This window comes from Lepidothrix coronata, unplaced genomic scaffold (genome assembly GCF_001604755.1).
Source record: "Lepidothrix coronata isolate B3197 unplaced genomic scaffold, Lepidothrix_coronata-1.0 Scaffold130, whole genome shotgun sequence".
Lineage (NCBI taxonomy): Eukaryota > Metazoa > Chordata > Aves > Passeriformes > Pipridae > Lepidothrix > Lepidothrix coronata.
The window spans coordinates 2,315,791-2,387,879 of record NW_016690310.1 but is presented as its reverse complement, the minus strand read 5'-3'; the positions used below and the strand labels follow the sequence as shown (position 1 = coordinate 2,387,879).

At 38.9% G+C, this 72,089-nt stretch overlaps 2 protein-coding genes across 5 annotated transcripts in view; one reads left to right on the top strand and one right to left on the bottom strand.

Moving 5' to 3' along the window:
- Positions 1-12,901, bottom strand: part of GAS2 (growth arrest specific 2) — an 83,530-nt gene extending 70,629 nt beyond the window's left edge. The window contains exons 1-2 of one of the 4 annotated variants that reach the window (XM_017826772.1): positions 12,764-12,901; positions 2,785-2,946 (exon numbers count right to left, since the gene is read on the bottom strand). In XM_017826772.1, the coding sequence (XP_017682261.1) occupies positions 2,785-2,926 (142 nt within the window). In that variant the 5' untranslated portion in view covers positions 2,927-2,946; positions 12,764-12,901. Of the gene's footprint in view, positions 1-2,784; positions 2,947-12,297; positions 12,435-12,731 lie in introns of those variants that run through there. The other 3 variants (XM_017826775.1, XM_017826773.1, XM_017826774.1) reach the window with 3 other exon arrangements.
- A 12,883-nt stretch (positions 12,902-25,784) lies between these two features.
- Positions 25,785-31,761, top strand: FANCF (Fanconi anemia complementation group F). Its single transcript, XM_017826705.1, has 3 exons — positions 25,785-25,946; positions 29,248-29,343; positions 29,855-31,761. The coding sequence occupies exons 1-3, from the start codon at positions 25,785-25,787 to the stop codon at positions 30,989-30,991; spliced, it is 1,395 nt and encodes a 464-aa protein (XP_017682194.1). The 3' UTR covers positions 30,992-31,761.
- Positions 31,762-72,089: the final 40,328 nt, after the last annotated feature.

Genomic DNA, 72,089 nt, shown 5'->3' with positions numbered 1-72,089 from the left:
GTCTTCTAATTTACCAATTGGGTAAGGTCAAACTCTAGCTATGCCTACCTTCTGTCTGATATCAAAATCCTTCATTCATATTATAAAGTACAATATCCTGAAAATGTTTTCCAGTTTGTAATTTTGAACCCACACCAGGCTTTGCTACTGCAAGACTGTAATCTTTTCAACTTCCAGTAACACTGTGTAGGACACAATTGCCTCTCCACAAAAATTTCCTAAAACACCATCAGTTGATCAAGCTGCTTCAAAGAGGTTCAGCCCTATTTTTGCCTAAAATACTATTTTTTTTTTAATCTATGTTTCTTTGCAAAGATTCTACGTCCATGTTGAGTACATATGACTAAAATATAGATGAAACAAAACATGAACCAAAATGGCAAAAATTAACTTAAATGCATATTTGTGTGCTTTAAAAATTGAGAAACCTTATTGCATTAGAACTGGCATAAATGAGGCTTACTATACATACATAAATGACACTTACAATGAGGCTACACAAGATACAGGAGAGAGCAAGCTAAGGTGTGGAGACACACAGTGTTATTTGGTCTGTGCTACTTGCACATCCTTGCATGTGAAAATCTACTGACCATTAATGCAAAATACATTATTTGTCCCATGTAAAGAAAAGAACAAACCACAAAACAAACAAAAGAAGTCTTCCATATTCTTCTACCCTTTCAGATGCTGAAAAATTAGACAGTACAAACAGGTTTTTACAAGGTAACAGCATGCTGTAAATTCATATCTACTTTATCACACAGCAACATGCTCATACATCCCTACTCTATTTAAAGTTAATCCAAATTATGCAGTAATTAAACCAGATTTGAACTCTGAGTTAATATACTTTTATGAATAATAATTATTTTAATTCACTTACACTTAATTTATTCTGAATGTGAATTTTAACTTAATTGAATTATTAATTTGAATAACAATGTCTACACAGGAATGCAAAGTGGTTTAACAAATCGCTGTAATTTCAATTCTTCAGCACAAACTCTGAGAAAAGAAGAGTGAGAAGGTGTGGGGGGGATGCATTAAGCAAATGAACTGTATATGCTGCTTAATTAAAAGAAGGTTGTACCCATTTAGTTCTGCAGTGCAGAATTTGGTGTCCACATGAAAAATCAGATTTTTAATTATAGTTGGCATTTCAGAACCTCCTGCTGGTTGCTACTTCCTTGCTCAAAAAGTGACCTCATTCCTAAACTTATCAGTGGGAGAACTCTGTTACCAACTGCAAACAAGGTTCTATTTGTTTTAGAGTGGATCATGAAAACTTCATTGTTTAAAACATTTAAACAATATACTGAATCCTTAATGGAATGTGCTGCTTCTGATTCAAAAAACAGTCACTTGGATTGCTGTCCTGTGGTAACTGGAATGAAAAGTCAGTATTTCTGAACTTTGTTCCGGAATTGCCTAGACAATTTTATATTCCAAACTCATTAATTTAAATTGAAGTACCACACAAGTATGTCATTTAAAACACATGCCACTTTTGCAGTTATGGATTCATAACTGCAACAACTCTAAAATGGGTATCATCTACCTGAAAAATAATGTGTTCTTGCATTCTACTGACACTGTACTGATTGACTACATCTCTTAAAAGGTGGTATTTCCCTTTCTCTTAAAAAAAGGAGTTAATACAGTACAGATGAAAGACACTGGATATACTCCATTATTTTATGACATCAATTGACTGAGATAGTTTAACTACAGCATTTGCCATGACAAGACACTGTCCATGCCTCAGCAGAACAGACTTTCAGAAAATAAAACAAAAATTAAATAAACCCTCCAAAACCACACACACCAATTTAAAAGTGCTTATCCAAATTTTTCCTCCAAAATAACATGAACAAAAGTTTCATGAAACCATCACCTCCTCCAAAATATTTTCTTCTCTTTGTTTAATGAGAGGAATTGCTGGCATGGTTCCTTTAGCATGAGGTATTCTACAAGTCATAGATTTGTTTGGTGGTATTCTTTGGACTTGCAGGGATCCCCCAAAAACCATTTTTCCTTGAGCTGATCTCAGGAAACAGCATATTATTTCCTGGCTCCTAATTTCTAAATTGTACACCTTCAGGAATGATTTGTGTATCTCAAAGTATTGTCTCTCTCCTTCCTGCCAGGGACAATCTCTCTTCTCTTCAGGGACTCGCTCTTCCTTCACATGTACCTGATTTTTTTCTCTGGGTGTTTGGTTTGCACCCTCTTTTGGCAACAACATGCTTTGGCTTCACACACCAAGGCAGGTGTAAATCCCCAGGTCCAGCTGTGGTAGGTCAAACCCCTCTACGAATGACTTCCAGAAGTCTTATCATGCACTGCCTTGGGCAGCACTTATCAATTACTAGACTGGTTGGTCAGCAAAGAACTATTTAATGGTTCCTTCTATTCAAGACAGTCAGTACACCCGTATTCTTTAGGAGGCTTATCAATAAAAATGGAAAACATGGGTGATGGCAGCAATTAGCATCATTCAGCTTAATGGTATTAATACAGAAAACACATGTAAAAAAAAATTAGAGGGGAATTTGAAAAAACAAACAGGAGATGTATAATAAGGTTCAGTTATTCTATCACAGAAACACTGTGGATGCAAATTACTCATTAGCTTTTCTGACCTTGCCAGCAGTTGCACTACGTGGAAGTAGCTACCTAATCATAACTACCTTTATTTCTGATGTACAAAAGAGTCTGAATTCCCAGTGGAAAGAGTATTCTTACTGCCCAGTCCCTGAATTCCGTCCTACTGTGCCTTACCCAGTAGGTTTGTGAGCCACAGGGCCAAATCCTCTTTCATTGGCAGCAAGTTGGCCTCGTGTCTGCTCGCAAGCCACTGACTGTACTGGTGCATGTCGGAGAGGCCAGGCCCGCGTGCCTTGGGGCTCAGGGCAGTGCACATCGCTTATCCGCTCCTGGTACCTGTTCATCACATCAAAAAAGGAAGAAAAAAGAAGAAAAGAGCACTTCATTATACCAAATAAAGCTTCAAAGGTTCCGTCTTTAGAATTGCAGAAGATAATCCCATCCTGAAGACGATCTCCATCTTCGGAAGCGTTCAAGGCCAGGTTGGATGGGGCTTTGAGCAGCCTGGTCTAGTGGAAGGTGTCCCTACCCATGGTGTGAGATGATCTTTTAAGATCCCTTCCAACTAGAACTATTGTATGACTCTGAAAGCAACAGTAACAACAGTTCTAAGAGATCAGATGTCAGATAACCAGATGTGGATCTAACACGTGGTTGCAAACCAAAGCTTTGTTTTGTTAACAGATTTTTTTTTTTTTTGCAAGCGATTAAATCATACAGATAAACGTCAACTTCATTTGTACTCACCAAGCTACACATGTTGCCAACACATGACCATATATTCTGGAAGGAATGATTAAAATCAAATAAAAATAAACATTTTACACAAAGCTAACAACTCACTATGGTGCCTGATCCAATACCCATTCAATTTAAATGGAGAACTTCAGAGATTTTTGGATCAGGCCCAAGAAAAACATGGGAACAACCAAATTACACTACTACAGCAAACTTATTAACAACTTATAAATTCTGTAACCAAATGGAAACAGTCTATTCTACAGCTTCAGAATAATTAAAGAAAAAGCCTACACTAAATATATCGACTGAATAGATTATTTCTTCAGAAAGCAGCACAACAGCTAGCACTGGTCACTCAAGACTTCCCACTTCCCAAATCCTCCTCTGCTTCAGTGACGACACACTGCAGCTTTAGTTTCGGGTAAGACAACTAATATTTAACACATAACGTATTAGGTGTTGGGAGTTGCAGCAGCCAGACATGTTAGAACCACTGGACCTATATCTCTGCTCCCGAGGGACCAATTCCCCACCTGTGGCAGAAGTGTGCTGAAGAAAGAATTTTTTCAGAAGAAGGTTATTTTTCCTCTCTGAAAGAACCTCGGACCTAGACTCTAATACTTGTAGCAACGAGCTGAGACACTTCCTTGCCTGGCAGGCTGGAGCTTGCTGAAAAGCAGCCATCAGGTCTTGTGGAGGTGGCACTAGACAGACATGAAGTGAATGTGAGATCCATAAGGAATAGTTCTGTCAGCTGGTTGATCCACACCAACTGTGATTACACATGTCAGCTGCCTTCAACTTATGGCACTCTCCAAACACTGTTTCTTTCTGTCCTTTGCATACCTTTCAAACCAGGTAACAAGTGTTTGTGACTTTAAGAACCACAGAAGGAAAAAAGAAAAAGAACAATTTGCTATAGTATCCATTACAGCCTGGAATAACAAGAATACTGAAAACAATTCTTTTGTCAAAAAAGGAAAATACTTACTAAATGTAAAAAAAACCAAATCAAAACCAAAACCAATTGCCTTAACATAAAATTGTGCTGTAACTGACTTTTCCAAACATATGTATTGCTACAATATGTAATGCTACTTGGGATATACTTGTATTAATACTCCAGCATTGTTTAACCATACTTGGGGTAAGTAAACTCCTTGCTTATAAAAAGATCTCCTTAAGCTCCTGTTGACAGTACCTCATCCCACAATCCTGAAGTTTACCTTGCCCTTGAGATAGACACAGTTTTCACCACAAATATATTTCTTACTGAAATTAGACAATTTTTTCAGTTGGGGTGAAGGTAAAATAGACTTTAAAAAAAAGATTTATTCTCTTGTATAAACATGCATTTCTGAATTATGAGTAGATTTCACATTTTTCTAACAACAAAAAAAATCTTCATGTATCCTTTCAGAGCAGAGAAGTTTAAGGCACCCCAGTACGCAATTTAAGCACAGCTCTGTTCTGAAAGCTGACTTTGTAAAAATGTCAGATTGGATTTATGGTTTCCTGGTTAATTAAATTCAAATCATACCTGTTCATTTAGGGTAGGGTATGAGGGAGGGGAGGGAGGGAGAAAAACTGGGCTTGTTAGCTCTGCAAAAATCAATCTGGAATGTCACTCTCAAAATAGATCGATTCAGACTAGAAGCTACCAACAGCTAAGGAATTTCAATGACAGTATATTTAAAAGTTGCTCTAAGTCACTCAGAACCACACAAATTAGTCCTTCAAATCACTGCTTCATTTTGGAAAGAAAGAGAGGTAAGATGGTTGACACCACCTTGTCTTAAAAGATTATGTGGGAAAAATCAAGTATAAATAGCTCTGCCATATAGAGGTATTTATAGAGCCTTCAAATAAATTTTGACTGATTTCTGGAGTCTATAAACTCCATTGATACAGTGAGAACCAGAACTGAAACTAGATTGCTCTCTTGGATGACCTCTGAAATTATATTGGTAAAATATTGTAGCTTTAAAAAAATCCTCATTCCTGAATGTTCAATTCATGTACAGCACACAAATAAAGCAAAGTATTTTTTTTGCACCAATGTTTCAGTTTATTAACACCTGCATATCTAAGTATTTAGGAACCAAAATCCTGCAATTTGTTTTTCTTTACATACAGATCAGAAAAATGTACCTGAAAAAGCAGAACCATTGTACTAAAGGAACCAGTTAGACATTGCAGCTCTTCACAGGAGATAATTTCACAGCTCATACAAGCTTTGTGGAGGGGGTTAGACTAGATGACCCTCGGAGGTCCCTTCCAACCTGAGTTAATTCTGTTATATTTCAAGGATGCACCCAGCAATATTAATCACAGAACCTTAAGCAGGGGCTGCCCTGCTAGAAGGGCACACACACACTGAACTGTGATGTGTCAGGAGGGAAACAACAGAGGCAACACCCTTTTCTTTCACCTCAGGAAAGGTCCACCTCCTTCATCACTTCCAAGACCCTGCATATGGAGTGCCCTATGGGACTTGGGGCTAATTAATCACCAACATTATGATATGCCTGACAGCCAGTCAGATGCAATACATGCCGCTGTCACTGGTGGGGCTGAAGTCATTCCAAGGTTTGAAAGTTACATTTCTTAAGAGAAAACAGAGGGAAGGCTTCTGGGGCTGCTACATGGAAAAGGTTTGGGTTTCCCCATCAGCCTGTGCAACAAGCACTGCAGTCTGTTTACGCTTCAGGCTGGTTTCTGAGGAGACACAGAGCAGAGATTTCAGGGAGCTGAGATGTTACTTCATCTCTAAAATACACGGTTGTCTTTAAATATGTTTCATACTGACCTAACTCACCAATCAAGCCTAGTGAAGGCCTCAAGAGACTTGAGACTCCCTGAAGGAAGAAAAGTGAGAGAACAAAGGTTTTGGAGGATGCAAGGGTGCCTGAGTTTCTAAGTAACTGTGGTAGTAAAAAGAGAGAAGATACAGAGACAAGAAGGGTTTTAGGTAGTTTAAATAGGACACAGGTTCTTAGAATGGGAAACTGAAAAGATGATGAAAGGCAGATAGGTGACAAAAATTTCTAGAAGGTGAAAATGATTCGGGTATCTCTATAGTGGGGCTCAGTCTGCTTGAAACAGTAGCCCTGAATTAACAATAATGCATGGGTTTATTTACGGAGCAGACATGCAAAGTGAGGACTGGAAAATGAGAAAGTCTACACTGAAGAGCCTGAAGAATCACAGACAAATCACACACAATCCAACCTTACTTCTGTGTAAGTTTTCTTTAATTTAATTTCTGAAAAAATGAATTTTCCCCTTCCCCACTACTTCTCTGAAAACCTGCTCTACACTTCAATAAAATACTTCCCTGCTAGAATCAGAGCCACAAAATTTCTACCTTGGATTTTTAAAATTAAATTATGCTCTCAAGGAGCAGAGCATAATCAGTTACTCGCATCTCCTGTCACAAACCCTACAAGTAACACAGCAGGTCAGTTATCAAACTGCAAGCATCAGAAACTATCAAACTCTGAATTATTCTTCACGCAAACACTGATTGCTACTGTACTTGTAAATTTAATTTAAGCCTCCACAATACTTCAGCACTGAAGTGCCCAAGTTTCATTAAAATGTTTATCTACTTCATTAGTTGTAGTAGCCCAGACATTAACTATTACAGCTTCATCACATAGTAGCTGGGATCTGTGAAGAAGACAAAATGAGTTAGTTATGTGAAGGTGTTATGAGAGCAATTGAGTCCTGAGCTCTTCCAAGACCCCTTTGAAGATTCTATACGTGGTCAAGGCCAGGCTCTTGACTCATTGCTCAGATACCTTCAACTCCCTTCCCTAAAATATCCAAACATACTTATTTTCTAGTGAACTGAAGAAAAGTTTATTGAAAATTTATCAGTGAGGAATTTGGTCAGAAAAATGGGCTAACTTGCCTCAAAGGCAGACAGCAGCTTTCAAGGATACCTCACCACAGCTGAGGCAAGCCTCTGGCTCCAATGACTATTTCATCCTTTCCTTTTTGGCAGATATAAAGTATGAACAAAAGTAGCCAAAAAATACTGGGTTTCCTAATCTCACTACTTTCTAACAGCAACATCAAATCATCATATATACAGCTGTTCAAAACTAGCCAACGCAAACATGTCAAATATTTTACAGAATGTTACACTTCTCTATAAACTGTTCAGGCTGACGTGATATGCAGAAGCATTTTCAAAACTTACCTCTAAATGCTATAAAGCAACTGCTTCCACCTGCTATTCGGAATGGGGACAAGGAACCGTCTTTAACTACTTTTCATTCTGTTTTGTTACAGGTCATATTTATGCAGCACAGCTTTTTTTTTTTTCCACCTCTCTCAATAAGAGGATGACATCTCAGATTCCTAAGACTTATTGTCTAGATGAAGAATTCAGTGTGGGATAGTTCACAGTACACCCAGTGACCTGTATCAGATTCAACACACTGAAAGGTCCTATTTCTCTCTGCTTGCTCCTACCAAACAGTGAAGTTCTTATTTTGCTTTACAGTAGTGCATTTAGCTGCCTCTGTATTGTAGTTCACTGCTTGTATTTTGCCAGCAGTGTAACTTACACTAGCTGTTGATTGTTATCACTGATCATCAGGTGAAAGCAATGAGAATCAAACAAGTGATCTTTTGTAATTCCACTGGCTTTTGTTGGGGTTAACTGGTAGAACAAAAGGAATCAAGAATCTCTGTACTCAAAACACACAGGAGGAAAAGACTGTTTAATCTAGAAAGTAGAACTGGATGCACAGTGAAGCCCTCACAGCTGCAGATCCCTGGATTCAATTCCCTTTCCTATTCCAACTGCCTTCCTTATCTGTAAAATTGTGATAATAATTTTCTTCAACTGAGTATATATAATAAAAGGGGGGAAAATTATATATGGGGAAAATTATATATAGGAAAAATGCATATATAAAAGGGTGCATGTATGCATATGTATACATACACACACAGAAAATATATCTGCTCCACCCTGCTAGCTAATCACATAAACCAGCAAGATTTTACTCCAGATTGCTCATCCAGCCCCTGCAGAAGATGCATAACCTACACTGGGAAGCTACTGGCTATGCAGTGCCCTCTGTATCACACGAGTTTCATTGTTGCTTCAGCCTGGTTCCTAATTACAACATGTGCATTAATTCTCAAACAAAAGGAGGCTTGAACCATTTCCTTTAACTTGCTCCTACATACAATCCTTCCAGGTCAGGAATGAAGAAGTCTTGCTGAATCACTTGCTCTTTATGACTTGGCTTAAGAACTAGCATAGAAATTAAGTATCCAGTGGAACAAGCATTTTTCTTTGTATTCCGTTAGAAAAGAATAAAAATATATCTAAAAGAGTCTGTGGAGGGAAAAAATACGCCATAAAGCAAATGCAGAACTCTATATAGTGATCAATCAAATCATCTCTGATGCAAAGGTCCTACACAGTGTCCCCTTTGCACCGTAACAGCTTGACTTGGACACTGTGTGTAGACATCTGGACTGGCCCACCCAGGCACTCCTGCCTTAGCAGGCAAGCTCATTGACTGGCTCTGTGCATTTGGCAGCCAAACCAGAGTTATCCAGGACTGAAGATTAGCACATATGCCAGTTCAGTGGCCTAGCTGCTCTACAGAGCTGGAAAACTGCAACAGAAGGTGGCAAAACTCTGCCTCGGACCCAGGGTTCAAGCATTCTTTTTCAGAAAATCTTCACAGTATTAAATAGGGAGGCTTGAAGCTTGTGCAATGAGATGTGCTGTGACTCAGGAGGCATATTAGCCATTACTTGTAGAAGAAACTAAACGTTATTATGCACACAACTGTGCAACAGCTCTCCAATCAGTGGCAGAGGGAGCAGACAGCAACTTAGACAACAGCAGCACAAGTTTTTCTCTGGAGGAACTGGAACTTGAGTGCTAGACTGCACATTGGCTTTGACAGAGGGGTATCAGCTATAACTGCAGACAATCTCCTGCTGTCTTAGAGAGAAGGTAATGCTATTGGAAAGCAGCCATCCTGGAAAGAGAGGAGACAGAGGATCAAAAGCCAGAACAGAGCTCATGAGTATCTGGCAAGGGCCTCTGCTGGATCTCCCTGCCTGTTCTAATCACCTCAAGCAGATGGAAAAGAACTTTTGAAACGTTACTGGAGTTTCTGTGGACTGTGTGAAGCATTCACTTACTGTAATGGCAAGTTGGGTGCAAAAGAAGCTGAAGTAGAAGATTCAGTGTTCACAAACAGATTAAGTTGCAGAACAAAATGCATATTTATGCAAGCAGAAGTGAAGCTGCCCACAATTTGGTGCCCATACTTGCAACATCTTGCCCCCACTGTCACATCATCAAGTGACAGTTTTACAGACATAGAACAAATACATTCACATTTTAAAACTGATTTCAATGTTCCCATCCCAGTGTTGGCATATTTTTCAGATTTGGAGAGTATAACATTAGTCCACAGACTAAAAACTGCTCATTTTTCCATCCCCTCACTCATACATACAAATGTGTATACACACACATATATGCAGAAAGAGGAGGAAAAAAGATACAGGAATGCCTTCCTTTGAGAGCCACAGAAGTAACTAACAACTTCTGTAATTGATATTTTTAATGTCAGGAAACTGTTCCCTATGGTGAGATCTGCCAGACAGTGGAATGATTTCCCCAAGTGAAACTGTGAAAGCTCCCTTACTTGAAATCCTTAAAATGGACTAAAAGAAGCAGTTAGGAAAAAAACAGACTTGCCACTCACTGATATATGTTACCAAGTCAGTCTTTACCACCTGCAATTTCCAGTTTACTACAGAACAGTAATCACTTTCATTTTGCTCTTTTATGTACACAAAAACAAACACAATCACTTTTAAAGTGATTCTGCTACTACTTCGCATAGATCCTCTTCCAGAGCTATTGCAGAGCTTTCCTGTCTGTAGGAAACAACAGGTCATTCTTGCCTGCATCCTCCTAAATACACATACCTGTAATCTTAGTTTGCTCACTGCCATAAACGAGCAGATAAAACATAAGCTGACAAATGCAGCGAGCATATCTTTATAAGGAAATTCAATTATTCTAGTTATTTTATTATCCTTATAAACTATACCACAACCAATTTAGCCCAAGGTTTCTGGAGCTTTCCCAGATTAACTTGGAGCATACTGTACATTTAGGAGCAGGGGGAGGGGCACTGAAGGGGAACCACCATCTGAAACTCATTAATCAATTAGAATTTTTCATGGCTTACATCAAAATGTGATCTACACTGATAAAGTAAGCTTTAATCACAAGAAGCCTTTGTCCTTTACGTTATGAATATACGTTACAAACGTGTGCAGAGCTTCGAGGGGAGGATGGAGAACCTGGCACAACAGCTTACCAATAGTTTAGACCTGTAAGGCTCTTGGTCTGAAGCCAGACCAAAACAAAGTTAACTGCACTTAAAAATCTGATCTAATCATTGGAAGCCTAGATATTTTCAGGACTATGCCTAGCAGAAACAATTTTATTGCCTTGATAATGTCTCCTCTACCCAAAGGAAAGCAGAAAGTCCTTCTCACGTAGACCAAAAAAACCTTCAGGAATGTTCAATATATACTTGCTCATAAAATTATAACTTCTGGAAACTGAGCCTGATTCCTAACACAGTCCAAAAACTTTGAAGTTGATTTCTCTTTACCTGGCTCTTATTGTATGTTTTTCTGCTTGTCTAAGCAAACTAGCCACTAAAAATTAGTACAAAAGAAGTTTCTACCTCCACCAATTAGAAAACGAAATACATATTTAAACTGGCATATTGTATCTTACAAGGAGCAGAAGCGTGTCTCTTGCTGTAATACTGTCTGCATAGTGTGCTTACAAGCTGACTCCCAGTCGTCAGCTTTGCTTTTAATTATGATGTTCCATTTCTAAATCCTGTCCTGAAATTAGTGTTAAGTTTAACTGAGAGGTGTAAAGTGGAGTTGAAGAGGTACTTTGGATAGTAAGTGTGCCAATTTAAATAAGACTGGGGATAAAACAAATAAAGTGACCAAATAAGTAAGTGGGCTAAAGTCAGTGAGAGCTAGAACTTGAGGACAGTACTGACTCTTCAGCACCTCACCACCTCCACCTAGGTTTGGCTGTGGTTACAACTATGGTACCATGGTATAATGCTGATCCAATCGCCTATGGCACCACCCGATGAGAATTTAGAAATGTCCTATTTAGAAATTTCCTATTAAATCACAATCCATGTCACAAAACCATTACACTTGGCACAACATCTGCTGCACAATGAAAAAAAAAATACATAATTTAAGGTACATGGAAAACCAATAATACTTTGTTAATTTTTAATTTCAGAGTAACGTCAAAAGTATGCAGTAACTGCACTGGGGAGCCTGCAACGCACCCGTCCTGGTGTCCCAAGAGCCCTTCTCCCCTAGGAGCACGCAGAGACGTAGCAGGCTCGGATGACACACACCACTGCAGCAGGATGCTGATAGCGATCCTGGATAAGGAAGACAGCAACCTTCGTACGTAGGGCACTAGTAAAGAAACAGAGCCTCCTCCTTAGAGAGCAAACTCTGCCCTCGGAGCATTGGAATCTAGAGCCTGAAGAGGAAAGCAAGAACCCGGAGGGGCGGCTTCTGGCACGAGAGGGGTCTCGTCCTCCTGCCCCTGGGGGCGGCGGAGGGGCGAGCCGGGAGCGCTGCAGCGGAGCGGGGCTCGGCCGCCTCCCGCCCGCCGCTGCCGCAGCCCCCGGGCGGGCGCTCCCATTTCCCACGGGCTCTGCACACGTAGAAACCCGCCCTCCTCCTCCTCCTCCTCTCGCACCGCCGGCACCCCAAGGGCTGCGTGGAGCAGCCTCACAGGCAAGCCGGAGTTTGGGGCCGGGGGATAGCGCACAGTAGGAGCAGGAGCCAACCCCCCTCTCCGTTCCGTCTTGCCCGCCCTGCTCTCACCCGCCGCGGAGCCCGATGCGGTTTGTCCTCCTCGGAGCCCCTCCGCAGTCAGGCTGAGCTAATGGCTTTGCCATGAGCGCTGGAAGCGCTGCTCCCAGGTCTGCCCCTCGGGGGCAGGACCACGGAGACCCTCCGCGGGATGCCCGGGGCAGCCGGCCAGCAACCCCCCGGCCGGCCGCGGCGAGCGCCGGGGGAACCGCTGCTGGACCTCCGTCACGCACCCGCGCACGCTCTCGTTCCGCCTCCGCGATGCTTTCGAACTCCCACAGTCAGAAAGCGGGAGGAAAACAACAACAACAACAAAAAAACCCCACACCAAAAACCCACAAACCCCCCCAACCAGGCAGGCAGGGGCAGCCGTGCAGCGCGGTGCCCGCCGAGCCGAGCCCTGCCGCTGCCTCGGGACACGGGGGAAAGCAAACACAAGCACCTACTCCGCAGCGAAGAGCCGCCGGGCAAAGCTCACCTTCCCGCTTCGCTCCGGCCCCTTTCTCTTTAAACTCGAAGGCAGCCGGCGAGATGCACGAAACGCCCTCAATTTAAAGGAGCCGGCGCGGCGGGCTCCGCCGTGGGGCCGGCAGCGAGCCCCGCTGGGGCGGGCAGGCAGGGCTCCCACCTTGGCCGGGACAGGCAGGCAGGGCTCCCGCCTTGGCGGGGACAGGCAGGGAGGGCTCCTGCCGCCCCTCCGGGGCCGCACTCCCTGGCCCCCTGCCCCCGGCAGCCGCCGCCGTCCCCCCGAGCGGAGCTGAGCAGAGCGGTGGCAGCGGCGCTGCCGCTCTTCATACTTCTGTCCGCTCCGCTCTGCTCGCTTTGGGAAACCCTCCTTTTTTTTTTTTTTTTTTTTTTTTTTCCCCCCTCTCTGACACCGATTTCCTATCCTTCAGCAGTCCGCACTGACTGAACGGAAGTTAAATACTTACTTTTTTTTTTTTTCAGAGGGACGGCAAACGCAGTTCACACTGATTTACCCTTGAAATGCTGAGATATTGTGTTACAGCCCTTGGCAGCGAGTCGGTTCTTAGTTCCATTTCTCTTTTATTATTATTACTCCCTTTCCAAGACTCTTGATTGTGGAAAAGGAAAAGAAAAGGAGAAAGGAAAATTTCACATCCAAGATAAAACTCGATTTTTTTCTTTAATTTGGCTATTATCTCTGGATTTTTTTAACACTTATAGGCACATCTTTTAATTGCCACTTTTTTTTTTCCTAGTTAAAAAAATATCGCGGGGAACTCTTCTTTATTGCATGTTTCTCCAAAACCATTTCATGCCACCTGGTAGTCTATCTTGAACAAAAAAGTATGCTGTTGATAAATTGATCATTCTTATAGTACACTTTCAAAAGAGTTATGGGTAGAGGCTTGGCTTGTTCTTGTCTATCAGTGCTTCATTTGCCAAACTAACCTTTAGCACACCTTAATTTCAGTCATTTCGTTCTCATCTTACGTCATTTTTGTGACATTTTAGCATTTTGTTAAATGTCAGAGATAATCTTCTCCAAATGTTGGGGTTTTTTTCACTTATTCCCTGCACAGCAAAGCCCGTTTTGTGAATTCAATAGCGGGAAACAGATGTTCAGACTTCTGCTTCTCTAAATGCATGAATGTAGATTGTTTCGTTGAGTTTCCTAATGGTATCATGCTATCACTTTCCATAACAGTGCCCCAGTCAAACAGCACTCTTATTTTTCTCTTTCACAGTGTATAGTCTCTTAATTAAATTGTTCTAACCAAAACACATTATGTATAATTACACAGAAAGAATTCTTTTAACCTGATTGCTGAAACACACATCAAGCTGACCCTTATTTTTTATGTATATTAATTTCTTTGTACGCTGGTCTGCTGGGAAAACTTGATTTGTGCAATTAATGCTGGGCTATTTCTCAAAAATTGCACTATAAGCAAATTCCTATTCTCTGAGTAGGAGATATTAATTCCTGGCCAATGAAAATGCACACATCTTTTGTTATTTATTGTATTCCTATACTATTATTATGCTTTTCTGATGGACTATTAACTGCTGTGATGAGTGCTACTTAAATGAGAGCATTTCATCAGCATGCTGATATATTTAATTATGGTGAACTCTAGCCATGTACTATGTGAGTATCAGTATAGAATTAAATGACCTCCTAGTTTTGATCTGGTTAGCAAAATTTGGATGCCTCTGGGCAGGACTATTTTCATTGGCTCATCCAATTTTTTGGTCAGAAAAAAAAAAAAGGAGAAAAAATCCCTGAAAATATATCCTAAAAATGCACAGGGGTGCAACGGATGGTGAGGTGAGGAGCAGATTCCTGCATGCAGTTGACTATCCTACATTTTTTATCTGACCTTGAGAAAGATTTATTTTTTTTTAAATAAGAAGCCATTGAAATCCAATTTATGTCATCTCAATATAAAAACCACCTTGAGATGAGAGGACCAATTTTGTTAAGGTGTCTCCTAAATTTAAAAGCCCTGCTACTTTCTAGGGAAGTTGAAAACCATTCCTCTAAGCAGCAGTTACATCTCCAGTAAAAGCTTCTCAAGGTTTACGTGTTCTTTGAAGTTTTAAGATTCCTACTAAGTTTAGCAGGAATTTTACACAGGGAGTTAAGCTGAGGCTTTCCCAGGTGTCACTCAATAAATCCAGTGTGAGCATTTGCATAGGTACCAATGGGAAGGACTGAAAAAGGAGTTGTAAGATCTTGAAGGTGAAGCTGGTTGTGCATATCTTGGTATGGTCAGTTTGTACCAAAGAATAAGCTAACAACAGGTGATATAGTTTGCATTCATAGATACTGTCTGTGGACCTTTTTCTAATGAGTATTGAAAGCAGACAAGCAAATGCAACACCCAGTATAATGGCTAAGAAAAACAGAACCCTGAAGGTTGGATTAAATCTTACACGAGCAAGAGTGATGGAAACACAGTGCCAGGTGTGCACTGACATGTCCCTCACAGGAATGCTGGAGAAGTTTCAGTTGCAACATCACAGTTATGGATGCACTAAGATTCACACTTCCTTCACCCTTCAGCATTAGAATTTGGCTTTCAAGTTTGACACAGTAAGTTTGGAGCCCCAACACAAACACTTTTCCTACATAAGGTTATTTCCATACCTTGCCACTAACCCTTTTAGAGGAAATACACAAAAGTCTCCTTGTGAAATGCTATAATATTCACTGGTCCTCCACAAAATCAATCTTAGGTCCCCACACTGTCAACTTCTAGTGTCCACATGTTCTGGTAACATTTTTGATAGTCTACTTCCAAAAAAATAAGAGGATGAATAGGTATATGAATAAACAATTATTTGAAGACAGACATAGGAAAAATTAGGGACAGAGAGAGAGGACTTATAGTGACTGAGGAAGGTAAAGCTTGTTGGTGCATGTAGGAAGGCTGAGCAATATTATTACCACGACAAAATGGTTCTACACATTATCATTTAAATAATATTTCCTTCCTAATTGTTAAAATTAATTCTTGTAAGAGATGGAAGCTGTATACAGGTGTCTGAGATGCAGCAAATTCCCATAATCTTTCTACGGTTTAGGATAAAAATTCAGGACTAAAGATTCTGAAAGGTTTACTTGGTTGCACATCATAAACCTTGATGCATAGATAATTAGAGATGAAATTCTGGAGCATGAGGTCAGCAAGGATGACCATGATGGCCCATTTTAATACGTGACATTCCTCAGCCCTTTTCTCTAAACTGTCTATAATCACCACCCCTGAGGACCTGTGGATGCTATATCCTTCTGTGACAATATCAGGATTTTCTTATGAAGGTACATTGCGGGTCACTTACAAATAGGAGAGAAAATTACCTGTATCAAAGGGTTCTCAGTGCCCAGGGAGAAGCAGCAGTCACTGAATGGGAGGAAGAAAAGGGACTGAAAGACAATGTAGAGGGAAGGATGAAGTTCTCAGAAGGCAGAGAAGAGACACAGGCATCTGTAGATCACACTTTCCTGGTGATTTTCCAAATTTCCCAAATATTCCTTCTTCAGTATATAATCAGCGTCACAACTGACCTGTATAAAATCAGTCAAATATAATGGATACAATTAAATCAATGACTGGCATCCCAATCCTATAACAACTCGTAAACACATACATTAAAGAGGACATACCTTGGTAACTAAGAGAAAAAGAGATGGGAGAAAGCAACTGAGCAAGCTGAGTAGCAGAAATAATGAGTGAAGTGTGTACTGAGTGGAGTATATCATACCTGTTGATTTCCTTGCTTTTTGCCATTACAGGGACTCTGCAATTAAATTATTTGACTGAAAATTAAGCGAGTTTGGAATGCAGAAATACATTTCCTCTGTTCTCTTCGTTCTTTCGGTTCATGCCACAGAAGTTAAAATTCAAAAGATGAAGGGTCAGGTGACTAAAAACTGCTGATACTTGAGTCAAGAATATGAGCAGCCACGAGTGCAGAATGTGTTTCATAAATCACCCATCGTTGTCCCAGTATTACAGTACTTACTTTGCCAAAAATTTCCATGTCTTCCTTGACTTTTAATAAACAGAGAGTAGTCAATAGCCTTGCAGGCCTGAGATCAATAAATATAACCTTGTGGAACTCACTGAAATATATTGCACTAACCAGTGCCAGATACACCTATTTTAAATTTTTTCTAAAAGAGTTGGAATAAAATGTACAAATCCTAGTTAAAATGTTTCCTGTGTATTGCAATTTTAAAACTAGTAGAAAAAATGAAATGGATGGAACTTAAAATTATTTCAGTTATGCATAATTTTCTGTTTAATTGCCATGACAATAAGACAAGCTGTAAGTTAATTCTGTCCTCAGTTCAGTTCAGTTCAACACACACAGTGACTTCATGGTCAACTGAACTTTTACCAAATCTGCAGTGGAACTCTCATTTTAAAGCTCTACTAATGAACTTCAAACAAGTCATTTGCCATAAAAGTAGTATGTTTTGTACTTCCATCTTGTAAACTTACTACACAAGAAGTGTACTTTCTACCACTTTTGTAACTAAAAATAATTACAATTTCCATGAAACTTTGGGTTTGATCTTAAATATGAAAATCTCAGGGAAACAAATTTTCACCATCGCAAATCCAAATACAAGTTAACTGTTTCATCTACATCATATTTGCCAAAGCATACCTACTTCTAATCTTTTGGAGTGATCTTCACCTGGATGAAATCTGAGCAAATAACACAAGTTTCTATAATCCATAATGAACTGACATACTGTGCACCAGCATAGACAGACTGCTCAGAAGTTCCAGGTGTATCATATGTACATCACGGGGACAAACATTGTAGAGTAAGTGCTCACAATTCTGATTTATATACAAAAGTGTGTTTTGGCTGAGTGTCATAATAGTTTATTCATGGATCCAGAACGTGCAGTTGACACGCCAAGAAAACTACTGGGGTTGACGCAATGATTACCAGGCCAAAGTCTATGTTCTGTTTGACAATAAAAGTGCCATAATCTCTCTTTAAACAAACCAGTGCCTCAAACATTAACGAAGCAGATTGTTGTTCTTAATTTTTTCTGAAGTATGAGGACCTCAGTGACTCAGATTTTGTGGTTGGTCTCTACTTGGGATGGAAAAATCATTAAAATAAGATGCCATCTGAGGTCACAGAGAAGCATCAGATTTTGACTGCTGACAGCAACAAGAACAGCAACGAGAAAAAGAGGATGTAAACAGACCAACAGCCACCAGAACCACATTGTCTTCTTGCAAGTGTTCTGGAACTGCTTTAGAATAATTTTATCAACTTCTTCTTTTATAGGAGCTGAATCAAAATAAACTAATTTTCACAGGAATTAACAGATAAATGCTGTGCTTTGGGAGGCAATTTACAAAGAGTTCAGATGCACACGTTGCAGTTCCTTGAAAGTAATAAAATTTCCAGACCAAAAATACCTGAAGACCAATTCATTATTCAAGAACTCAAAAATTAGTTTAAGCAGAGTAGTAACACTTTCCCACCTGTTTCCCCCTTGGCTGGTCAAATTCCTGCCTTCCCTCTTCTTCTCTTTGCTCTCAGTGTCTTCCTTCTCTTGACCTAGGTTTCTCTTCAGGTCATTAAGGTTCATCGCTTCAATTTACCTTCCCTTTAACTTATTCCCCTTGTTGTTGGACTTCACATGAAAATAGTTTGTTGAGTTTTATTTACAGTAAACCGGGCCCAATTCTGTCCCTAATGTCACTCACAGTGAAACTCCCTTTGGCATTAATAAAATCAGATGAGGCTTTTTTTTGTACCCAGTTCATAAGAACAAAACTACCAGCAGTTTTTCCAAATCTGAGAGAAGTGCAGATAACTACAGGTATAGCTTTAAATCTCTTCTTACAGTCCTATGGACTCAATTCAAAGTCTTTCTAACTTCATAATAACCACACCACTGAGACATAATAGTCCACACTGATATTTTCCCACACCACTGAGCCATTATCATAATATTGTATTGAATAGGGAAAAATGTCTGTCAGTAAGAGAGGTGAGTGATCTGATACCTCTAAATGAAAATGCCAAGCTCTATCCCAAAGCAAATACTGGCATACAGAAGTACCCTACGTGAGACAACTTTTGTTGAGATACTACGTCTATTGCTACTTTTTTCCAGGATTTTTTTCCCAATTGCTCAGTTCAAGCAGTCAATCTTATACCTTAAGGAATGCTTTGAGTGCAGCATTCCTTCTCATTCCTCTGTTAAAGTGTCATCATCAAAGCATTCCTAATGGAAAGAACACCATTCCCTCTGCACTGTATTATATTGCCAAATGAAAGAGTGTGAATGCCAGCTAATTTAATAAGGTATTCCTGTCCTTCATGGGTTGGAAGATTCAGTTCCTTTCCCCAGCTCTGTAAATTTACGTGCTGTATGAGTTTTGTTAAATCTCTTTTTATTTCAGGTTTCCCATCTAAAAAATAGATGTATTCATAAAAACTTTGTCTCATAAAGTAGTCTGATGCAAGTGGACAACAAAAATTATATAAAGATGAGCTTGATTTATTAATTCAATTTATAGAAGAGTCCTATACATAATTCCCTTCTCTGTCTTTACTTCTTCCTTATCCTTCAAGCCACATATCTGGTAAAATGCTAAAGGAGAAGGGAAGTAAGCTGGTTTGGGAATAATCTTGGCTCTGGTTATCACTTGCTGTCATACCAAAACAAGAAATCTGCGTGTGATCTTGGGAAAGTTACTTAATCTTCCAGATGCTTCAGAGTTCCAACCTATAACATGACTATCAAGTATATCTCATGAGGGCTGTGAGATAAGAGACACCTATTAAACATTTTGGTGTCACGGACAGAAGATTCAACATAAATTAGAAATATCACTTTTTTAATGTATTACCTCTTTTTGCAAGCATTCCTCTTGCTGTGAAGAAGTTGACCAACTGCAGAATCATCTCTGTGACACTACGCTTCACATAAGGACATGTTTCCTTCAGGAGAAAATTCCCGGTTGACAGCATTACAATCTGCAACATGATAAGGGAATATCTAATTGCTGACAAAAGACTAGTGTTTATATTTTTTAGCATGGTACTTCAGCAGCTGCAATCCACAGATCATCCTTTTCCAGTTTATCTTTCTCTTCACTGGGAATGATTCTTTATTCTTGCTGTTAACCATCTCAGCAGAGTTGGGATTTTTTTGACGGTGTGTGTACACTTTTAGTTTTCCTCTTGGGAGGAGCCTGACATAGCTCTGTTTATGCTATAGCCAATGCCTTGGGCATGTTTTCCTAATTGGGGCTGGCCAAAACTGTTCTGCTTTCCTGCTGCCTGTCATAGGCTGAATTACAGGCAATGGTGAGACCGGTTACCCAGCTCCCCTCATTAATGACATATGTTGCTGAAAATGCGTGGAGAAAATTTGAGTAAGATCAAATTACAGACCAACCTCGAAACCAGATGCCCAAAACCAATAATGAGGAGAGAAAGCTAGAGATAGAAAGCTAGTTTTTTAGCCTTGAGAGCATTATAGCCATGCTTACAAATAAGACCAGGATCAGAATGCCAGTATTAAAATTCATTCTGTGTGATCTTTAAATTTAGTACATTTCTTTTTCTTCGTCTGTCACAAGTCCAGCCAAAGAGCTCACAAAATAATGACATCAAGAAATAATTCAACAAATGTGAAAAAACACTTGTGCTAAATACTGTAGGTCTTACAAGTGAGAAGAATTAGGAACAAAGTAGACCAAACAACTAGGACTGAATATTCAGATCAGTTATCTGAATTATACGATTGCATGAGATACTTGGATGCCAGTAATTCCCTATGGAATTTGCTACCAAATACTGCACTGTGTATCTGTGGCACTCAGTCTTCATTCAACAAAAAAACAAATGGGAAAGACAGTGACCTGAAATACTTCAGTCTTAATACATGCGATTTCTGGGGTCTAAATCCATCCTAAGGACCTCTATTTCCATCCCAGTAGATATGGATGTGAAATTTTGATCTGTATTAAAAAAATGTAAGGTAAACAAAAATATGCAGTGACCTACCATGGCATAACTGGTGATACACATCCGCTGTAACATACACTGAGTCTTACTGGACATAGATAAAGTTATAACTTTCTTAGGCTAACTTTAATTTTTATTACTCCAATAAGAAAAACCAGGTTATTAACTTAATAATAAATAGGTAGCCTAAGTAGAGCAGATATTTCCTATCCTATGGATAGCCTGAGTTCAGTGGCTGTTTCTTCATGAGATGCTATAAAAGGCAAATCAGGAGAAATGCTAATAAAGCCAAGAGATTACACTACTGTGAAAGCACAAAAACTTGCACTACTGAGCAAGTACAAAAAATTCCAGGCCCACAACATGTACATTTTCGAAAAAGACAGTCTGGAATAGCCTTCTTTGAAAAGACATTGAAAAATAAAATAAAGTGCAAAAGAGACTCCCAGTTTTTCAAAACTCTCCCCGGGGATTTGGCACATTTCCCCTTGATTTTGCTGCACATGGCAATTGATGAGGTATGTTCAGTGAGCTGTTATGAACTGGGATACTGAATCACTTTGGAGAAAAACTTAATAGGAAATCCATGAGCAAACCTGGCAGATTAAACTTGTGTTTATGTCCACTAATATAATAACTGGAGAGACGCTTGGAACAGATTTGAAGTCACTGTTTGCAATTCATTAATGAAAACAACATGTAAAAATAGAAATTTAAAAATGAAATAACGTCGATACTGTTACTTTTGACCAATATTTTTGTCAGTACTTCCCATCTAGGTAATTCAAGTTACCAGGAGAGTGATGCATTAGCTGAGAGCAGCGAGCTGGGCCGAAGGCATCTATTCACAGGACAAATGACCTGGAACCAATGACCTGTGTGTATAACTCGAACCTTGCATGATTGGTATGAAGCCTAAGTACATACATTGCAAAGTTTTCACATAGGAATGATTTCAAAACCAGTAAAAGAAATTACTTGGAAACCAGGATGAACAAAATGCTGTTAGAAACAGTTATATATCCAGAAAAATAAACAAAAACCGTAATGTAAGCAAAAGGAGAAACAAACATTTTCTGTTTGGATGTAGATCCATGCTAAGCCTGCTCTCTGAGGAACCACTGCATCCTACCAGGCAGGGTTTTTTTCATCTCCAATTCCATGTCTTCACACACTGGCAGAAGAAATGGTAACTTTGAACCAGGTCTTGTATCTCAATTTTGGTAAAGAACAATGATTGACAAGACCCTTTCTTTTTTCCCCAAGTCCTTTGAAAAGATCAAGTTAGGGAAGAGCAGTTCAAACCAGTGATCATCCATTCAAACTACTGTGAGAAGGCTAAAAATATTTCAGTGGAAGCACGGAAAGAACCTTACATGAAGTCAAACCTCCCAGACAAATTCTCTGCTTAGAGTAAAAATTTGTTGAGGTAAAAGAAACCCTCCTTCCTCAGCATTACTACAGAATTAGAATTCTTTTCAAATTTTATATAACCTAATGTTTCCTTTTTAAAAACTTTAAAATATTTTCATTTTAAAATGTTCATTTAAAAATTAAGTCCAAAATATTAAACAAAACATAATGATTTTATCTAAACTAACATTTTGATTTAGCTCGAGTGCCTTTATTTCATAACTCCATTCAGTAGAAAATTCTAACCCCTCATTCGTAATGAAATCACTGTTTGATAGCAAAGACCACCAAAGAAAATAGAACAATTTCCATGTTTAATTCTGGGTAACTGTTACTTATTCATACAAAAAAAAACCCAAAAGACAGACTTTTACTAAAGGCCACTCTTTTAGACATTTTCTTTAATTCTAGGAATTCATCTTCATCTGTCACCTTCATCCCATCTACAGGTATGCACTGCACAATGACTTTCTTCTGCCGGCTTTTATGTTTATGCAAATATCCTCTGTGTTAGAATCTCACCTCTGCTGCCTTTTTTTTTTTTTAAAAAAACCCACTGTTATTCTTTTCTGCAAGTACAAGTCACTGTCGTAACACTGCTGATTGGGAAAGCTAATGGCAGCATCTCAGGATGAGCTATGAACTACCATATTCCAATACATGTATTACCTATGTTGTGATGGGTTTTGGATATATGCAAAAGCTCCAGTCTTTGCCATTATACAATCTGTCAGTGCACTGGGCGAGGAATGAAGTCAGACAACCCAAATAATATGGAATTAACATGAAGTACACAAACCTAACTGCTGTAGAAACTGCCACAACAAAGCATTTTGGTTTCTGAGCCTTTTTACTAATGAGGTACCTCTATTTTCTGTGAAATATGGTAAAAACTTCTTGAAGGACACCATTAAGTTAAAAACTCTGGAGCTGGGAAAAAATCTTTAAGTCTTTATTTAACCTGCCCTTTCTGCAGAAAATATCAATATAAGGCCAACATAACAGTTATGGCAGTGGTTTCTGTGATATGAATTTACCATCAGGAAGGTCCTGACAAACCTGCCAGAGGCATTTTTGAGACAGGTACACAACATTATTAACAGGCAGCTCTCAATAGAAACCCAAATTTGCTATACTGTACTATGGATCCTAGAAGCAGCTGTGTCAATGTTAATGATCTGCTTTCAGAGGATGCTGTAAGCATAGATAACAGAATCCAGTCTTCTTTTATATGTGTTCAGAGAAATAAACAAAGAAACAAAAAAACCCTTACACTTTTCTTAAGTGGCAAAGAAAATCCCTTCAAAGCTTTGCGTTAACACTTGTTTAATTCAGGCAACTATGTCATTTTTTTTTTCATGGGATGTTCTTTCTGATATACTAGGGCAGAAAAAAGTAAAATCTTTTAACCATTAATGAGATTCACATATAAGCCCTCACTCACTTCAGGAATGATTCTTACCATCCCACTCTCCCACATTTGCTTCACAGTGAAAAGGATGTTAAAATGGAAAATCGGATTCCTTTGTAAATATTAACCAATGGGCTTTTTAGCAAAGACTGAAAAAAAAATTTATGTATATATTCTGTGGTTTCCATTTCCTTGGTTTTATTGTTTTTATGTAAATTCTCCCAGGACATTTCAGGTTATATGTCTGGAAGCCCCAGCCATTCAACAGAGGAAAGGTTGAGAGAATAATGAGAAATGTGCTGGAAAAATTCACATAAAAGCTTTGGAGACATGAAAATGGAAACAACAGATACATAAAAGTCTTATCACTCCAAAAAAGAAGAAATGTCTATCCAGCATGTGCATATGTGTGTTTTAATGCAGCTCTGTATACACAGACGTGCACTGTTCATGAAGACACTGTACAGAGGTACAAATGAGTGATATCTGACAATTTTGAGATGTTCTGAGGATATCAGGAAAGTGAATAATCTAAGTGATTTATGTTATTAGAACCCAGACATATATATAAATAGCTCTATGCATAGTTGTCTTGCAATGAAGTTTCTGTATTTTTCTAATGCAAGTGAAAAATATAACCAAATCCAAGATAAAAATATGTATATAAGATCTCCCTGTACTCTTGTGAATGACAGAAGTTTAGCTGTCATGAAAATATACAGAATCTACAAGTAGGAAAGAGTTTTTAGTTGCTATTCTCAAACATACATATTTTTTTTACTCCAATACTCTTACAGACACTTAGTGATTAGATACTAAACCTGTGATGTTAGACTAAGCTTAGTCTGAGTATGCTTCACTTCATACAAGTACTACAGTATTATAGATCAAAATTCCAAACCTGTAGCCATAGCCAGTCTTTATGACTCAAGTTTTATGGAATATTATTTTCAGATGATCCTGATAAGGTGATCACTAAAACAGATAGCTCTTTGAGACACTTCTTAACAGGCATCCTAAAAAGGGGAGCTGGGTTCAAGCTGGCTGAATATGTGCACCTGATCCTATAAGAAAAATACTTAACATAAGCAGCTAAGAGTTTTCTTGGCTTAAAGGAAAAGATCAGAAAAAGGCATGTAGGCAAACACTCTAATCAGTACCTGCTGTGATCTATCAAACCCACCACCACAACAGGCAGCAAATCAAACCTCTCTAAAAGGCATCACAAACAAAAGCAAGTGATCAAAGCATAAGGCTTCACCATTCACCAGCTGAGCAACCTTAGCACATGCTCTTATCCCACAGCAAATTAACCTAAAAATGCTTTAGCTCAAACAACTTTTAAGGCAAAACTAGTGGTAGCTAATACACACACAACAACTGCAGCTGTGTTTTGGAAGGCACACGTGGTCATTTTACAGGGCTCATCCGGTGCAAGGGAACTTTGGAAGTCTGTAACTAACTTCATCACTTCTAATTAATTATTCACAGTTCGAAAAAGGAGACTCCATTTGCCACCCAAATTATACTTTTGATACTTAGCTTAGTAGCTTTGCTAGTATGGTCCTGACTCATAGTATTAAAACTAGAAGTGGGGGTAGGCAGCAAAGTCTGTCTTTTTATATAATTTTCCTAAAAATTCAGTTTTGGTATAGGCAGACAGAGGTGGAATTCTTAATCAGAGCAGGGTTTAGGTTCTCTCAGTGACGTGTTATGTATAGCACTCTTTCAACACACTGATTTTCAATCAGTTTTCACTCTTGTGCATTATAAAAAATTACAAAACTGCTGCTTGGCCGTTGACACCTGTCACTGAAATCACGTCTAAGGCATCAAAATGGGCATTGCTACCAAAACACTGCTACACCACAAGCAGCATATGCAGGAGTTACAAAGAGGTTTCAGGGGAAATCCCCCTGATGACAGACATGCCTTTTGTACAGCCTGAGGCTCACTCTGATGTACAAATTAATAGGTTCATCACCTTTATTGTGCAGTTTGATCCGTTCTCATTCCAAAAGCCCACCACAGCTTTGCTCTTTCTTGAGATAATGAGACTATGTTGACCAAAAAAAAAAATAAATCTGAGTACCTCAGCAGAAGATACAGAAGGGCTGACATAGTCTGCCAGGTACTTCAGTCTTCCACAGAGTTTGTTGCAGAAATAGAAAGAAATTCTGCGAGAATGGCTCACAAATTCAGAGTCTTCACTATGAATAAGCCATTAGATAATGAGTGTGGCAAACCTGTGCCTAGCACACAATTTGAGGCAGCTAAACAAATCTTGTTACAGTTAAAAAGTGAATGTCAGTGCCAGAAATATAGATTATCGTACATCTCTCTCAATGTATTAATTTTTGTAATTTACAATAACACCCCCTACCTAAGGGAAGACCATTTCAGAGTTTTATAGTGCCAGTTATAATGAGTAAGCAATGTCCTAAATTTCTATTCAGTGCAATTAGTATAACCACGTTACAGCCAATGTGACTTCTGAGAGGAAGGAAAATATAACAATGAAATCCAGACTTTTGGCTACTCTGACCAATTTTCCTTCAAAACTGATTATTTCCTGCCAGGGTGAATTTTACTGGCTCCGTAAGTAGAGTGAAGAAACTCACTAGTTCCATAAAACTTCATATGAATCTTTTACTTGAGTTCTCAGCTTAGATAAAACACCACAGTAATTCATATAAAATGCAAGGCTTGTGAAGCTGTTTTGCAGTGCTTCACTGAACAGTGGGCTTGTTTTCAGGGAACTGTGGAAATGACTTCCCAGATTCTGTATCTGACACTGCTGTTACTTCCTCAACAGCTTTCTTTGCCATGTATCTTGTCAATCAGAAGCTGTAATGGAGGAACATTTACTAGGGCTGAACACAACCACAGACAAATAGGCTCAAAACTCTTTTCTTGTTTTAATGCTTATTTTGGAGATTAAATGAACAAAATGTATTTTATTTGGGGAAAAACAAACCAAAACAAAACAACAAAACAGGCAAACCCCACCACACAAGGAACACTGGCCACCCCTGTTCATACTATCACAGCTACTTAGAGGAGGCATACAGCAGAGATCTTAAACAATCCAGTGTGTTGTGATTGTAAATCTGTGCTCTAGCCTATCATTCAAAATACACCCTGTTTTCTCTTCTGTTTTCTTCTTTGCTTTCAAATGAGACAAAACAAAGAGGTTGCTTTTTCAGACTGTGAAAGTCTTGGTTAAAGTGATAATTCTTCCGTGTGATTTTCTTTATGGTATCTTTGCAAGTTTCATTTCTTGTTAGGTAAAAATAAAGAGACTGCATAGTTTACATAACATGAGATACACATCCAAGCACACCCTGGAACGGTATGAGAGACTACTGCAAGAATCATTACTAGAGGAAGCGGGCTGATATTAAACAACCAAAGACCTATGGGAGGCCCAGAATTAAACTTTCAGTTTCTTTTTTAAAAAGTAATCAAGCTAAGCAGGAAAGCACCACCCCACCTCCCCACATAGTGCTATCTGGAAATCCACTCACCATTCTATCAGCCCATCTCTGTGCTCTTACTGGATGTCCTGACATCCCAACCCAGCCTTTCCTTTTCCTATCCCCTTCCCCAACATTAACTCTCTACCTCACCTCCTCAGTCTCTCAGTACTTACTTAAGTATGTCTCAACTATCCTATAGGGGTTCCTCAGGTAGAAAGGCAGCTTAGCACTGTACAGATACTTTTAAACAATACCTATACAATTCAGCATTACTATTAGGTAGCAATTGTCTTATCACGAGTTGATAGACAGTAACTACAAACTACAAATTTTAATGCTTAGTAATCATGCTGATGGTGGCAGAACCCTACCTGTGCCAGCTATTACTTGGCTAGAACTAAGACTGCTCATAGAAAAGAGAGTACCAGCTCTTAAAAGTTATGTGCAAGTAATTCACCTGTAAGAAGGGAATTCAATTTAATTTGATCGCTGCGTGGCACCACAACCAGCAGACCAATCAACTGATAAATAGATTCCATCTTGCAGTGGAAGATCCTAAAATACATTCTGAGAATGGCCAGGTTCTCAAATAATAACACAAAATTCAGAGTAGAAAAGGAGTTCCTTCAATGGTGAGTGAGAGTAAAGAATTATTGGTTTTATGGGCTACTGTAGTGTAACAATTTATTACATGGATCATAACAGTCTCACTGATACCTTGTTTCTTTTGTTTGTTCCCTGAGTTAATTTTCTAATAGGTCCTTATGCAAAACACTGCAGCTTCTTCAAATTAGGCTCTATTTTTCATTATATGCATCCCCATCATGATTGGAGGCTCCAGATGCAGCTGCGATACCCAGAAATACATAAATGTCTTTTTGCATGAACCATTTCATTACAGAGATGTCAACCTGTGCCCCTTCGATGAAAAATGCTGATATTTAGACTTTTCACCCTAACCTGAGACAAAACCAATGCTGAAATATTCAGAGTTTTTCATAAAACGGAAATTCCAGTTTTCAATCAGCTCTACAGAGACCCATTAGAACACACAGGCCTTTCACATGCAAGAGTATTCCAGATACCATATTACTCAGTGTTTTTCCCAGACTGGTTAGACTTTCACAACCTGTTTTTGCTAGTTTCCTGGTGCTGTAAATGTGATTATTTGATTTCTTTCAACCGAAGCACACAGAGACATTCACAGGATATAAACCCATATTCTTTATCAAAGAAAGAAAAAGAACAGTAATGTGAAAGAATTCTTGTGAAAAGTTTTCCGAAGTAAAGCGAAATATCTCTTCTGTGTGACATCGAGCAGATGTATCTCCAAAAATATCTTTCACTAAAATAAACCAAGGGTCTGGAATTCACTGAAACTGCTTTCTTCCTCTGTGCCAAAGACCCCCATTCAAGAGATGCTGTACAAAACCTGAGAGGCCTATATATATAAAGAATATTATATATGACATATTACATACTATATATAATATTTAGTTATATTCCAACAACTTCAAGTTTCTGTCACTTTTTCATTACAGTAAAACACTAAGTAACATCCCAAAGTGTTTGCACTCAACTGCATGTGTCTACCAAGTTTGCATGCTCCATCTTCCCTTCAATGTATATTATTTTATAATACACTTCAGAATGTACAGGCAAAGCAGATGATAGGTCAGTATGAATTTATTACCTACAAAAGCAATTCCATTGTTAACAATGCAACAAATCTCAAGACACCTGTAGAAAATTTTATGTTTATTACTCCAGAAATAGCTAACAGAAATCTTAAAAGAGATTTTTCAGGAGAAAAACGTGCATTTTAGAATGATACCTTATTTTAAGGTATCATAGACGTTGAGGGTCTGTTGTGAGCTCCTTCAAGCAGAAGGGCCATAGAATTTCACTCCAATGCCTGTATTAGGCCCTTAAACTCCAGCTGATCTCGACCATCAAGCCTGTAGCCCCATGGCTTTTTAAATAGATGACTGAAATAAGAAAAATATGATAATAACTCAGATGAGAGCTCTGTTTTCGTGAGAGCACTTGAGAAAGATTTTTCCTAAGCAACCATCTAGGGCAGTCCACAGGGGGGTCTGAAGAGGGGAGCCTCGTATCTAAACCCTTACTTACAATTTTCCTAATCTGCCTTTTGCTTTATTTTCCAAGGGTGATGTGAATCAGAGAAGCTGCTCACCAACAGCTTTGAAGTCACCTTTAGGGCAAGGATCTGTGGACATGGGACAAGGCCTGAGCACGTTCCTAGTGAGACACGGAACTCCGATGGGTTCAGTGGCTCTGTTCACACACTTCAGTTTTCCTTAGTGGAAAAGAAAGCAGTAGAAGCAAGTTGTTGATCTCTTTATTGTTCTGCACCTCTTAGCACAGACAGACTGTGCGGCCGAGGGAGGTGAATGCCCTGCCTTGCTCTCACCCCGAGCCCCGCGTGCGGTTTTGGGCGACGAAATATAATAAAGATATAAAGCTATTAGAAAGCGTCCAAAAGAGGGCTACGGAAATGGTGAAGGGCCTAGAGGGCGAGGCTTTAATTTTAAAAAGAAAAAAAAAAATAAACAGACACACACAAAAAAAAACCACTCTGAAAAAAAACCAAACCCAAAAACCAACATTTAATCGTGCTCGGTTTTTGTCTTTAATTTCGCTCTATTTCCCGCTCTCGGCTGAGGGCCCATCACTGACTGGCGCGGACAGCGGGGTGCGGCTCCTTTAAGAAAAGCATACTCCGCACCGGATTGACGTCCCGCTCAGCCAATAGCGTTGCAAGTACCGCCCACGAGCGTCTCGCATTGGCCCGCGCGGAGGGGCGGGGCGCCGCTCGAAGCGGGGGCGCCAAGGTGGTGCCATGGCGGCCGTGCTGGGGCGGGTGGCGGAGCTGCCCGCGCTGCTCGCTCTGTGCCGCTCGGCGCTGGTGCGGCACTGGGACGCCCCGGCCCTGGACAGGGCTCTCGAGTGGGCCCGCTACTTCCAGCACGTCCACGACCGGTTCCGTGCGCGGCCCCAGCTCCGGGAGGCCCTCGGGCGGCGGCTGCGCCGGGCTCAGCCGTGCTCACCTCCGCTCGGCTTCTCCGCCCTGGGCCGCTGCCCGGAGCTGCTGGGGCTGGCGCTGCTGGAGAACCGCGCTCTGCCGCCCGCCGCCTGCCGCCGCCTGCTCCGCCGCCTGCTGCTGCCGCCCGGCGCGGGGACCGGCCCCGAGCCCCGCGGGCTGGCGCTGCTCGCCCGCCGCAAGGCCGCCGCCCGCCTGCTGGCGCTGCCCCGCCGGCCCGGGGGCACCGAGCCGCGGGTGCGGGCGGAGGCGCAGCTGCTGCTGGGCCGGCTGCGGGAGGAGGAGGCGCAGGAGGGCGCGGGGGCCGCGGGGCGGGCGCGGGGGCTGTGCGGGGTCCTGGAGCGGCTCCCCCCGCCCCGCGCCTTCGCCGTGGTGGCGGCGGCGCTGGCCCTGCTCGGGCACGGAGACGGGGATCGGGATGGGAGCGGCCCGGACGGAAACCGGGCGAGTGCAGCAGGAGATGGATGCGTTGCCGGGCTGCTGCTTTCCTGGCTGCTGGGGAACCGGGAGCGATTCTCTGCCTTCTGCCTTTGCCTCCCAGGTTCCCTTCTTGCTTCCCTAGCTGGTCACTATTCCCAGTTAAGCAGATCTTATTTGGACCTCTTAACCGGCTGGGGAAGCCACTTGCACTATGACCCCTTGCAGGGGCGGTGGGTTAAAAGTTGCCCTGAGAAAGCTGAATTGCCCTGGGAGGAGCTGAGGGAGCGCTTCAGCTGCCTCTGTCAGGGATCTGCACTGCTTAGAGAACAGACCCAAGCCGCTCTGAAACTCCTGAAGACACGAGATGGAGACTTCAAAGTCCGTGGCCTAAGTGTGTGGACTGACTTACTGATGGAAGTAGAGGAATGAAGTAGGGTCCTAATGCATGAACACAAAAGCAACATGAAAACTTGTGAAGTCAAGCAAATCTGGTTAACCCTATTTGGTATGAAAGGCAACACAACTGTACCTCACTTTAGGTTGAAAACCAGCCTGTGACTGCTGATCACACTGATTCTGACTGCATCTGAAGTCTTTCAGGGAGGCCTGGTGCTTTCTTGTAACTGCACTGTCATGTCTGGTCACCACAGGAAACACTGTCCTTCTCAGTACTTGCTGATTAATTGCCTAATAAAATGAAGAAAATAATTTGTCTTTTGAGTATGGAGTAGTTTTCTGTTTAGAAAATGTTATAGCTCAGGTATGGTCATGGTAGTCATTTCTCTGAATGCTGGAGACTGACCAAAAGCTCAAAGGGAGGGTGGAGTTTCAAATGTGAAACCCCTCAGATTCATCGTTCATTTAGTAGTGGTTGCCTTCGTTGGGCTGTCAGCTCTGGTGGCCACTCTCATGCTTTTATAGCTCTTGCACGTGACTTAGCCCCTGGGTCTAAGTGAAGAAAGTGAGAGGAAGCCAACTGGAAAGCTTCTTGAAAAGTTCTAAAATTAGAGAGTTTTATTAGTTGTGTGTTATTCAACAATATGCAAGTATTTCCTAAGAAAATGGCAGTAAAATGTAGGGTGTTCTGTATGGTTTTCTTGCCTTTTCTGTAGTCAGTTAAATGATTCATTATTTTGTGAAGCAGAAAAGTGAGTGAACAACAGACTTTTTTATTATATATGTATATAATATGTATTTTATATGTGTATATAATATTTATGTGTCTAAAACATTGTATAAAATGTTATATAACAATATATATGTATAATATGTATTATTATATGTTGTACTATATGTGTAGTATAATATTTCCCCTCCTTTGTTATTTATGTTGTGTCAGTTTCTGTGAAGAAAACTTGTCTTTTCCCAGTCATTTAAAAGGAGTATTGTAGTGCAGAGGTAACATATTCATGTATATTTAGTTCTGTAAGGTAGTATTACCAAAAGTGAACAGTGTAAAGAGAGAATAGTTAAGGAAGATGAGGAAAATGTATGGAACTACTGCAGAAAGAGGTATTCATTAATCTTTTATGTGGAGGACCTGTCAGAATTCCTGTACCTCATAATCTTACAGTTCCAGGATCCATTTGACACATCTCTTTCTTTTGTTGCAAAAGCCCCTTAGGAAGGGTTAGAAGGTTCTTCACTTCTGCTTACAAGCTTAAAAAAAGGAAACAAAATATTAAAATATATAAACTGGATTGAAGCTAATTAGAGTAATCATCTGAATTATGATATGAAATGGTGTATATAACTATGGCAGATATTTCTGTATGACAGAACTAGAATGGGACAGATCTCATTTTGAAATGGAAACAATTAGTACAAGGGCATGAGCATTCTTTATCTGTGAAAAGAAATTACACTTATTTGAACTTGTGTGGAAATAATTAAAGACATAAGTTCTTAGTCTTCACCTCTTCTATAAAAGAAGAGATACTTAAGGGTAGCACACTTTATATATTTAGAAGGACATGCTAATAACCTCCTATGAAAAATGTCTGTTTTCTTTGGATTCCTTGCTGTGTTCGTGTCAGTGAGACAATGAAGTTAGGGAGATCTGCAGATGAACATATTCTAAAAGCTACAGCTGTGGAAGTTGTCTAGCTCTGTCTTAAATGGAGTTGTTGCCCCTTCTAGAACTTGTGGTCAGTCTTAAAAGACACCAGTATGTCAGAGGACGTCCAGGCTGAGTCAGTATTTCTGTGGTATCGAGAAGAATATGGAATCTGTCTAAAAATCTGAAATCTGTCAGTGTTTAAAACTGCCTAGAAGTGTAAAGCATGAAGTTTGAATTTATGTTGTCTAGCCACAGTTCCCTGTGTTATGTAGTTTTGGCACTTGGTGTGGAAACTCTGCACTGGAGCTTGCTCTTAACGCTTTTAACAGGCATAAGGGTTTTCGTCTGTTCGAATACTTTTTGCTATCAGAGGTTCCTGATGAATGATATACCCAAAGATACGAGTCAGAGTCGTTCCCTCCTCCCCAGAGGGGTGATTATCAAATATTGCAGTAACCTTACAAATGTTATAGTAACAAACCAAACCTGACCAGTGCTCCTTCTTCTGCATGGAGATCTAATGGGAAAAGCTGGGTAGAAGCTGCTTGCAATCCCTCTCTCAGTGAGGGATAATCTGTCTCAACTATTAAAACTTACTATTCCCAGGTACCCGAGTCTCTGGGACAAATTTCAATCAGAGTTTAGACTTGTTTTTGCTTGTCAGGGTAGATATTTTCTAATTATACTCAGAGTGTTCACTCTGCATTAAGTCTCTTAGCAGCTTTTAACTTTTATACAATAAATCAGATGCTTGTAGGGAGTTTGTTGCAGTATTTCAAGTCTTGCTTTTTGATAAGCCTTCTGTTACAAAATTCAGTTGGTGAAGACAGATATCTTCTATCCAAGCAATGTGTCGTTACACCTTTTATTTGCTAAGTGCAACTACTGGATCTACTGGCACAGCCACAAAGTGTGACTTTAAGAGTGCAAAGAAATAATAATGGGATGGGCAGGCAAGGGACAGGCCAGTATAGACCATATCTACTTGATTCCCAGTTCTGTCCTCCTTACAGGAAACTGGATAGTTAAAGGTAGTTCAACCTCAGTGAGACAAAAGCACCTGGTTATAGCGATTTCACAAAAGTGTTCAAATACATTATAGAGAGGTGCCAGATCCCTGATTACCAAATTCCAAAATCCATATGGCATTTATTGAACAAATGTGCCGGACCACATCCCCTATTATTTCAGCATGCCTGTTGAATTCACCAGGTAGCTGTGTGAATGAAAATTAAACTTTTTTTTTTTTTTTGGAACTCCATTTTTAATAAAAGTGTAAACAGGAAAGGGAAAAGTGTGATGTCTGTAACCTCCTCCCTCTCCCTGAGCTGCTGTATTTGCAGCTCATATTTGCATGCTGAGGTTTGCAGCCCAAATTTGGAAACTCTTGACAATCTCAACTGTCGCGGGAAGCAAGATATTATAAATGACATCCCACCTTCATTTTAATTATTTTTTATTTTGTTTTTTACTGATAAAGAGAAACAGATCTCTGCTATTTATTAAATGATGATTGAAGAAACTGCTATACTTGTGTTTCAGAAGATTGGTAAGGATTGTGGAGTGCATCAGGAGGATGCCCAGTTAGTAGCTAAGACAGATACATTTTGCTACTATTGATGTTTGGTTTTTTTTGTTTTCTTCAACTAGGAGAAAACAATTTACCTCTTGTCAAAGAGAACTCTTGTCACTCCACGAGTGACATACTAAGAGATGTCTGGATACTAAGTTGCCTTTTATTTTTTTCCTTGTGAAGTGTTTGGTACCTTGTAATAACCCTACTAAGCTGAATCTAGAAGAAACCAAATTATATGTTCTAGTAGTTTGCAGTATGTATGCAGATACTAGAAATGGTGTAGAATAAATCATTCATTTAGGAAAAAAATATTAGCAGATTGGTGCCATTCAGGTGAGTATATGAGCCTTATTGTGACTGAAAGAACACGTGTTTCAGAATGTCCAATCGAAATGTCAAGTCCAACCATGCATTGACATGATTTTTTTTTTAATACACAAAATTTCTTTTCCCCACGCCCCTCCCAAATAGGTGAAGAAGGGTCTAATGTTCTAGTTCTTCAGTGATAGTGAAGGGTGATTTTATTTTTTTTTTCTTGCTGCATGTAAAAGAATATTTTTTAGGTCACGAAGGCAGACTGATATTTTGATCACATGGTGGTAACATTTTCAGATCCTGTTTAATTAGAAAGCCAAGTTAAAGTTGTATGGCTAATTTTAGTTCTGCTGTTTCTGAAAAAAGGAAGATTTAAAGCTGAATTCTATTCCTTGTGAAGAGTTTGGATGAATGACCCATTGCAGAGTTCCAGCAAAGGCCCCACGTCATGGCCATTCAGAACACAGCAAAGAGCAGTGGTGTGGGCATCATAAACTTGAGAAGCTTGTTTAGTCTGATGGACAGAGTTACAGAAAAAGAAATAAAATGCAAGTGGAAATGGTGAGGAGAAAAGGCAGAAAGCTGCTCCCTCTTGAAGACACTCGAGAACGGGTAGATTTGCTGCTCCTGGGGACAGCATCAACTCTGGGAATGTTGTGATTAAAAAAAAAAAAATCAGAGTTTTGCTTTGATGTTGGCTGCTCTTCTAAAGTGCTCAGCCTCTGTGTGCCCAAATGGCCACACTGATCAATGGTTTAACAGGCAAGAGTATTAAGGTAGCAAATGAAAAATGTAGCTGTGTGTGCAGGGCAGGAAACTGCTTGTTTAAATACAGGCTGGTCTCACTGAGGTGAGACCAAAAGAACAGTATCATATCTGCTCTGGTGTAAAAGAGATGTGAATAATCACAACTGTGGTCTGGAAAAGTATCTTTTTATCCGGTAATAATTACTATAAATCCTTCTCACAAACTGTTTGCTCTCAGTATTGTATCTGTCTCATGAGGAATTAAATGTTATTTTGACCAAACACATCATTCTTTATTAATCAGTTATGTATCTCTACTGAATTTCAGATTAAGAGATGATAGACAACCTGGAAACAATTACATGTTTGTTCCCCCCTACCTATGTACTTTTAAAAAAAAAATCTCAGGTAAAAAAAAATCTCTGTAGCAATGAACTAGATGAGAGATAATCACACAGTTGAGGTGCATTCTCTTTGATCATTTTTCATAGGTAGCCTACAAAGATGTTAAGCTGGTAAAAGTAGGTACTACTTCAACATTGAAGTCATTCATGTGCCAACACCACTTTAATGCCCTGTGTGCCAGTACCTTAAAGTTACTGATATTATTTTACATATTTAATTATATGATAATAGATTTTCATTGTCTCAGTCCTTTCACAACTAGAGGTCTTTGTCCCTAAATCTTTAGAGTGGTTGGGATTTTATTTACAGTTAGTGTGTTGATTCATCTCAGACACCACAGAGGGTGGCAGCAGAGCCTCTCTGCACAGATACGTGTGGACTTCGGATCCAGGGGGAGAATCCAAGCTCATGGATCATTCCTAGAGGCAGAAGAGATGCAGGGTGTAAACACCTACTATTGTGCTACCCACTCAGAAGTTTCCAATGAAAAATCCCATTGAAAGGCTATTTTGTCCTTGCAATTCTAATTTTACCAATTCTTTAATGTAATGTAGGATCAGGTAATGTAAACTGTATGCCCTAACTGTCTCTATCCACAGACCCATTTTATTAATAACATTAGGTATGCAGCTCTTAAATTCCTTTTCTATTACATGATAAATTCCAAAGTATTATGTGATCAGTTTACTGTAACACTTAACTAGTACATTTTACCAGAAATGATAGCAGTGTGCCCCGAACAGAAAACACAGCAATCAAGTTCTGTATTTGGTCTTGAACTGCACCTTCCTATTGCATTTCTCCCTTTGGGAAAAAAGTCCAGGATGAATGCTCAGACCTGGGCTATTCATAGTGTGGAGCTCACAAAGATTAATCCCAGCATTTGATAAAGCGTTATTTAGGTTTTTGGCAATCGTCATGAGTTTTAAATCCCACCACAAAGATTCAGTTTGAATGTTTTCCTAAGGATAATTTCCAGGAACAGGGAAAGTCAGCAATGGAAGAAAATTATTATGTGCTTTCTATCATGTATAATAAATATTACACCCGTAAAAATAGCCAATAATGCAGGAATAATTGTTATATGAGCCAATTATCAGTTAAATGCATGGATAAGTACTTGTTTTTAATGCTGAATAACTGGGAAACATTATGTGCATTTATTTGTTTTGGTGTTATAGGAGGAGATAATGACTCCTCTTGGAAGACCAGGAGGCTGAAATGTGAATGCAGCCCCTATTTCCAATACTTATAGGCAGTGAAGTCATTAATATTTTCTTATTAATGTAAATGAGCTAGGTAAGAACAATTGATTTCTTCTAGGAATTAATTGGACATAATCAATCCCTAAAGCAAGTGTGACAACAAGGTCATTCATCAGCTGCTTAATGGTGCAATAGCCTAAGCTTGCCCTTTCAGCTGGAGAAAAGGCTTTTAAATCATTATGCTGTTGACAAAAAATTGTGTACTGTTGTCTCTCATGGCCTCATCATTCTTAATGTAGAGGTGAAAGTTGCTGAGTTCAGGTATTTTATAATTTGCCTTGTTAAAGCTTTAATTTCTTTTACTGGGTAAAAATATAAAGTATATGTATGAAACTATATGCAGTTATGCAGGGATCTTTAGGCATTGGAAGTGATGAGCAAGCAAATGTCATAGTTTATTTTCTGTCTAGTTCTTTTACTCAATCTTGAGTAAGATGATGTTTTTTGTTTGATTATAGTCTGACCCATCATTTGTTTATTTGCTTCAAATTACTTTGAGCACTGAATTCATCTCAAATTTGCCAAAGTCTTTTGGTGTTTTGTTCAGAGGCTTGCTTTCCCCCAAATGCAGCAAAAGCAGCTTCCCTTTTATTCCTCATAAATGTGCACAAAAAAAAGATCATATGCATCAAGGGAACACCAGGATGACCATAGTGCACAAAATAATTTCTATAAATGTGAAACTAGAATTTCTTGCCACTGCTGAAGTAGTCAAGTAAGTACTTTCCCCTATTTTTAAATGAGCCAAAATCCGATGAGGAGACACTCCGGCCCCCCCACTTTTAAATGGTATGCCAAACTGTCATTTAACCCAAAAAGCACAGGTAAGACCCAGCAGCAAAAAATGAAAGCTTGAAAAAAATCAGTTTTCTCTAATGGTAAGACTATCAAGGTAATGGAATAATTTATCAACACATTTTGTGATTTTCGTTGCTTGCTTGCAATCCTTTGCAGAGACTTGGTGCGTTCCTAAAATGTGCTTTTTTATTTCAAGCAAAAGCAGTGAGATAGTGTGGAAAACATGAGCAGAGTGTACAGCACGTGGCTCATGATGACAAAAACTGCAGCTGTAATGTTGTGATGCAATCATTGTTTAAGACTATTGGAGTCCAACCAGTAGAAGTGAGAAAAGTTTTATCTGGATCAGACTTAATACTGTGTTAATTGCTTTTGAAAGTAATTGGATTTGTGGCACTGGCAAGTGAATTTTGGTGTGAAATGTAACAAACGATATTGCCACCAAAGCAGGAAGAAATGCTGAACTTATTTTTGGTCTTCTTATGGAAGACCATACAAATGTGTAGGGCCATCCATTCCTATGAAAGAAATTTATAATGTAAAAAAAAAAATAATTGTTTCTTTTAAGCAACTGAGGAATGATTCCTAAGGTGTTAACTCTAGTAACATAAAATTCTCATCTTCACACCTTCCATATATGTCAAGTTTTCGAAGACTTTCTCTTTGTCCTATTTCTTTCTACATATTTCACAATTTTTATACCTTTTCAATCTGAGAAGGGGAAAAATGACATAAATAATCCTCGTCTGTGTTCAGTAACGTCAAAAACGTGTTGCTGACACTGCCAGGTCAAGACTGTTGGAAACGTGAAATAAATTGCAAAGGGAACAATTTACAGAAGGTGCACTATCCAAACATGTGCACACTCCACCAGTCGCTGGACATCTGGTTGAATCTGGAATTACTACAGTACCTTGCAGGTAATGGTGAGCATGCACTCACCACTAATTACAAGAGGAAAACACTGCACCCTGTGCACGGCACTGACAAATTGCTCCCAGTGGTATCTGAGCTTTTTCACTGTTGTCATTACAGCCTCTAGCAAAGTCAGGATATTTGAAGAGTGTCTGCAACCCATTAAAGGTATTATATCCCTATTTATAGTCCAGTTCCGCCAATAGAAAATTCCACCAGAAAATGTTTACCGTAGAAATTTTGGAATATGGAGCTTTTAAAGGCAGTTATGTTTAGGTTATGGGCCAGGTATTTAGAAAAAAAAGCAATTAAAGCCACCTTGCTCGTTAACCTTTCGGTTCCTCGTAGAGCACTTTAAGCACAAGAAAAGTGATTGCATTTTGATTTGTAATGCTTCAGTGAGCTGGCCCTCTTCTCTGGGTGTGTGTGCATTGTATTAGAGTGCAGCCTCTAAACACTTGCATGTGGTTTTGTTTCGCTGATCTAAACTCTTTGAGCTCACGGAATCCAAATGCTTCTTGCCATGTAGTTTGTTCGGTTTTTACACTTTCTTTGCAAAGCTATAATACCAGAAATACACAGCCTAACTGCATTAGCATGGTTGTTGCTGGTTTGCAGTGATTGAGAAGACTCAACAAATTATAAGCGATGTCAAATCAAGGCAGTGATTTGTAGAATGCATAGTTTGACTTTCGCACTAGAAATTGGAAGAAATGACAGTGAGTATTATTTTTCTATCACTGAATATGTTGAACACAAGTCAACAAAATCTTACTCCCTTTAGAAGACATCTGAGGTGGGGAAAAAAACCAACCTGCATCCCATGCAGTTGGTGTGAGAAGTGGGTTAGCTGAACCAGAAGTCATTATTTTAAAACAATGTATGGGTTAGCAAAAGAGAAGTCTTTAACAGTATTCAGGTTCTCAGAAACTAATTAGAAATAGTGTGTGTTGGTGGAGATGGTGCTTTTGTGTTAATGTCTTCATTTTCTTCCAACGGCAATTAGGAAATAATAGATACAATAAAAGGTAAAAGGAAGATTTTTTTTTTTTTTGCTGTTTTGTAGTTACAGAAAAATAACCCACGTGTTGGATGAAGTTTTTCCTCCTTCAGCCTTCATGAAGACATATCCAAATAAACCTAAAATACAGAGCTTCTTAAAATGCAAAGGTTTTTCATCATCTTGGCAGCTGTGACATGCAGTCATAACACACTTGATGAATCCTTGTCACCACAAAAGCTTCAGGCACAGTGGCATTTTGCTCTTTATGCAGAAGATCATGACTTCAGTGTTTGGGGAACACTGCACGTGTACATGAGGTAAAAAGTTCAGCTACTGATCAAGAGGTGGAAAAATGTTAGAAGAGACCTTACATTTTCATTTCTCTTTGTATTTAGTTTCATATTTTTTAGTGTGAATTGTCACCACAAAGGTGGGAAATGTTGGTTCTTTTAGTCTCCCCTTTTGAGCCTGTTGCGTGCACACGGCATAACTAAAATGGTTTGATCCAATTAAAGTTGAGAGAAGAGAGTTCATGATGATATAATGGTAAAAAAAGGAATTGCCATGCTCTTTGTATTATTTTTAATACATTTTTAGTATTTTTAAAACACTGCCCAAACATGTTTTTGGATGGTGAAATTCTTGATTTAAATGTAAAATACACTCCCTTTTAAGTCATCATCCAAATATTGTATCTTTTAATTGAGTTAAGTTATAAAGAAAGTAAATAATGGTGATGTCAGTCTGTTGAGTGAAGTCCAGAGAAATCGAATTGTGCAGAGTGATAACAGGGAGACTGTGGCAGTTGGGCACTTGATGCAGGTATTTATATTCCTGGGTCTCATTGCAAATCTGTCCCTGTTAATTTAGGAGACTAAGATGTTTTAAATGTTTCACAGCAGTTCAAAGGCCACTTTTAAGAAAAAGCACCTAACCATTTGATAGTACCAGCAAAATCGTTCATCATGTGCGCTGTTGCAGACTTCATCTGGGTGACTTTCTTATTCCTTTGGCACTTCTGTGGTAAAAAGTAATTAAGTTCATATGAAGCAAATGGAAAATGGTAGCTTTTCCACCACCGCAATGAAATGCTGAAATCTGAATGAGTGATGAAGCCTTTAGAATTAGTGGCACATTACTGGAGTGAGCTGAGAGAGTGACCTGCCCTGAAGGAGCAGGGAAAAGCAATAGTGTTCATGTCCCATCTGTCAGGAAGGTGTAGGAGACATTTCTTGTTACATAATGGCTGTCCCATTCATTGAAATATTGTGGGGATTAGAAAATACCTTGCATAATTTATATACACCATCTCTATTCTGGAACCATACATTACCCTTCCCACAGACATATTATGCTGACATTCTGGACCATATGCATGGTTTATGGGGGTAACATAATACTTTCAAATTATATCTGCTACGAGCCAGTAAAATTAGTATGGGGTACTTATGCAATAGCCTCATAACAGCTAAACTAACAAAGGTTTTTAAAATACTTCTCTCCTAATTTTTCATGGGGCAGCCATTGGTTTTTATTTTTTTTTCTCTTTAGCTTTACTGGTGAAAGACAGCATTAGAAACCAGCTCTGTTACTAGCCAACATGCCAGTGTTCTCAGGCATATATGGAATTTAATTCTTCTAGCTCTTCTTCTCAACTATGAATTTCTGTGACTCAAGGACTGAATTCTCAGCTAGTACAGAATTCCCACAGAGCTATGACAAGTTATATGTGCTTAAAATCAGACTTCTTGAGAGAGAAAACAGATGATAATTTTAGATATATTTTCTGAGATGGCATTTTACTGTTCCCTCAGTTTTCATTTCTGTATGGATATTTTTCCAGATACCTTCGCTGGTTCACTTCCAAACCAGTTACTGAACCATTTGGTTCCATTAGGGCTTTATTTCTTTGTTTTTGAGGGAAAGAGGGTGCTTCCTCTTTTGAGAATATCCCACTGGTACAAAACCACTGGCACTATTCGACTTCTTGGAAGTTTGTTACTAAGACCTATAAATGTACCCAAGACTCTGTGACAGGACAAGAGGATGGATCATTGCTGTTATATTGGGACTGTCTGCTTCTGAGCCAAGACAGCACATCTTGTCCATCCACCTGGGGATTGACAATGGGTGCTGAACTGTGTCAGCTCAGAGGCAGCTTAGATTTATTCTAAAAAGTACATTATTTTGTCCAAGTCAGTTCAGTTCTTTTCCTTATTTAAAATTCTGTTTCATAATTAAAAAAAAAAAAAAAGGTGTTTATTTTCCATTTAGAAAAAGTACTTCCTGGTGTACAAGATGACTGGGGATGATTACAGATCTAACAAATAAAAGTGGAGATTAGGTCTAATTCTACTTCACACCTTCAGAGCAGTGGAACTGCCTGGGACACAAAGCATGGAACTAATATCTGTTTAAGACTTTCAGGATTGACACTTCTTAAAATTTGTTTTATATTTTAAAATATGATTTCTGACCATTATCGTAGTATACTGACTGAGAGAGGTGTAACCTCATGAAAGTGAAATCTTCCTGCTTTTACTGCTGTTTTAAACTTGTAGCAGAATTTAATAGCACTAGGTGTGTTTGCTGATAAACTTTCTTAATTAAGCTTTCCCTCACACCTAAACAAACACACCCCATATGGAGTTCTTAAGTAATCGCAATCCGAACCTTTTCCATGCTGTAAAATCAGTAGGTGGTTGGTGTGAGCAACAGCATATTTGGTTTATATTTTTCTGCAATAACTATCAGTCTGGAAAGGAAAAAAAAAAAAGAGAGAAACTCAATTCTAAACAAATAAAATGGGAACAAGACATGTTTTGGTTTTTATTATTATTATTATATTAAATATCTAGGACATGTTAAAATGATGCTTATTTCCATAAGCCATGCTAACTGATTATCTAAAGCATTTGAACATCAGTTTATGAACTTGTTAGATAATTTACTTTGCTCACATTGTATGTAACCATACCAACACAGGCTTTGCCATCCTATTGTGCTGGTTTGGGCTGACGTTTTTCATCTCAGTGGCTGGTGTGGGGTTGTGTTTTGGATTTGTGCTGAACACAGGGTTGATAATCTAGTGATGCTTTTGTTGTTGCTGAGCAGGGCTTGCCCAGAGCCAAGGCCTTTGCTGGTGCTTGTGCTCCATGCCAGGCTGGTGAGGGCACTGGGGGTGCATGGGAAGCTGGGAGGAGACACAGCCAGCACAGGTGACCCCAGCTGACCAAAGGGACATTCCAGACCCTCTGACATCATGCTCAGTATATAAAGCTGGGGGGGAGAAGGAAGGAGGGGATGTTTGCAGTGATGGAGTTTGTCTTCCCAAGTAACCATTGTGCGGGCTGGGGTCGTGCTCTCCCGGAGGTGGCTGAACACCTGCCTGCCCATGGGAAGCTGTGAATTAATTCCTTGTTTTGCTTTGCTTGTGTGTGCAGTTTTGCTTTCCCTGTTACACTTTACCTCAATCCATGAGTTTTCCAGCTTTTATCCTTCTGATTCTCTCCCCAATCCCGTTGGTGGGGGAGTGACCTTGTGGTGGTGCTTGGCTGGGATTAAACCATAACACCTATTATAAGTATTTTTAGCACAAAGAATTTTTGGTGATAGAGATCTAAGGAGAATAAACCTGCAGAAATATGATGCCATTTCACTAATGTACTTGAAAACCCCCATGGAAACTTAGTGGTCTTTTAATTGATTTATGTGCCTTGATTTCTTGAGTATTCCTTCACAAAAATGGCTTCAGGGTTTTTTTTTCTGTTTGACTGCTGCCTGCAGTTCCTCTTGTGCTGAAGATCTTTATTAATAGGAAATATGTAATAATATCTGTTCTGAAATGGACATTTGTAAAATAACTGAGAAGAAATATTAATCACGAACCGTGTTTCTTCTGCTGTTACTGGTATAGACTTGTATGGAAAGGAATTAATAGTTCCAAGTCTGCCCCCCACCATACTGCCCAATAATAGCAAACAACGGCTTTTATTACATTTCCTGTATTTTGCTATTGTGTGTCAGGAAACAATAATATGTAGACCTGAATTACGAGTGAAGTCCTGACACTGTTGAGTCCCAGTAAATGTCTCTGTTGACTGCCCTGACCTGCAGAGTGGAGTAAAACTGTGCAGTTTAAGGTAATGGCCGAGGATATTGAGGTAGCAGAGCTGCAGCAGGTCCTTGAGCCAGAACAACTGGCCTGCTAGTTAGACCCCTGGAACACAAGTATGGTGGATATACAAGGAGCAAAATCATTGAGGGTTTGTACCCTAGTTGTTCCAGGCAACAACTGTAAGTCAACATACCTACAGCTAAGGAATCAAAAATTTACTAGGTGGTTCATGTTGTGGTTATTACCAGCTACCATAGAAATCTTTAGGGAATTTCGTTATTATTTTAGTATTCATTACTTGCAGTGATAAATGAAAATTGAGCTCTGTTAAATATTGTTTGTTTTATTTCCTTGGGGTCTTTACCAAGAACAGTAATTTTGTCTTCCCTCCCCCCCCCTTCTTCTGCAAATTCATCATTCAATGATGAATTCAGACATTCAAGTTCATTAATTCAAATGTTTCCTTTTCTGCTTACTTTAACCTGACACACAGAGTTGATTAACTTTTGCCTGAGTACATTTTGGAAGACTGATAGTTCAGCTTTGCTAAGTTATAGCTTTTATAAGGATGTTATCTGAAATTATTTCAGTGGCAAGGGCTTGTTCCTAAGGTATCATACTACTGGAATCATAGTAAGATAGGAATTAAAAACTGTGCTAGATTGCCACTCTTTGTAATGTAACAAGAGGGGGAGGCAGAAAAAAAATTGTTTCCAAGCTTTTCTGTCATGAGTAACAGATGAAGAAGTATAAAGCTGGATAACAGTGGGGTGCTCTGCAGAAGAGATATAAGTAGCAGTGGTAGTTTACTAGCACTGCTCTTATGCAGTAGTTTAAAAACCTGCTGCTTTGCCGGGGTGCCCACATGAGTACAGGAGCTCTTTGCAAGTGTGGATGCCCGAAAATGTTATTTATCTTTAAGATGTGTACCTGAAAGACTCGCAGGTTTCTTTTTGAAACAGTAACCTGAGCATTCTGACAGTTCTTGGAACTCATGAAGACGCGTCCCCCAATTCAGAGAGTTTAGTTTCTTTAAAAAAGAAACTGCGTTCCCTGGCTGTGGAAAACAAAGAGGTATTTCAGCAGTGGTTAAGAGGAAGAAGGGCCAAGGCTTTTGGAATGCTGTACGTAACATGAGAATCCCTGGAGCAGAATGCAGGGACCTTGCAGTCGGTGCCTCATATTCCCACTTGCCCACAGGGATATGCAATTTTAAATGCACTTTTTATTAAACTCATAATATTTTCCTTATTAATTCTATAACATTTCAAAGAATATTTTTGCACATATTTACACGGAGAAGTGAAGTATATATAATTTTTAATATTACATTTTTATTAAGCATTCAATACTTGAAAAATATTTTTTCAAATCCCAAACTGGAGGGAATATTTAACTATTAGGCGTGCAAATATAATGAAATTGCTTTTTTGAACCGAAGCTGACAGAAACTCAGGAGCAACCAGTTTCTTCATGTATGAGTTGAAACTTGTTAAGCTTTTTGTAGTTGCTGTCACAGGTAACCTGCCCCACAGGTAACCAGTTTGGGTGCTGGTTTGCACTGGAGGGGGAGGAAAGCAGCACTTGGTACTGAGCAGGGATTTAGTGCCCTCAGGGCTGTGCTCCGGGTGCTGTTTTGCTGTGCTGGAAGAGCATATCTTTGCTGTGCTTTTGAGGAAGCCAGCCTGCCTGTTGGTGATCTTCAGAAATGGTCTCTGCACTTTTTCATAATTTTATGGTGTTCTTTGAGCCAATTGCTGAGCAAAGCGAGAACCAGTTCGGAGTGGCTAATTCCTCTTACTCAGACCAGAGGAATCCTATGCATTTTTGAGCCATCTGTGTTTGCTTTTCATGTTCTAAGAGATCTCTAAATGCACTTCTTTTTTTTTTTTAGTTTTTTTGTTTGTTTGTTTGTTTTTCCCCTGTAATCCACCACAGGTTTGTTGAGTGCTGGATCATTATGGATTCTCTTCTTGTGGATTGTGCCCATTGAGTTGTGGGACTTGTGGGTAGTATTCATGGTTATTTATTTCAGGTTCAAAGTTTCTCTCCTCAATTCTGATTGCAGCTTTTGGCTTCCTCCTGATATTGGCAGATTGCAAGGTGGATTTTTTTTCTTTTTTCTTTCTTTTTTTCTTTCCGCATTATTTCCTTTCTATCCGGGCTCCATAATGTAATGAGCCTTTAGGGTACTCCTGCAGTGTTTTCTCTCTTTGCTTTATGGGAAACCTTGATGAGAAGGCTCTGGCAATTTGCAGCTGTTTTAAACAGGATTGAGATCAGAATTTTGGAGGGCTTCAGAAGGGTCTGTCCTGCTGGGACACAATCCAGTGTGAGATGGCTGGATAACTTCCAGGCTAACATGCAGTAGAGAAGTGTCCATGAAAATGTAATAAACAAAGACCTAATGAGCACTGAACTTTATATGCTTTCAATATTGGTAATGAAATGCACATTGTCACAGAGAGATGTGCTGTGCAGATGTAGCTTGTAGATTAATTAGGCTTAGCAGGATCTTAGGTCTCTTCTACAAACCCAGTATGGCCAAACCATATATTACAGATATAGGAAGAGGTTTTCACCTGTTAAAAAACACCCCCTGCTGCAACACACACAGCTAGGCTAGAGGAGTATTAGCTAATGATCTGGCACAGCAAAGGCTTAAGGTAGTATCTTTCTTTTCTATTTTTTATTTTTTCTGAGCAGGTTTTAGTGAGTGGTGAACTAATTCTGTAACATTGAGTACTCACTGAAGTAAGGAATGCAACTGAAGTTCATTGCACAGTGGCCATGTACTGCAGTGCAGAAGAAATCATGGGCCCTTTCTAAGTGCCTTTTGTTTGCACAAGTAACACTGCTCAGAAGAACAAATCTTCCTTCATGTAAAAGACAAGAATGAAATATATTTACATTAAGATCTTCAGCTGACACCACTGACTGGGACAGATTGAAAGAAGCCTTTTTTTTTTTGCAAAGCTTTTCTTACAGTATCAAAAATCCTTGAGAATGAAGACAGGCTACTAGTCTAAGGCAGCATGTGGATTTTCAGTTCACTTATTTCAATATAATTAAAAGTATGTACAATCTCTTTTCAGATACTTTTCTTCTGCCTTTTTTCCTATTTTTTTCTAATTAATGTTGATTATTTTAAAAAATATTTTAATTAATATAAAGGTACTTCTACCTTATAATCAAAATATTAACCTGGGGTAGCTACACTGGTATGATCTTAGGAGTTTAATTGTACCTCTATAAAAGCACCCCTACAAAAATCTCCTCTATGGACAAGCATTTAGACACATGAAGTTCACAACAGTAATATTTCTCTTTCAATTGTTCTGTTCTAATAACCTTTAACAGGATCAAAGTGCATGGTTACAAAGTTGACTAGCAATTTTAAACCGTTTATCTGAACATTTTTAAACATTTATCTGAACACTACAGTTCAGTGATGCTAACCTGCCTTTTAATAGGATGTTTGAATCGATGGAGCTAACACAATCATAAAAGATCATTTTTTACATATCAAGACATGCCAATAGATGGCTGTGCTGTAATATTTGAAGGTGCTTTGGTATGTTGTTTGTTTAATTCTGGTTGGCTGAGGTACACCTCATCTTTATAGGACACTTTCAAACACAACCCAGCCTATCTGGTTTCACCTTGTGTAGACATTGCTCCCAAGTCTGTCTCCCGTCTTCCCTTCAAAAACATCTCTTTGGTGAGAGAGACTCTGTGCTAGGACCACTCACATCAGCAGGCAGGCATGGAGATTTTTAATGAACATCAGAAAAGGGAGAACTCTGTCCCGTGAAGTGCAATTTTAATAAACGGAATTGAGCTCAGTATCTATTGAAAGTAAAGTACACATTGAAGGAAAACCCCTAGATATTCTGAGGGAAGAATAATGCTGGACTAGCTGCCTACACTACCTGTACCACAATAACAGGAATGAGGGGGGAAAGGAAAAGATGGTGGGCCACAAGCAGCTGTGTAGTTATCCTACCAGAGATTCAACTCCACAGAAAGTTCTCAGCACTTTTCAGCAGAAACATAAGCTGCATTCAGCTAAAACATTTTACCAGATCGACCAGACACTGTTAGCCTCTTTGGAAAGTCATTATTTTGTGTTGATAATTGCAGGCATCCATAACAAGGATATGTGGTGCACTTGTGTCTTTATCTTGCACATCTCGGGTACCACTGAGCAGACAAATTTGTAGTTCCAAACTGTTCAAAGGCAGGAAATGAATTTTTAGCACTGGGATATGTTACTGTCTATATGTGCTTTGGTTTTACAATTGATTGGTGTTACAATTGACAAACAACCGTGGGAAAAGCCTTTGGGAGTAGCTGATGTGCTTTGGGTGCCTCAGGTTTTGAAAGGGGTGTAAACTGATTTTACGCCAGTGAAAACTCAGATTTTATTTTGAGGTTCTGGACTTTTATGTGCTGCATGATAAACCTTTCCCTATTTCACAACAATTGCCAAATTGAAAATCTGTGTAGTATTTATTCTGTAGTAGTTTGGCACTTGGAAGTGAAAAATGAAAGGACTTGCTGAGCTAAATCACTGGGGGCTGTGGGGGGGTTACTGGAGCACATCATGTTGCAGCACTGTCTCTGTAAGGCCTGATCATCTTGCATTTTTACCTGCTGTGGATTTCTCCATTTCCAGGAAATCATCATTTATCTTTCTAACTCAGGCTTTTGGGCCATTTTTTAAAGAGTAGGAAAAAAAGCTTATAATAATTTATGTCAGAAATCACATATCACACAAGTAGGCTATTAGAAATAAATATTAAGATGTACCGTGGATAGTACTCAGTGTAATTCAGCTTTCAGTGCCCTTTTTTAGTAACTTATAATATGAAATTATTTACTGAAGTATCAGACATTCAGTGTGTATCTACCTGGCATAAATGTGTCCCATTCACAATTCAATTCCTAGCAATTATATTAGAAACCAGCATGACAGGGCATGTCAGGAGGTTCTTTGTGTAGATTATTGTAATGTTTGTTTTACTACTCTGCTAAAGTCTGAGGGCCAAACTCAAGCCTGATATGAGTCAATAAAGTTTGGAAAAAAAGAAACATTTCAACCTACTTTTTAATATTTGTTTGAATAAAATCATAAACAAAATGAATTTAAAGAACGAAATTGTCTTAAATGTTTTTAAGCTTTTAGATGTCACTGTACAGCATTTTTCAATTTTAAGTCTTTTCAAAAGAGATGAATTATCTCTTTTACCTTTGAGATATCGAACGTTGCACTTGTTCCTTTTGCCACTGAGCTAGGACACAGTCCCCAAGGGATATTTGCCTGGCATCTCTATGCTTAGGCTGCAGCTTTACAAAATAACTGTTCATAACTTCTCGTCTCTCAGCTGCATTATAAATACTTTAAGGTTCCCAGCTGCAATGTGCTTTTACAAACATGGTAAAATTATGAGCTTGCTGGCATGCAGCTGGGTGAATGCAGTTACGAATGCTTTATACTCAAGGAAAATATCTGAATAACATCAGAATTCTTTGCTTGCTGAAGCAATCTAATGTTAGGAAAGCAGGGCCTGCAGACACTTTTTTTTCCCCCCCACAATTGCCACCATATTTTTCCTTTCACAGCTGGTGATCTGAGACCTGTGCAACTATCTTGTGTCATCATCTACTCTGTGCTGTACAGAGCAAATATATCAAATGAGTACCCTTGCTGTGGGGTCATAGCAAGAGATGATGAAGGAACAAGAAAATGATAGCTGTAGGCTTGTTTATAGCACAGAGTACTTTCCAGTTTTTTGTTCAGTGAAACTTTCAGGATAGCTGCCTGTTGGGGGGAATGCCATAATAAATGCTGTTTCTCTCCTTCCAGGATGGCCTGGTGGAGTTTTCAGTGGTGACACCCTAACTGGGGAATACAGAATCTTGCTTCAAGAAGGTCTGTGCACACTAAGATCATGGCTTATGCAGTTAGAAAAGCCAAACTGCCTTAAGGATGGCTACCTTGAAAGCAGCTGTGAGTTATCCTTGTGTAGCTGAAATCAATAGCAATTGCGTGTATCACTCCCTTGGAGTTGCCTGCTGGCGTGTTTCTGCATCAGAGAATATTTAGAATCTTAATCTTTCACAGATTTCTTCATCTTTTGCAGATTTAAGATTCCTTATAATTTAGTACTTAGTTTAAATATCAAATAACGATTTTTTAGTACATCTATACCATAAAATATGGTGTGTTATTTTTGAACTTCATTGTCTACCTGACTTGGTTTTTGTTAATTTTAATGACCAACTCCTTGGGGCAGAAGAGTTGTTCTAGAGTTTCACAGTACTGAGTGCAATGATAGAGATTAAGTATGTGGAACTGTGATGAACTGCATCCTCTTTGGCATGAAGTCAAGAGCATTCAGTTTCTGGTTTAACAGTTCATGAACCGGCTTTTGTTTTGACTAATGATGTATTCTTTCTTTTCAGACATCTGGGAGACTCAAGATATCTGCTAACAAACTACACTTCCCTGTCTCCCTCAAATGGCATTCCTTCCCATAATGTTCATCTCTGGGTTTAACACTACTTCATAACTCTTGATATTGATAATATATCATTTATGGAACTAAAGAAATGAATTATAAGCAATATAGATATGAAAAACCCTCTGACAGCCAGTCTGACGTAGGCAGAATTTGATTTAGTTTTTACTGCGTTGGGCTCATTTTCCTACAGAAATCTAAGGACAGACTAACATGACTTTTGACTAGTTGCAAAGAGGCATTTTTCCCTTCTGGCTTCATCACCAGGCACATCTCTCTTCTTATTCACTTGGCACCTGTTGGCTAAAGTCAATGCAAACAGGCAGGTCTCATCATTTGGCTTTATTTTCGTTTTGGAAGCAAAATTAAGGAAACCCAAATTTTTTGTTTAATGCTAGTTGACTGAGGGGCCTCTTGTCTTTATAGGACACTTTCAAATACAGCCCAGCCTATTGGATTTTACCTTGAGTAGACATCAGTCCAAATTCTGTCTCCTGTCTTCCCTGCCAAAACATCTTCTTGGTGAGAGAAACTCTGTGCTAGTCCCACTCAGATCGGGTGTAGAGCCAAAAATATTCAGTCATATTTAGCTTTTGTTTTTAGTTTTCAGGTTAAAAAAAAATGTTTTTGTTTATTTATAAAAAAATTAGTTAGAGTTGCTCTGTTTATATACCCATAACTTATAACTAAAAGTAGCAGGTTTTGATTCATTCATTGATTTATAGGTTCCCTTATAGAGATAATGATTTTTCATGAATAGTTTAATGATAAATAGTATCATTTATTATATTAATAAGATTATTTTATTAGTTTGAAGTAAACAAGAAAGAATGATGGTTCATGCTTGTAGTATAATAATCCTTTTTAAAACTAATATAATCATGTTAGGGCTGCCATCTGTCAGGCATACATATGACAAGCATTTATGCAGTAAATAATCAAAATTTTTACTACTCTTGGCACAGGTACTTGGAAAATACATTCAGTATTCTGACTTTTCCCTCACTTTCCATGGTGTTTTCTCTACAAACTTTCTGCCAAATGTAGAGAAAATTCCACTCACCACTTGCTTGATTCTCCTCCTGTGGTGGAATCTGTTCCACACCTGGGCATTTTTTGTTCATGCTGTGCCCTCGTAGGCTGGGGGCAATTTATTAACTGTGATTGTTCAGAGACGTCTCATACAGGCAGCTCTTTCTTGGTGTGGGACCTTGGCCTTTTGTGACTGTGTAAGGAGAAATGGCAAAAAATAACTTTGTGTGGCAAGCAGAGCTGCTGAGCAAAGGTTTACCTAAGCATGGATGGCAGTGACTGCCCTTTTTGTGAAGGTGTTGGAGTTGTATACTTAAAACTGGGCTTTAAATATGGATGAAGTTTGGTTTTTCTGCTGTTGTAGAAACCAGTTGCTGTTGTTTTGTAACACACTAGTTAATGCCTGTTGGTCTGGTAATTTCTTAACCTATAAAATGTTGGTAATATGTTATTTGTTCCCTAGAGAGCTGGGAATCCAAATTAATTTATTACAACAGGCTTTGGAATTTTGTTACAAAACTACAATTAATTAATGAAACAATCCATTTTGCTGAAATATTGGGGAAAACAGTGGGTTTGGTTTCAGTATGCATTCACAGTAATGTATGAAAATGCACTAAAAACATATTCTTGTATTTATAGTTTTTGAACTTACCGGTTAAAATCTGTTTAGCATTAAAAAAATCCTATTTTCAGTGTTACTATTCTGGTTTATCTTGTGTGTTGATTAAGCTAAAGGCATAATTCATTCTTTCACAGTAGAAAAATGTACAGGTGACTAAAAATTCAATGATTCAATTTTTTCAGGGGAAAGAATAGGGAGTTTATATTAAGAATGAAACTGTAGCTCACAACTTCAGCTTGATCCAGGAAGAGGTTGGGTATATCTGAACTGGCTCATGTACTTCTTCAGTAAAGGAAAACTGAAGCTACAATTTTGGTTCAGGATTCTTAAACTTTTGAGGTTTTTAGTAAAATATATAATTGAATTGATAAATAAAGATGATGTTCAAGCTTAGTTTGAATCTGTGTTTTATCACTCTAAGATTCATAACCTGATCCATTGATAAATAGGCAATTTTGAGGGAATATAAGGTATCTAATACAGTTACCAGATAAATTGCTTAATACTTTCTCATGGACCTTATACTTTAAGTGAACAGACTAAATGATCTTTTAATACAGATTTATATTTCAGGAATTAGAGAACAGAACTCATGTCATTTCAGGTCTTTTCCACTGAGAACTGTCTGAGACAGCACACACTCCTGCTGCCTCTGCTTTTGAAAGAAAACATATAATGCAGAAACCCAGGAGATAAAAAAAGGTTTATCATCCCTGAGTTGTTTATCTGGAATTCCTCTTTCCTTTATTTCCCAGCCTTTTCCATTTGTGTAGCATTATCCATGCAGTACAGAACCAACACATCTTTACATTTGGTAAAAAAAAGACCCAAGCAGTAAAAGAATTTGATAATCCTTTAAATTCAGAAGAGGAACAGAGGAAAAATAAAATTTACTGCAAAAGCTCAGTTTGTAACTTCAATTCAGTAATCAGAGTGAAGACATTTAAACAACAGGATAAATAAATCTGTTATAGTATTATGCAAGAAAAAATGGATAATTGTACTACCTTTAATAGTTCGAATTCTTCTCTGAATGCCTAGGATGTAGAAAAATAGACAAAATACTAGGCTTATCTCTTTGTTTTAATTTTAATATCATTAGAGGCAGGATAAAATCCATGTTGTTCTCTCTTCTGTTAGAAGGAGATGATGGGATTACACAGAAATGGGAGTCCCCGTGAGCCAAAATTCTTGCTTTTAGTTCCTGTATTAAAGCTTTAAAGTGTTTGCAGAGTTTGTGTCATGCTTCCTCTTACTTGCCAAGTCATTTCACCAACTTTTGGGGTGCAAGCCTGGCCCACCCTTCATCCCATTTCTTCCTGCTCTTTCTCTAAAAGCTACTGCTCATTAGGTCACTGGCAACAGCTATGTTCCCTTTATGTTCTTTCCAGTTCTACTAGGTACCAGAATTTTGAGATGGTTGGTTGGTTGGAGTGCTTTTTTTGTTGTGTGGTTTGGTTTTTTGGGTTTATTTTTAAGGCTTCCAGCTCTATAATTTTTCTTAAATTTTACTAATGTGGTGGGGAATGTTCTACAGCTGCGTCTTAGAGGGTTTTGGAGACTGGTAGTGCTGGAGGCCAATAACCTATTTGTATTTGTAAAGCAGAAAGTGATAAAATTTTCTGCTCTGCTGTCATGCTGATGGAGATTGGGAAGTGTGCTTAGAAAGGAAAGATGCAGAAGAGCTGAGCCTTCAGAAATACTTGGCACTTTGGACCCCATAAGGACACGGAAGGAGTGCCTTTGATTGGGACACCTGTTGTTGTGCAAGTTCCCTGTGATAAAACCTCCCATTGTATTTCTATAAAGACTAGTTAAACTGCTGTCTCCAGAAAGAAGATCATATAAAGCTAGTTAGCTTAAAATGAAAATTCTTTGGAGCAGGGCATGTGCTGGGGTAGGGAGGGCACGTGGTCTGCTGGAGGGCATCTGTTCTCTGCATTGTAGAATACCATGAGCAGTGTTGGGGGTACTGTCCAACGAACTTCAGGACCTAATGCCACAACTTGTTCTGACATTCCACAGTTTAAGAGTTTTCTGTGCCCTGTGAAGTCGAGCTTATTCAAAATCAGGTTAAGGAGGACACATTTCGTCACTGAGTTTTGGTTTTACTGTGTTTACTGAGCAACCTGACCTAGTGAAAGATGTTCCTGCCCATGGCAGAGTGCCTGGACTAGATGATGCATAAAGGTCTCTTCCAATCCAAATAATTTTGTGATTCTGCTAAATGTTGATCACAAGGCAATGTAGCCATGAATACATAAATTAGCAGATACCATGAATAATGATGAGAAATTTAAATACATCATAAACATGTATGGTATGTATTTCTGGAAAAAAAATCAAATGTTTTCTATTATTAGGATACTTTCAAATACAGAAGGCGGTGTCTTCTGAAAATGAGGCTATGCAATTCAGTCTGCATATGTGATTTAATGAACCAAAAGTCAAATTAGTAGTAATAGAATAAAGTGGAGTCATTTGGATCTGAAAGTCTTCTGCTACAGTTTCCACTACAGCAGGTGATCAATAACATACACTGAAGTGGAAAAACAATTGATTGCAGGCTCCTTTTTGTGCATACACTCACATTATTGGGGCTACATCAGGCACAGTGGATTGGCAAATCACGTGTCAGTAACTGGAGCTCAAAGGAGCATAGAGATTGCTAAAATATTAATTTAGTTTTGAAGCTAGACCTTATACTGAGAAACACCCCCCCCCCAATTTTAACAGGTTATTTTTGAAAATGTCCTCTTCCATGTTTGTAGAATGATTAATAATATATAAACTGCATCAAATACCCAGCATTTAAAAAATCCTGTTCCATTTTATATTTATTACAATGCTCAATACTTGCAGCTTTAGCATTTACAGCTTATAATCTAAACTCCAAATCATAAGTGTGGCTTAAACAGCTAACTATTTTATACTGATACATTTTCCTTTTCTCAACTCCCCTTCCGTGCTAGAGCCTTAAGGCTTCTGTTCTTTAGATTTATTTTATTTCCCTACACCTAGAGGGTTGAAGTCCTTTAAAAATAAAAAGAAATTTTCTCACTTAATATGACTATATGAGCTTGGGTTTTTTTAAAAAATAGAAACAAATTAACAATAAATCTCCACATAATTCAAAAACTTGTGATTAAAATCACAAGATTTAGCAACACTGATTTCCAATTAAGTCAGTGGACATCACATTAATCCAGAACTCAGCACCACTTTTTTATATGATGTTACAAAAAAACCTAACATGCTGTTCACAATTTAATTCGTGGAACACCAAGTTGCACAGGGACCTCAAGGATCACCCGGTCCAACCTTTTTTGGCAAAAACACTGTCTAGACAAGATGGCCCATCAGCCTGTCCAGCTGAATCTTAAGTGTCCAATGTTGGGGAATTCACCACTTCCCTGGGGAGATTATTCCAATGTCTGATTGTTCCCATAATGAAAATTGCACTCTTGTGTCTAATCAGAACCTCCCAGGAGTAACTTGTACCCATTACCCCTCGTACAAAGGGAGGCTCCATCTTCTTTGCAGCCACCCTTTAAATACTGGAACATGGTGATAAGGTCTTCTTTTCTCAAGGCTGAACAAATCCAGTTCTCTCAGCCTTCCCTCACTTGGCAGAGTCACTGTCCTTCTATCCTTTGTGGGTCTTCTCTGGGCCCTGTCCCACCTCTCCACATCTTTTTTGTAATTCTGACCTTTGGTCTACAAAGTCACCTTTTTTGACCATGGTGTTCTCAGCTTTTTATCCCCCAAACACAGTTGATTTTCTTTTATTTTTTACTGCATACATTTCTAGGAGTCAGATTTTTTTGCAGGACTGTGATGAGCTCTTGTAGCTCTACCAAAGAAGCATCGTGCAATAGGATCACAGAATGGTTTGGTTTGGAAGGAAAATACCTGGATAAAAGCATTGTCTTTTTGCCCTAAATCTCTAAATTGTTCCCTGTATCTGCTAAACCGATCTCGTAAAAGCAAAAAAAATCACAAGAATGGGGTTGACCAAGTTCCAGAGTAAGTTGTAGCCTGGTCTCAGAACCAGCATAATTCATTGCAGTCTTGCTACTGTTCTCATCCAGCCTTCCTCCTTCCAGCCTGGAGGGGCCACTCATCAGCTGGGAAATTGCTGCCCCAGGGTGGCACTGCTTCAGTGTCCCCACAGCCCTCGTGTTGTGCTCCAGCTGAGTGTTAGCTAGGTGCCAGTTAGGTCACCTGGAGACTTCTCAGTGCCGGGTGAATCCTGGGATGGAGCTGCTTTTTGGCCTCTTCCTACTGTCAAAGGGGCAAAAAAATGGTCCAGAATGAGGACGAGAGCCTGGCCTGCTGTTTGATTATCTTACCCATCTCTCATCTAAGTATTTGTCAAAGGTGCTGTGAAACCTTCCTGCCTGGAACACTTTGATGTGAAGGAGCTCTGTGTTTGAAATTACTTTAAGGTCCTCTGATGAAAAAAATTGCTGTATCAGCAAAATCCCTGCAAGTTCGAATAGTTGTTTGTGGAGGCCACTTGGTACGTGGCATTTCATTACTTTCAAGTACCTTTCCTCGCCCATTGAATGCCATTTCCTTTACAAGTGCCATTCCCTGAAACAGGAAAGAGACTTTCAGTTTTTAAATCAGACAATTGCTATTCATGGAAACAACTTTTCAGCCAATAAAGGCTGTAGAAGCCTGGATTGAAAGGTCACTACTACGATAGCCAGTCAGGGTCTGGGTTTTTTAATGGAAAATAAGTATTATGTGGCTTTGCTGCATAATGTGTTTTGCTGGGAGGTGAAGCTGTGCAGCAGTGAGTTTTCTCTAGAGGCCTATTCTCTTGGCTTTATGTCAAAGACAGGCTTCAGAAGTAAATGGCTTTAAGCTTGTCAAAGAAAGGTTATTAAAAATGTTCCTGCCTTTCAGTCTCCATGCTCAATAGGCACAAAAATGCAATACTATAGGGATTTTTTTCTATTTAGTCATGTCATTTGGCATTTTGCCTATAGCAAAAAATGAGATACCATCTGTTTTAGGCTCACTAATGATTCTGCATTGTGACTTGAACTGGTTCACTGGTTTATTGTTAGCACTTAAGAAATAAACTTGCCTTCTGCTAATTGCACTTTGGCTACTATGTTTTGCTAAGATTTTTAATCTCAGTGATTTCTTGAGGCGGCAATTTGAAATCACAGTTCCAAGACTTCTGTACCAGCACTCTGGGTAATGTTGGGCTTTGCTGTCTTAGCACAGTTCTATGACAATATATTCTTATAATGTAGTAGGACCCCATCTGCCTTAGGGCCCTTAGAAATTCACTGATTTCTGGTGTGAGGTGATTGGAAGGAAGTTAAAGTGCAAGTGCCTGGTTTGCTGAGCACAGGCAAGGGCTCAGCAAAGGCAAAGGCAAAACAAAAGGCAAGGGAATATTTAGGGCTCCCTACAACGGTAATCACTGGCACAGGAGTGGCTATGAGTACAAATGAGTCCATGAGGGCATGGGTGCTCTGACTACAGGTGACAGGAGGCTCCCTCAGGCCTGTGTGTAATGCCTGCTTGGCGGAATCATCCAGAATAATGATCATCTCCACCATGGTCTGTTCTCCTGCAGCGTATCTGGAAGCTATTTTCTGATTTCTCCACTTACAGCTGTTCTCTGCTGACTTCTGTGGCCACTTGTTGACAGACAAAAATGTTGCGCTCATCGTGGAAATCTCTTGGATGTGGATCAGTGGGCAGTGGGGCTTTGTTCTGCTTCACAACAGGATGGTTCCTGGCGGGGAGAAGGGTCTCTCTGTGACACGGAGCAGCCTCTGCACTCGGAGCTGATGTGGGCTTGTTCCCAGCTCCCGGCCCGTCGTAAAACAGCTCCTCAGGACTCGGGGACATCCCAATATTTCTTGACAGTTTTACGGTTTCCTGATTATTCAGAATAGTAGAACTGCAACATAACAGAGTACACCCTTCCACTGCAATGTATCTTGTCCTGCAGGAGCATGGAAAAAGGTGTTTTTCCCAACCCTCCAACCCGAATCTAAGATGACTTCAAAAAGAGACATCGGAAAGCACTAAGGGACTGTTCTTTGAGACTGACAGATCTAGGAGCAGCATTTTTATTGAAGATATTGAGCAAGGGTTTGTGTTCAGTATTATCAGAGCTGGAACCTGTGTCTGTGTTCACAAGATTAATTCAAGTCCTTCAAAGGCTGTCTAGGACTTTCAGAGAAGTCACTTGTGCAATCAAATCACTGACACCTTGAAAAGCAATTGTGCCACTCACAATTGAAACTGAAATGCTTCTCTCATTATGAAAACTGATTTTGTGAGGTTCCTGCCCCAGCTGCTTCAGACTGTATGAAGCCAAAACCCAAATGTTTTTAATATCCTATGTTCTAGTTACTGAGCAGTGCAGAAAGATAATTTAAAGACGGTCCTGTGTGACTTTTTGCCAAAATCTACTTGCTTATTAAAGAAACCTTGGATTTTTTCAAGCAGCACCCCCCTAAGAAAGTAGTCTTTAAAGCCTTGAAACTGCTAAAATGTTTTGGTTTGAAAATTGGCTGTAACACACATATATGTTACTTCTAGAATATTTTATTGTCTTGATGGTGTGATACAGGTGGTAATCTCTTCATGATGTTGTGATAAAATATGAATAGACCACTTCAGTGCAAAACAGGAATGATTTTAAATTCCTCGAGTTTAAAGCTTTTACGTGATACCTTTCAAATATTTTACCTGTACTGTTTTTCATTCTAGTTTGCAATAATGAAGCACATGTGTCCTAAGTGGTAGGCATAATGGTGTCATTTACAACAATAATTACTGGTTTTAGAGAGAATTTTTACCACTATTGGCAAACATTTGCGTGTAAAATGACTTAGAATGGTATGAAAGCATGCTCTACATTTAGCTCTGACTATTTCCAGTGGCTACACAGCACAAAACCAAGGTGGGTTTATCCTCAAAGGCTTTGATAAAGGTATATTACCTTTTGAATTTGAAAGGCTTTATTACAACTCCCCTTTCTTACAACTAGTTATTAGTTGTATTTTTGCCTATGATTAAGGCCTTGCTTTTAGATATTTTATTTTCAGAATAATGGTAATAGAGTTCTGTGTAGGTTTCAAAGAGAAGTTTCGGTGACATCTTGAACTCCGTTCACACTTTCTTTTCCAAACAATGTCGTGTACAAATAACTTACAACATCATATTTTAATGCACATTGCTTTTGGTTTATTAGGTTGCTGATGACATTCACATTATTCACAGCTTAGGGCAGAAATGCTTTTACTTAGCCAAATGTAAGCAACACAAACTGTGAATATATATTATTCCAGCTATCAAAATCTACTCATCTTATTAGACTTACATTCCACTCTTGTTTTCCATGATTATTGTAGGAAATTCAATGACATAATAAGTATTCACTAAAACAGGAAACCTTAGGAGAATATTGCGGGATATGGGGTTTGGATTCTGAATATGAAATTGCAGGGCATTTGTTTTGGGAACACGATCATCATCATGTCATTGAAAATAAATGTCACTTCAATGACTGACAGATTTCAACAGTTTTTGTTGAATATAAGAAACAAGTCCCAAGAGATAGCCTTAATAATGAATTCATTGCCTAAAATGCATGTTAGAAGATTCAGCTATTTCCCAAAAGAAATATTTATTAAAATGGAAAATTAAATGAATAATTCACAAGGGGAAAGAAGAAGTTAGCAAACAAGCTGCACTCCAGTTGGTGAAAAGGTCTAATAAATTTTGAATAAAGTAGTTGAAAATATTTTCAGAGACTGACAGTGGTAGATGTGCTGTATAGTTGAACAGGATCCAAAATGGAGAGACAAAGATCTGTGAAAAAGGACTGTGGAAAACCAAAGCAGAGAAATTCAACGAACAATAAACACAGAAATAAACAAATGAGATCTACCACTTGAAATGCCAATGATAAGCACAACATAAATTAATTAATGGAATTATAACAAGCAGAGAAAGCCAAGGTACAAATACTGTGATGGAAGTTGAGAAATTGTGATGGAGGGGAAGAGGGCAGTAGAACAGAAGGGCAGAGAAGATAAATATGTTCAGAGTATTCCCTGTAGGTTTTATATCTGTAAGTCTTAGATATCCATCAGAACAAAATGTTCTCGTGAAGGACTTTATGCACACAGGACAGGGCTTCCACAAGTTGTTGCCCTGTCTGCCCAGTCCTGGATTTTCCTTGCAGGTCCTCTTGCTCAATCTGAGCAGGGCTGTCTGGTGGATGGATTAAAGGCAGCAGAGGAGGAAAACACCGTGGAAGGTGAGGAGAAAGCCCATGTGGGTGAAGGTGCCAGAATCTATAGTTAACTGGGAAAGCAACAAAATGAAAGCCAGAGGTGTCTTGGCTAAGGATGTCAAATCCCACCACAGCTCTTAGGAAGATTTTGCAGGCACTTATGGGACTTTGTTATTAACACCTCTCACTGTGGTGCTCAGAGCCTTTCAAAAACATGAAAGGTCCCCAATGTGAAAGTCCAGATCTAAGTGCAGATTTCCTAAGAAAATAAGGCTGTCTGGAGCTGAAGTTCTGGACTGACTGATTATAAATGTTCTTGAATCATGACATTTGGACCTGGATGAAGCTTTTTGATGCCTGAAAAGTGAAAAATCCAATGAAATGGTCCAAAAATCCAGATTAAACATTTAACAAAGCTGGAGAGAAAGCCCTTCAGCCTTCCTTTCTCACTGTAGTCTCAGTCCATGCTCCCTTATTTTGAAATTGCTTGGAATATTTTTGTCAAATCAATACAAGTCTGAGCAGTATGCACTGCTTTTTGATAATTGCAATGTTTTATCCAGGGAGTGTTAGTTCATAATCAGTCCCCGTACTGTTCCTTATAGCTAACACTTGTCTTACATTTTCCATTTAAAGAAAAATGATCCAAAGTGTTTTGAACTGTAAAAAAGGTTAACTGTTCCTGCTGGGTGTATTCCCCAGGATGAATGTTTTTGAAAAGTTCCCACAGAAAAATGAGTGGAATGGGAGAAGGGAGAGAAAATGGCAACAATAATTCTGTGGGCATTAAGCTCTGCTTACTCCAAACTTCTAAGGGCTTGGTTCTGCACTTAAATATACCTTTTAAGTTTTGTACTTCCTCCTGTCTCTTTTTACCTGGATATTTCTAGATTCTAAACTCTTCTGAAACTGGTAGGGGAATACAAGTGCATCCTTAAGACTTTTTGGAATTAAATGGATTGGATTGGGTCATAACTTATGCAATTTTCATCCATTTCAGTTGCCTTTAGTTAAAATTACTTCAGATTTGACAAGAAGTTGTTTTATATTCTTTCTAGTGTTTTGTTCCCTGTTCTGGGAGATGGCAAAATAAACCCAGGCAGGGAACATCAAAAAAGCTCACAACTAAATTGTGCTGTGCAGTGTCTGTAGCTTTTTATTGCAGGCACCCGAGAAGCCAATGAACCAGGTCATCAATCTGTGACTGAGGACCCCAAAAGCAGAACATTTGGGGAATGAAAGAGTGAGCAGTTAAAAGACAGTTAGTGCAGCATAATGAAATGGAAAATAATGCAACCTGAAAAAAATTCCAGGAGTAAACTGAAGCAATGGTTATTAAACCAGAAATCATGCTAGTCATGCATGTTAGCACAGCACAGCCACACCTCCACTGAACTCAGGTCTAAAAAGAGAAGAAAAACTTTCCCCAAAATTATCATGTAATAGGCTTTTTCCAACTCATGATAAAATATCAAGTAATAGAGTGAATGTTCATAGAATATGCACTTATTGAATTGGAATTTTTGTTAGGGGTGGAGATAAAAAAATCCTTAAAATCTTATTTTAGTTCTTGTTACATAAAAAAAAGGAATGATTTCTTTTTTTCTTCATTCTGTTTCAGTATTCCAAAACAAGTATCATCATCTACCACCTTTTCTTTAGGGGTGTGATTGCTCATTAAATGTTTGCATGTCTGTTTTTCTTAAGTTGTGTTTTCACATTTAATCAATATGTATCCATCTGAATCTGTCACCAAGGCCTGACCCTCATGTTGAAAGCATATGTTAATGAAAACATTCCTCTGCTTTAGCAGAGGAAAAAAAGGAAGATTTTGTTTATTCATCAGTGTAGTAAATATACTGACTTTTGGCATCTATTTTCTTCTAAAAATCACATAAGAGAATAAAAATTGGAATCAATTGTCTTCAGATTTTCCCTTCCCTACCTCAAAGCCTTACAGAAGTCATGCAAAGAGAATCCTTTTCTTGGTTTTCAACTGTGTCTCTGTAAGGAGAAACTCAAGGCCATCATTGAGCTTTTTGGGCAGGGTACATATCCAAAGGCTATCCATGCAGTTTACAATTTCTCTCCAGTGCTGTTCAATCATCAAACAATGAAAAATTTCTCTTGCACAGCAGAAGCCCACTCGCTCATCTCTTGGAGGTAAAATTATTTTAAAACCAATTATGGCAATAGACCTTGGGCTGACTGCTTTTACTTCTTTCTTCTACTGAATCTCAAAAGAGGGACAAATGTGCTTAAATAGTAGTTTGAAACAACTCTTACCACGAACAAAAAGACTCAGTTGAGTAAGACAAGTAAAATTCTTCATTTCTTCATGTACAGCTGCAAAGCCTCCTTCAGGCTCTGCTGTTTTAAACTTTCCTGATCCATTCTGTGATCTGAAAGCTTTTCAGTACCCTGAAGTTGTGTGTCCCTTCTGAGCAGGACATGTCCCTGTGTCCCTGTGTCTGGCAGCTTCTCATGCTGCATGAGAAGGCTCTTATGCACCGTGTGTAAGAGCACTCTCAGGGCCTGCAGTGCAGCTTGGAGACCCATTTTCTAAAAGCAGCAAATTCCAGGCATAATGGATATATTCATTCCGTGTGCATAAAGCACTTATTGCTTGTCTCCTACCACGAGCAGTGCAGACCAGCCTTTGACTTCCTCCCACCAGTCTGGATAGCTACCAACCTGTAGGCAACGTCCAGATGGCACAAAGACATTTTTTTTGGAATTGGTATGTGAAGCAAGTTCCACAAACACCTCGTTCTGCTCCCCAGTTAAAAACTATATGGAAGATGGGGAATAATATGTTAGTGTGGGACAAAGGGAAAGTCCTAAATGAAGACTACTTCTTTTTGCTCTCTTTATACTGCAAAAGTCACAAAACGTTTCACAGTCAGGAATTGTACGAATAACAATTTATATTTAGAAGGTTTTAAGTTGTGATTGCAAATTTTTTAAATATTCAAGAGTCCTCTCAAATAAACTGTCTTGAAACTTTTTGTCTCTTCACACATTCTGAGAACTTGGGATAGGCAAACAATTGCAAACAACTGCAAACAACTGCAATTTAGTAGAATAACACAAGAGTGCAACTTTTATCTGACTGGCAAAACATTAACCAACTTCACTGATTAAGATTTTTCCCTTTTTAAACTTATATCTTGATGGAAGTGTCAGATGATGATGCTGCTGTGAAGGAGCACCATGACAACAAATTTGTATCGTTGACTATCCGGGCAAAGAAATGAAATTCCTTTGGTTGACCTACAGTTAAATATGGCATACTTTCCTCTCTCTTGTGCTTGAGGAATTCCTTTGTTTTCAGCTGATGCATTCGAGGTGCAGAACAGCATTCATGATGTTTAGGAGTACCAAAAATTAACCTCTGCTGGGTAGATGAAATTATTACTTCAAAGCTGAAAAGATCTGAAACTGAATGAAGATAATGAAGTCCAAAGTTTTGGCTGCACCTTGTCTAGACCTCCACAGTGTAATCTGGCTACTGGTGACACCTCAGATGCTGTGCCAGAAGTTTTCAGTACAGGATACAGACCTCAGGCCTCAGGCAGGACCAGATGATATTATTCTTATTACCCATATAAATTAGCTGGTTTAAAGCTAACCTACACATATCAACAGAAGTTATGATCATGTTTTTATACTACAAAGTAGATATAATCTTTAGAAGCAATGGTGTAGAAGTGGCAATCTTTATATCTACTCCTGGAAAATTGATTGCTGTCATATGGCTTCTGTGCATGCAAGTAATTTTTTACTTCTCTTCTGTCCTTCAGGCAGGGAATATTTGTTTAGGTCTTGTCCTATATTCTGACTGACCTGTTGTAATCTCTGGGTATATACTTGTAATCTCTGGGTATATACATTTCTGAGATGTCTCAGAATTTTCACAGACTTCATGGAGTTTAGTCTTCCTGGCTTAAAGCCTTAGTTCTAGGATGTGTAAAGAGATCTGGAAGCGTGATTATTTTTTTTCTTATCTTAAGTAAGTAGCAGAGAGAAGCCTGTATGCTTTGAAATAAACAGTATCTAGAATGGAATGCAAGTGGAAAGAACATCAAGTCTTTGTTTTCAAGAAAAAGAGACAAGTTGTGTGATGTCTCAGGTTGGGCAGCACAGTTTATTTTGCCCCAGTGCAACTACTCTTCTGGGAAAATACATTCATACACATTCATGTAATCTTCTCAATCACCACCACCTACCTTGTGCCATAGGGCAGTTCAAGAACAAGAGTTCATCTCGGAACCCTTTAGAAAAATCACTTGGACTGGAGTGATTTCTGTAAATACATTTTCCACAAAAGGAAGCACCTTTCTGTGGTGCATATCATACCTCAGGATATGATACGTGCCTTCACTAAGGAGGATTCTTTATGGGATAAGCACTGGAGACAAATTCAAGAGAACTCAGACCTAATTCAGCTTTGGCATTAGGCAGTGAGATGAATTTGGTCAAGTCACTTCATCTTCCTGAGTCTCAGTTTCTGGGTGTATGAACTAGCAGTCTAGTGCTATCCATGAGAGGCACCTATAGCTAAGAAATTCTGTTTCATTTTCCTTGTAGGGGTAGAACATCCCCTCTCCCTCTCCTTGGAATATTTGAGATTTCTTCCTAATAACTCCATGTTTAACCATTAAAGATATATAAGCAACTTTTTAGTAACAACCATTTTATTCTGTTAACAATGACAGTATTTTAGTACAATTTTGTCACTGTTTATTAATTTTAAAGCTTCAGGATATCATAATGTCATTTGGTTTTGTTGCTTTTTGAGCAGATATAAAATGACTGTACCTCAAGTCCCCCTTTTTTTTCTTCCTCTCTTTCACAAGTTTTTCTCTGGTTTAATTTCTGAATGTTTGGGCAGTTGTTGATCAGTATGCACTCATGGTTTCTTTTCCCTTCCCATGACACAGTCTGGTATAATATTTTTATACTCATGTGCATGTGTATTGGTAAATGCAGGTGTACATACAGTTGTGCACGTCTGTATATGCCTGTTACATCAGCTATGTACTAGTAGTCATCAGTCATAAAACCTCGAGAGTGAAAGGCCACAAACTCCAAGGGAAGGGAGAGAGTTATGGAGTAAAAATCAGTCTGACTTGGATGCAAGTGATTGCTTGCTTGTGTTGGGATGGAGCCTTAAGTCTGAAGTCTGTTGACTACAGGAGACCAATAATCAAGGGTTCTGTGTCTTTTATTGACACTTAGAAACTCTTCATTTCTCCTCCATGTGAGAACATTAGGTACATACAGTATGAGAACCTTTACTTTCCTGTACATCCAGAATTAATAAAATAATTCTGTCTTTCCCAGGATTTCAAAAAGCAAATAGCAAAGCTCTTGTACATCTCAGTGTTCTGCCACTAGAGTGCACCAGAACGTTTGATTGTAATGGATCGACTGAAGTAACTTCCCTCACCTTAAAATAATGTTCTTTTATGCTGTACAAGTCTCTTCTAAAATGTCTGCATGATTTTAACCCATTTTTAATATAAATGTCCGATGAGAAAATATCTGCTTCTAGTTATATGATATCTGAAAGTCTAACTGGGAGTTTAGCCTTGCAATAGTTACACCCCAGTTCACAGTCCTTTCCACAAAAGCTAAATGAACTTGCTAATTCTGCCAACAGACGTTTTGAGCCCTTGAGTTTGTAGCACTGGGTTTTACTGAGCAGGTGCAAAATGGAAAACAGAGACAAAATTCTGGCAGTTTTTCCTGGTCAGAATTGCAATTAATGTGATTCTCTTAACTCAGCATTTGAATTGAGAGAAGAAAATCTGATCCTGACTGTAGCTGCCCAAAATGAGAGATACTCATTAAAAACACGTGCAGGTTAGGGCAGATGTCAGGTAGGGACTTCTTTGCTGCTTTGCTTGCTTGCTTCTCTGTGTAGCAGTGGTAATACTGCAGGTTAAATTTGAATGCAAATGCTGACTTAGCTGTGCTTGAAAACAGGAGAACATGTGACAGAATGAAATTTTGTCCCCATTTATAGGACTAGCAAAACTTACATTGATCATGATCAAGTCAGCATTTTTATCCTCAGTGTTGGGGACAGGAAACATCTTTAGCACAAAGGTAATGCTGCAGGAAGCAAATTTATCCTTCAAAAGGATAAGTGTCTGTGCTGTTCAGAAAGGTTCTCCAGATCCTCATCATATGGGCACCTGATACTCCATTGCCTGGTTTGCAAGGTTCACCCTGATGGCCATGGCATTGCAATCTCCATCCTGTCACCCCACAAGAACTAACCTGGGCCCCCGAGTGTGCCTGAAAGTCCTCTTTAGTAAGTACCCCAAATGAAAGGATCTCAGGGAATGCCTTTGTGTGGTAGAGGATGTGCAAGAGAGTAGACTGAAAATCCAATAAAAAATGTGTGACAATAATATGGAATATGGTTGTTCTCCCAGCCCTGAATTGTGAAACTTTAGGGATACTGATCCCCTCAAGAAAACTATATACAAAATATTCTGGAATTTTAGACTGGTGAAAGAGAGGTGTACAGGTTCTGTTATCATGGCCAATGGCCTGCATGTGTAATTTGAAACATTAGGTTTTTATTACTGCAGAAATAAAGACCCAGGATATTAGTCTATCAAGAATTTCTGGAATTTCGTTTTACCTTGGTACTTTTATCTGTACATTCACAAATAAAGATGCAATAATGTTTCAGTGCATTAATATCACAGCTCCAAGCAACAGAGACATTAGATCATTAGATTCCAAGTGTCTTTTGAGCATAAAACTACCTTTCTTTCTAATTTCAAATGTATCAGTAAGAACACTTTTCATTCATTTTCCTGAAAAAAAGTCCTAACTCAGTAAACAGTGATTGATCTTGTGCTGAAAACACTCATTTTATTGTCGTAGAACTTAATTTATCCATAAGAGGCACACTGAGACTTCAGTAAAATCAAGGTACCTAATTGCCCAAAGGTCTGATATAATCAGCAGTGATTGCACAAATATGCAAAAGATGATCCTCTTGGATTTCAGACTTACCTACCCTTGTTGTTGAAAACATAAATCTTTCTTAGAACACCTAAAAAGAGGAATAAAAAATACAACAATTAATAATCATCAGCTTGTAGTATGGATCAGGAGGATCTGCAAGACTTGGTCTTGATTTCAATAGATTTGATTCAACACCAGGCCCTCAGTCCCAAAAATGAAAAACAAAATATACCAAAATAGCTGAGCATAAAAAATTGTACTCAAATACATCTGCATTAGCTAATCCCTTAAATACAATTTTTATGTAAGTATCTCTATTGGTCTCATTCAATAGCAGGAGACTTGTGGGCTTAAATGTAAGCACTTGATTAAATACTGTGATAAATAGTAACAACCTGATAAATGTGGGCCATTTGCCTCATCCAGAGTCATCCAGAGTTCAGAAAAAGCTGTAATTCTCACATACCAATTATTTATTAACAGGAAAAAAAAAAGTTTTACTTATTTTTCTAGTGTTATCACAGAAGCAAAACCACAGAACCACAGAATCAGAGAACTGTTTAAGCTGGAAAAGAACTGTAAGATGAAGTCCAACCTTTGACCCAGCACTGCCAAGTCCACTGCTAAACTATGTCCCCAAGTGCCACACACCTTTTAAATACCTCTGGGGACTCCACCACTGCCCTGGACAGCCTGTTTCAATGCTTGACAACCCTTTTGGGGAAAAAATTCTTCCTAATATCCAATCTAAGCCTCATGTGGAGCAATTTGAGGCCATTTCCTCTGGTCCTGTTACTTGTCACCTGGGAGAGGAGCCTGACCCCCATCTGGCTATGACCTCCTTTCATGGAGTCGTAGAGAGTGAGAAGGTCATCCTGAGCCTCCTTTTCTCCAGGCTGAGCCTCCCCAGCTCCCTCAGCCACCCCTCATAGGACTTGTACTCCAGACCCTTCCCCAGCTTCATTGCCCTTCTTTAGGCACTGAGAGTTTTCCAAGGTGACTAAATGTTTTTTGGGTTTTTTTCCAGAATTTCATTGTAACGGTACTGTTAAAAGTGAAAGAAGGATTTCCATGTGATCAGAAGATAGGGTCTTTTTCAAAATCTATTACTTCAAAGAATTCTCTAGATACACTTTTTGGTTCTTTTTTTTTTTTTTATACCAATGATTTACCACATGTATTTACATTGGAATAGAGATTTAAAGGGTCATTTTCATGCATGTTTCAAAACACATTATCCAACTGCTTCACCCCAAATTATGTTTTTCTTGGCTCTGCTTAACTCACGTTGCATCTGTGGCAATAAATATCAAATGAAAGAAGAAAAAAAAAAGGTGAAGGAAACTCCATTGTAGTAATTTGATTACTCTGGAAATAAAGCGGTGGATCACTAAAATCTAATTTGGAAGTGATGAAGTGCATGTGATTGCCAAGTAATTATTTCTGCACAGTCCTTGTCCGTGGGGAGAACAGAATTATTGGACACTACACAATGTTAATGATGCCATAGTTTGACAATTGCATGAACTTGCAGAAACGCTGGTCTTTTGAGGACATTTTGTGACAATTATTTGTATCTGTCCTAAAGTCTGTATTATATGTGCACCAAAATCAGTCTGCATTAGCAACTTTTGTTGATTAGTATTGCAGTATAAGACTGCAAAACTCCATGACCTGATGATCAGAATTTAACTTCATATGTTGACTCACAGAAGATGAAGTGCCAGGGGAAATCTAGAAAGAAAAATGATGCAGGCATGGAAGTATGGAACTTTTAAATTTTGCTTGCAATATTATCTGAAATTTCTGCTGGGCAATGGCAAATGTAGAAACTGCAACCATGGCTCTATGGTTATTAAACATGATTATATTGTAATGAGAATATTTTCATTCCATTTCAGACTTGTACTTCAGATCCAATTTTCAGTAATCTAAAAGAATGAATTTTCCTTTGGCAAGAATCATGGTATCCTATTGTTAACTACCATAATGCAGAAAATCTGCTGAGTATTCAAAGACCTTCCAACAGACTCCTAACATCAGCTGAGAAGGAGTTCATGGTTAGGCTGAAGTGGAATTCATTTTTAAAGTGAAGAACCAAACCTGCTCTGTTCTGAGAACATTGCATTATTGATGCTGCTTGAGAAGGAGTTAATTTTTATGACATTTTTCTCTGCTTGGAGGCAATGGCACCGTAGCTGTCCCCAGTATGGCTGCAGTGCTACCATAACAGGAGCAATGGTGAGGAAGCATCCTACCAGGATTTGCTAATGTTCTACCAACTTGAATCACAGAAAAGTTCTTTAGCTGGGAAGGGACCTCTGGACCCACTGCTCAAGCAGGGCCACCCAGAGCAAACAGTCTGGGAGTTGGCATTTGAGTGTCTCCAAGGCGGGAGAGCTCCATGACTTCTCCAGCCAACCTGTTCCAGCACTCAGTCTTACCACCCCTAGTGGCATAAACAGGGCTGCTTCAGTTTAGGTGTTCACAGGGATCTGTTGCCAAGTTACTCAACATCTACTTCAAATGAATGCGAAGTTGTCTCTAGAAATCGTTAATAACAAATGAACAAATGAAACCACTACACCACCAACAACAAAACTGATGTTGAAGTCTGCATTTTCTCATTGTTTTATCAGTCCTAGGTCAAAAATACTGCCAGATTAGGGCGAGCTCTCCTTCTGCAAATACTAGTCACTATTGTAAATTAGAAGGTTTCCAAATGGAAAAAGTAAGTTTAAAAAGATATGTTATTCTAAGGATGCTTTGCTCCAAGTTATTATGAGCTAATGGATGCTCTGCTTGTACTTTAGAAGAGTTAGAAATGATGCTGGTGTGGTGCTGATGAGCTCCTTTGTATTCTCCAACGGGCTTTGAGGCTCCTCTGTTTAACACAGCTCACGACAAGATTGGGCAGAGCTTTGTGGAAATGGCTTCATGCCTGTTCCCCCTTCTCCATTAGTGATTTAAAACACTCAACAGATAGATTATAAATGTTATAAAAGGTTGTCTTGAAAAAATATCTGAGCCATTAATAGAGAATCCCTAAACTTTATTCCTAATAGAAAATACACACTGACTCCAAAAATAGCATTCTATGACTTACACCAAATTCATAGTTTTATCACTGGGCAAAATGAATCTGTACAGCTTTGTGCAAAGCTTTTCTGGTACTGTGGCATGAAACATTCCTGTATTTTTGTTTTCCAAATCAGTGACTTTTGCCTAGATGTTTTTACCTTGTTTTTCACTCTAAGTGGTAGATTCATAGACCCTCATTTGTAGTTTAATCTCATAGAAATATTTTGGCAGCAAATCCATTTGCCAGGGTTTTGCTCCAGACAGGGGAGCGACCTCCATCCTTTTGGATGACTGTGAAAGGTGATGTCAAAAGCATTTTCTGGTATGCTTGGCAAAAATAATCTGATTTAAAACCCACAAAAGGTAAACTAGAGATTAGTGGTAATAAGAGTAGGAATCCAGATTGAAATTTACTAATAAAAAATAATTTGTGACTTTTTTTCTATGTGTAGAGGTCTGCTGCTACTTTGCTGAAGTCATTGGGAGATGACAGAGTCAGGATTTAAAATTTAAATTTTCTAAGCAATATTTGAAGTTGCAGCTGTCAAGATTTGCATGCAATTGTTTATGCATGTATTTGGAGAACTGAATTTCAACTGAGATCTGCACTTAGAAAACAAGATGCAGAGCAGGCTATTGAATCACTTATGTTGCATTTGGGCCATAAAGTAAGGTTAAAGTACTGTAGGATACCATGGCACATAACTCAGCAAGGAGATAACCCACTGCACTGAAGCAGACTTTATAACTACAGGTCATAGCTCTTACTCTAAAGCATCAATACTGCTCTCTATATTATGGAATTAAAGAGTAACCACAGTGAAAAGAATGACCAGCAAGGATAAGAGTTTTTCCCTTAGAATACAATGATATATTGAAACAAGTGAAAGTGAAAACACTGAATTACTTTTGGATTCTGAAGGAATTCTAAAAAAATTGCTGTCACTTTTTATTAACTCTCTTGGCCAAATGAGAGGCAGCATCAATATTCCATAACTTTCACATATCAAGAAATTAATACAGAAATGTTGTGTGTGGGGAACCATTTTCTTTCACTTTTGCCTTCCCATGCTTTTCCTTTCTGCTGAGCACCTGGTGTTTTGGCTTCCAGTTTGTGGCTGGGAACAAAGTGCTCCAGGCAGTTCCTGGCCCCAAGAAAAATCTGGGGTAATTAATACTCCTGCTACCAAATTTTAGGAAGTTGTATGCAGCTGTCATAGATAGGAACCACATCTTCCATCACCCTTTATACAACCTGTGAGGAAATGAGAACAGTTCCAAAATGGGTGTGTACAGTCATATATAGAAGTAGAGGGGAGTCAGTTCTCCAAAGTTAGGTGCTGTGAATGTTATTTAAATGATGTCTCATCTAATTTCTCCTGAGGCTAGAAAGGAAAAAACCAAAGAGCCTTGTAATTAAAACATTTTTACTTCAATGTATGAGGGGTTGGGATCACATCCCTGTCAATGTCTATCTACTGCCACTGAGAAAAAAAAAGTTGGAAAGACAGCATGGTTTCCTGCTGGCATAACTGCTTGGAGGATTAAGTCAGTGACTAAGGAATGTGCAAGAAACAGAAATGTAACCTGAACGTGTATCTAGGATTTGTAACCTAGTTGATGGCACAAGTGAGAAAATTAAACGCTAGCCCTGAAAATGAGTGTTTCAGATGCAATTCTGCAAGAAGGCATTCCTATGAAATAGATTTTCTGCTTTCTGCTTATGAGAGACATTAAGGAGGTTAAAAATATTTTTCAATTACTATTGTCCAATTTAATTTTAAAAGAAATATCTAA

Excerpts from the sequence above, each read along its gene's own strand:
- FANCF (XM_017826705.1), top strand. The coding sequence starts at position 25,785 with ATGGCTCACAAATTCAGAGTCTTCACTATGAATAAGCCATTAGATAAT. Across the intron at positions 25,947-29,247 it reads TATCGTACATCTCTCTCAAT|GGTGATGTGAATCAGAGAAG; the intron begins GTATTAATTTTT and ends TTATTTTCCAAG. Across the intron at positions 29,344-29,854 it reads AAGGCCTGAGCACGTTCCTA|CGTTGCAAGTACCGCCCACG; the intron begins GTGAGACACGGA and ends CTCAGCCAATAG.